Here is a 65,011-nt window from a genome sequence, read left to right as displayed (position 1 = left end):
GGACTGGAAGAGATTATGCTGAGTGAAATAAGTCAAGCAGCATAATCTCTTCCAGTCCCATCCATGTTGCTACAAAAGTTGGGTATTCATCCTTTCTGATGGAGGCATAATACTCCATAGTGTATATGGACCACATCTTCCTTATCCATTTGTCCGTTGAAGGGCATCTTGGTTCTTTCCACAGTTTGTTGACTGTGGCCATTGCTGCTATAAACATTGGGGTACAAATGACACTTCTTTTCACTGCATTTGTATCTTTGGGGTAAATACCCAGTAGTGCAATTGCAGGGTCATAGTGTAGCTCTATTTTTCATTTCTTAAGGAACCTCCACACTGTTTTCCAGAGTGGCTGCTCTAACTTGCATTCCCTCCAACAGTATAGGAGGGTTCCACTTTTTCCACATCATCTCCAACACTTCTTGTTTGATGGTATCTCAATATAGTTTTGATCTGAATCTCTCTGATAGCCAATAATCATTTACATTTTTTTATGTGTCTGATAGCAATTTGCATGTCTTCTTTGGAGAAGAGTCTGTTCATGTCTTCTGCCCATTTTTTGACGTGATTATCTATTTTTTGAGTGCTGAGTTTGAGGAGTTCTTTATAGATGTTGGATATCAGCCTTTTGTCTGTATTGCCATTTGTGAATACATTTACCCATTCCATGGGTGGCCGTTTTGTTTTGTTGACTGTTTCCTTTGCTGTGCAGAAGCTTTTGATCTTGATGAAGTTCATTTTTGCTTTTGTTTCCTTTGTCTTTGGAGACATATCTTGAAAGCTTTTGTTTCCTTTGTCTTTGGAGACATATCACAACATCAGCTACATGTTGAAGAGGTTATTGCCTATGTTCTCCTCTAGGATTTTGATAGATTCCTGCCTCACTTTGATGTCTTCTATCCATTTTGAGTTTATCCTTGTATACACAAGAGATATAGTCAAGTTATATGTAAGAGAATGGTCAAGTTTCATTCTTCTACACATAGGTGTCCAATTTTCCCAGCAGTATTTATTGAAGAGAGTGTCTTTTTTCCACTGGATACTTTTTCCTGCTTTGTCAAAGATTATTTGACCATAGAGTGGCGGGTGGGTCCATATCTGTGCTCTGTACTCTGTTCCGCTGATCTATGTGTCTGTTTTTGTGCCAGTACTATGCTGTTTTGGTCATCACAACTTTGTAGTAAAGCTTGAGATCAGGTAACATGATGCCCCCAGTTTTGTTTTTTCTTCTCAGCATTTCCTTAACAATTTGGGGTCTTTTCTGGTTCCATACAAATTTTAGGATGGTTTCTTCCAGCCCTTTTGAAAAATACTGGTGGGATTTTTATCAGGATGGCACTGAAAGTATAGATTGCTCTAGGCAGTATAGACATTTTTAACAATGTTAATTCTTCTGATCCATGAGCATGGAATGGTATTCTATCTTTTTGTGTCTTTGATTTCTTTCATGAGTGTTCTGTAGTTCCTCAAGTACAGATCCTTTACCTCTTTGGTTAGGTTTATTCCCATATCTTATGGTTCTTGGAGCTATAGTAAATAGAACTGATTCTCTAATTTCCCTTTCTATATTTTCATTGTTAGTGTATAAGAAAGCTACTGATTTCTGTGCATTGATTTTGTATCCTGCCACATTACTGAATTGCTATATGAGTTCTAGTAGTTTGGGGGTGGAGTCCTTTGGGTTTTCCATATAAAGTATCATGTCATCCATGAAGAGAGAGAGTTGGACTTCTTCTTCTTTGCTAATTTGAATACATTTTATTTCTTTTTGTTGTCTGTTTGCTGTCGCTAGGTCTTCTAGTACTGTGTTGAACAACAGTGGTAAGAGTGGGCATCCTTGTCATGTTTTTGATCTCAAAGGGAAGGCTATCAGCTTTTCCCCATTGAGAATTATATTTGCTGTGGGTTTTTCATTGATAGATTTTATGAAGTTGAGGAATATTCCTTCATCCCTATACTTTGAAGCATTTTAATCAGGAACAGATGCTGTATCTTGTCAGATGCTTTTTCTGCATCAGTTGTGAAGACTATGTGGTTCTTCTCTCTTTTATTGATTTGTTCTATCACATTGACTTGTGAATGTTGAACCACTCTTGCATCCAAGGAATGAATCCCACTTGATCATGGTGGATAATCTTTTTAATGTACTGTTGGATCCTATTATCTAGATTCTTTTTGAGAATCTTGGCATCCATGTTTATCAGGGTATTGGTCTGAAATTTTCCTTTTTGATGGGGTCTTTGCCTGGATCAGCAATGCAGGTAATGTTGGCTTCATAGAAAGAGTTTGGAAGTTTTCCTTCTGCTTCTATTTCTTGAAACAGCTTCAGGAGAATAGGTATTATTTCTTCTTTGAATGTTTGGTAGAATACCCCACGGAATCCAACAGGTCCTGGGTTCTTGTTCTTTGGGAGGTTTTTGATCACTACTTCAATCTCGCTACTAGATATGGTCTATTCAGGTTCTCAGTTTCCCTGTTTCAGTCTTGGAAGTTTCTAGGTTGCCTGGAATGCATCCATTTTTTCTAGGTTGATTAACTTATTGGCACAAAACTCTTGACAATAATTTATGATATTTGTTTCTATTTCCTTGGTGTTAGTCATGATCTCTCCCCTTCATTCATAATTTTATTAATTTGGGTCCTCTTTTCTTTTGGATTAGTATTGATCTTATAAATTCTTTCAAAGAATCAGCTTCTAGTTTTGTTGATGTGTTCCACTGTATCTCTAGTTTCTAACTCATTGATCTTTGCTAATCTTGACTATTTCCCTTCTTATGCATGGGGTTGGCTTAAGTTGTTGATTTTCTAGTTCTTTAAGGTGTAAACAGAGCTGGTGTGTTCTAGATTTTTCAATCTTTTTTTGAGTGAGGCTCAGATGGCTATGTACTTTCCTCTTAGGACAGCCTTTGCTATATCCCAGCAGTTTTGGACCAATGTGTCTTTATTCTCATTGTTTTCCATGAATTGTTTAAGTTCTTCTTTGATTTCCTGGTTGATCCAAACATTCTTAAGCAAGGCAGTCTTTAGCTTCCAGGTATTTGAATTCCTTCCAAACTTCTTGTGGTTGAGTTCCAGTTTCAAAGCATTGTGGTGTGAGAATATGCAGGGAATAATCTCAATCTTTTGGTATTAGTTGGGCCCTGATTTGTGACCCAGGGTGTGGTCTATTCTGGAGAAAATTCTCTGTGCACTTGAGAAGAATGTGTATTCTGTTGCTTTAGGGTCGAATGTTCTGTATATATCTATGAGGTCCATCTGGTCCAATATGTCATTCAAAGCTCTTATTTATTTATTGATATTCTGCTTGGATGACCTGTGTATTACTGAGAGTGGTGTGTTAAAATCCCCTACTATTAATGTATTCATGTCAATATGGCTTCTTATTTTGATTAACAGTTGGCTTATGTAATTGACTGCTCTCATATTGGGGACATACATATTTACAATTGTAAGGTCTTGGTGGATAGACCCTTTAAGAATGATGTAGTGTCCTTCTTTATCTCTGGCTACAGTCTTTAGTTCAAAATCTAATTTATCTGATATGAGAATCACTACCCTAGCTTTCTTTTGAGGCCCTTTGGCATGAAAGATTCCTCTCTATCCCTTCACTTTCAGTATGGATATATCTTTAGGTTTGAAATGTGTCTCTTGCAGACAGCATATGGACTGGTACTTTTCTTTTATCCAATCTGCAAGCCTGTGCCAATTAGGAACATTTAAGCCATTCATATTAGAGCTTTTATTGAAATATATGTTTTTATTGATGTCATGTTGCCTGTGAAGTCCTTGTTTCTAAAGATTGTTTCTGCATATTTCTGTTCTATGTCACTCTTGGGTTCGTTCTTCTTTTATAGAACCCTCCCTTAATATTTCTTGTTGTGCCAGCTTGGGGGGTCACATACTCTTTTAAGTCTTGCCAGTCTTGGAAGCTCTTTATCTTTCCATCCAATCTGAATGTCAGCCTTTCTGGATAAAGTATTCTTGGCTGCATGTTGTTCTCATTTAGTGCTCTGAGTATGTCTTGCTAGTCCTTTCTGGCTTGCCAGGGTTCTGTGGACAGGTTTGATGTTATTCTGATGTACCCTCCTCTGTACGTAAGGATTCTCTTCCTTGTACCTGCCCTTAGAACCTCTTCTCTAAAATTATGATTTGTGAATATCACAATAATGTGTCTGGAGTTATTTCTAGATTCATTGATCTTGAATGGGGGGAGGGTGTCCTTTCTTCCTCTAGGACATGAACGCTTATTCCATTCCCCAGATTGGGAAAATTTTCATATAGTTCAACTATTATCTTCTAGTCTTCTCTCTTTCTCCACCCCCTCAAGGATCCCAATGATTCTGACATTGGAATGTTTTGTTGCATCATTTTTTTCCCTAATTCTGTTTTCATGGCTTCTAAGCTGTTTGTTCCAGGTTTCCTCCTTATTCTTCTCCATCATTTTGTCCTCTAGATCACTAATTCTATCTTCTGTCTCAGTTACCCTAGTTGTTAGAGTATTTAGATTAGATTGGTCTCATTGACAGAATTTTTAGCTTCTGCCAGATTGGCTCTCACTTTTGCCCTTAGAGATTCTATGTTGTCACTAATGGTTTTCTCCAACCTATCATTGCCTGAATAATTGTTACCCTGAATTCCCTTTCTGACATACTGTTCATGTCCATATCCAATAGTTCTGTGGCAGAGGGCACAGTCTCTGAATTTTCCTCTGTTGGGTGTTTCTCCTCCTATTCTTTTTGTTGAGAAGTGGTAGAGAGGATGTATAGCTAAATATATCTACCACGATCCAGGAAAGGTGCACCCTGGAATGTTTCAGAGCAATCAGAAGTCACCAGCAAAAAGAAAAAGAGAGAAAGAGAGAGAGAGAAAAAAAAGAAAACCCAAGCAAAATGAAATCCAGAATTAAGATTTTTAAGGTATATAAACAAAAATGAACAAACAAAAAGACCGACAAAATAAATGACAAAAAAAAAAAAAGAAGAACCCAGCCAAAATGAAACCCATGAGTAAGATTAATACAATACCAGAAAAAAAGGAAAACAAACAAACAAACACTGACAGAAGAAGAAGATGGGAGGGTGGTTTTAAACCCTCGATGTCAACAAGAAGCTTATTTCAGTTCTTCCTGGGTAGATCTTGATATCTTTGTGAAAGGACTAAACTTTCCAGAGATACAGGGAAGTTAAAACTGGTTTATATATAGGGGTAGTATTGAATAGGGAAAAAAGATTACCTTAAAGCTTATATCTATAGGTATATTTTTTAAAAAGAAAAGAAAAAGAAACAGTATGTGTATGAAAAAAGTTCAAGGGGCGCCTAGGTGGCTCAGTGGGTTAAGCCGCTGCCTTCGGCTCAGGTCGTGATCTCAGGGTCCTGGGATCGAGCCCCGCATCGGGCTCTCTGCTCAGCAGGGAGCCTGCTTCCCTCTCTCTCTCTCTGCCTGCCTCTCTGTCTACTTGTGATTTCTTTCTGTCAAATAAATAAATAAAATATTAAAAAAAAAAAAAAGAAAAAAAGTTCAAGTTAAAATGTTAGTATGGTATTTGTTGTTTTAAGCCTCTAGTTGTAATGGTAAGTTTAAAAAAAATTACATGAACAAGAATTGTAAGAGCAAATTTAAAAAAAAAAAAAAGCTGTATCTATGAAATATACAGGTTTTAGGACAATACTGGGAGTTTTTCCCCTGATGTTGGGGTTTTACAGTTTTATGGTGACCCTGTGGTCATTGTCCTCTAGTTCTTTTGGCTTGTCTCCTGGGTGAGGGGCCTGCTGAATTGTTCTCCCATCAATATTGCTTGGGTTGAGTCGTCCTGCAGATTATCAGGGTGCTGGGCTCTGTGGAAACTGGTTTTCAGGCTTTTGTTCTCTGGAGGTTTTTGTTGTTTGGCAGCTTTTTGTGGCTTTTCAGATGTCAGAGTAAAGAATCTGTCTGCACCCAGACCTACTTCAGGGAGAAGCCTCAGACTGTTATGCTCTGGGTGGTCCAGAACACACAGACTCCCCCTTTGCAAACTCTGCTAAACAGCGCAACCTCCTACAGGTGGTACGCACTTCCAGCCACCTGAGGCTACCGCTTGTCTCTGTACCCCTGTGCTACTAAAACTATGAGCTATATTGATCTGGGAAGTCCACTTCTGGTAACTGCCCTTGCTGTGACTGCTGTCTGGAGTCCAGACCCACGCTGGGTGTGCTCAGACCCAGTGGTCATGCAGGTTGCGGAAGAGTGCTGCTGAGGGATCCTGACCAGAGATCCAGCCCGGTTCTCTCAGGCATGGCCTGGGAGCACTCAGACCATGTGGTGGATGGCAGAATGCTGTGGTCCTAGAGCCAGGTTCCTGGCGCCCACACGTGGCTGTCTCAGGTGCTGGTGGGTGTACGTTCAGACATCACAGTTGCACTGGTCACCAAAGACTGTGGTCCTAGAAATCGCGGGCTGGTGCGTACCCCGGGCTCTTTCAGATGTGGATGGGAGTGCACCCAGCAGAGTGGTGGCATAAGCAGCAGAAAGCTGCGGTCTCCCTGACCATGGACTGGAGGCCCTTCAGGACTCTCTGGCATGGGTGGTCACTGGCATTGACAGTTCTGGGAACATGGGATTAGGCCCCTGCCCATGACTGCCCAATTCCACCAGTTGCCCCTTAAGATCTTTTGTTTTTGCGTGCTTTTAACCAGACTCTAAGTTAATGGTGGTTCCCAATCACAGGGAACTTTTGTATTGGGGTATTACTTTCCAATGGGTCACTTCTGGTGGCTCCCTCCCCATTCTGTTTATCCTCCGATATCAGTTTGAGTGCTCCCACTCCACTTTACTCTCCACTGATGTCTTCTTCCTCATAGAGATCCAGAAGTATGTAATCTTACATCTTAGACTGATTTCATGGTTGTTCAGAGTGTTCTGGTAGATATTTAACTCACTTTAGGAAACTGGTTGAAACAGTCTCCTACTTCTCTGCCATCTTGCCCCTCCTCCCTGCATCCCCTCACTTTCAATCTGCCGTGTCTGTAGGTCTCAAATGAGTCTCTTGTAAACAGCATATAGCTTGGTCTTGCTTTTAAAAAATACATTCTGATACCCTATGTCTTTGGAACATTTATTCCATGTACATTCAGAGGAATTTTTGAAAGATATGAATTTAGTGCCATCCTATTATCTGTAGTGTTGCTGTTTTTGTAGATTGTCTCTGTTCATTTCTGGTCTTTGTTACTTTTGGGATCACTCTTCCCTCAAAGGATCCTCTTTAATGTCTTGCAAAGTTGTTTTAGTGTTCACAAATTCCTTTAGTTTTTATTTGTTCTGGAAACACTTTATCTCTCCTTCTATTATTAATGACTGCTTTGCTAGATAAGGTATTCTTGCCTGCATATTTTTTCCATTCAGCATGTCGAGTATATTCTGAAACTGCTTTCTGGCCTTCCCTGTTTCTGTGGACAGATCTCATGCAAATCTGATCTGTCTTCCCTGTATGTTAAAGACTCTGCCCCACTGCTTTCAGGATTCTTTCATTGTCTATGTATTTTGTGAATTTGACTACAGCATGTGTTGGTGATGGCTGGATTTTGTTGAATTTAATGGGGATTCTCTGTGCTTCTTGCATTGCGAAGTGTGTTTCCTTCCTCAGGTTAGGGAATTTTTCAGCCCTAATTTGGCCAAATAAACTTCTGCCTCCTTGTTTCCTGTCTTCATCTTGTGGGATTCCTATGATATGAATGTTATTATGCTTTAAGTAGTTAGAGTTCCGTAAGTGTACATTAGTGATCCAATACCTTTCTCTCTCTTTTTTAAAAGATTTTATTTATTCATTTGACACAGAGAGAGATCACAAGTAGGTAAAGAGGCAGGCAGAGAAAGGGGGAAGCAGGCTCCCTGCTGAGCAGAGAGCTGGATGTGGGGCTTGATCCTAGAACCCTGGGATCATGACCTGAGCTGAAGGCAGAGGCTTAACCTACTGAGCCACCCAGGTGCTCCTGTGATCCAACACCTTTCTTTCTCTCTTCTCTTCACCTTTATTTTTTTCATAATTTTATGTTTTATATCACTGGTTCATTCCTTTGCTTCAACCATTCTCACTGTCATGGTATCCATTTGGAAACGCATCTCAGTTGCGGCACTTTTAATTTGGGTCTGAATAGTTTTTTGTTCTTTTATCTCTGCAATAAAGGATTCTCTAGTGTCTTTTATGTTTTTTTCAAGTCCAGCCAATAATTATAAAAACAATTATCAATTTTAGCTCAGACGCCCTATTTATTTTTTTTTTTTTTTTTTTTTTTTTTTAAAGATTTTTATTTATTTATTTGACAGAGAGAGATCACAAGTAGACAGAGAGGCAGGCAAAGAGAGAGAGGGAAGCAGGCTCCCTGCTGAGCAGAGAGCCTGATGCGGGCCTCGATCCCAGGACCCTGAGATCATGACCTGAGCCGAAGGCAGCGGCTTAACCCACTGAGCCACCCAGGCGCCCAGACGCCCTATTTATATCTATATCAATTAAACACCTGGCCATCACTTCTTGCTGTTCTTTCTTTGTGGGTGAATTCCTATCTTGTCATTTTTGATGTCAAAGAAAATAAAAATTTAAAAAATAGATAATAATTTCAAAAAAATAAAAGAAGCTAGATCCTAGATGTGTTTTGGTCTGTTTATTAACGGAAGCTTGATCAATTTTTAAAAAAATAAAAATTTGAATGTTAAAAAATTAAAAATAAGTGAAATTAAAAATTGCTTTTTCTGTATAAACAAAAAAGAAAAGAAAAAGAAAAGGAGGGCTAGATCCTGTTTTCCCTAGAGCTGAAGCTTTGCAGCACTCCTTGATCAGTAAACTTGGTGTGTGCAAAGGTTTTGTCCTTGTCTTCTGGGGGAAAGGCCTACTGTTGATTCTTAGGTGGACTTGCCCTAAAGGAGTTACACCTGCAGGACACAGGGCAGCTCTGGCATCCACTTGGTGGTGCTGTTTTCCTCACTGAGGTTGGTCGGTCCTGGTCAGTGAAAACAGCTCCCCTCCCATTCTCCAGAGGGCGGAGCTTGTATCCCCCGCTCCTCAATTAAGCTCTGGAGATGAGCAACCACTCCCTGGCTTTCATCAGATCCCCACCTTCACCCTGTGTCTGAGCTCTTACCTGCCAGGTGGTGCAGCACTTCCTTTTTATCTCAGGTGTGGTTGGATTTTAAAACTCCAAACTTCAGAGACCGCCCCCCCCCCTAGTGTGGATCCATACTGATACTTTAGGGGTGGGTTTTGGTGCTCTGTGGCTGGTGCCGGCTTGTCCCAGGAAATGGTCACACAACTGCACAGCAGTTGAGAGTTTATGGTAAATCACAGCACAAAGCTGGTGCCAAGGTTTGCCACCCTCAATCTGCATCTTTGTTCCTATGCTGGTGAATGGGGCAGCTCAATGGCACTTGCCAGGTCTTTTACCGCTACAGAGGCCATATCACCTCTACCAAATGCACTCTAAGGAGGGGAATTATTTAGCTCCACGCAGTTGAGGGGATCCTTAGAATGCTGCCCCCTTTGGGTTTCCACTCTCCTTTCCCACCAGAGCACCACTGAGCTCACCCAGCGTGAGCCTGGTGATGGCACTGACCCTCGAAAATTCAGAGTGTGCTCTGCTGTTTATAAAAAAGTTGTAATTTATTTTATTTTAGTTTGGTTATTTTATTTGCATTATTTAAATCCTCTCCTTTTTCTCAGTTAATGGTTTTGGGAAATAGTTTTTCTTGTGAAATCCTCTGCCCCTGTTCTCACTCTTTCTCTCTCACTCCTCTCTCTGTGGTCAGGTTTCCCTCCCCTCCACAATGCCTGTGGCTCTTTTCTCCCCCAAATCAACTCTCTGCAGTTTATACCTTCCACAAGGTGGTCTTTTTTCTTTTCTGCTTGTAGAGGTGCAGATTTGTTCTCTCAGTCCACAGATCAATTTCCTGCATGTCCAGAATAATTTGATATTTATCTAGCTGTGTTCAAGGGAGGAGGTAAGTTAGGGTTGCCCTCCTCCTCTGTCATCTTAACCCTCCCCCTGTTCTCTCCTTCCCAAAAAATCCCTTTTACTATTTCTTGCAGAGGTGGTTTAATGGTCATGAACACCTTTAGTGTTTGTTTGTCTGGGAAACTCTTTATCTTTCCTTCTACTCTGAATGATAACCTGGCTGGATAGCGTATCTTGGCTGCAGATTTTTCTCATTAGGCACTTTGAATATATCATGCCATTCTCTTCTGCCTTGGAAATTTCTGTTGAAAAATCTCTTGCTAGCCTTATGACTTTTCCCTTGTCAGCTATGACTTCCTTCATCTTGCTACTTTTAACATTTTTTGTCACTATATTTTGCAAAGTTAATTAAATATGTCTTGGTGTTGGTCTGCTTCTGTTAATTCTTTTAGGGGTTTTCTGTGCCTCCTTCCACAGATTAGAAAAATTTTCAGCTATTACTTCAAGTCAATTTTCTGCCCCTTATCTTTCTTCTTCTGGCTCTCCTCTAGTACAAATATTATGTTTCACGGAATCACTGAGTTCCCTAAGTCCATTCTTGTTTTGCATAATTCTTTCTTTTGTTCAGCTTATTTTCCCTTACTCTGTCTTCCAGGTCACTAATTTGTTCCTCTGATTCTTCTATCCTGCTGTTCATTCTATCAAGTGTGTTTCTCCTTTCATTTATTGTGCTCTTCATGTTGACTATATTGCTATTCCGGTCTTAATGACCTCACTCATGTCTTCCACTCTTTTCTCAAGTCTAGTGAGTATCCTTATGATCATTGCTTTAAATTCTCTATTAGGCATGTTACTTATAACTGTTTTGCCTAGATCTCTGGTTGTGGCCTTGTCTTAGTCATTCATTTGGGATAAATTTCCCTATCTCCTCATTTTGTCTGTTTCTCTGTGTTAAGAAACTCAAGATGAAAAGCACAATAAATGCAATGAGAAACACAGTTGATACAAAGAACAGCAGGATAGAAAAGCCTTCTGCTCTTCAAAGTAGTGACTTTATGAAGAAGCGTTCCTGGAGTATCCTGTAGTGCAGTGTCCCCTATTCACTAGAACCTGGCACTTCAGCAGAGTATTCTATATGTATTATTTACACCCTGCTGGTGTGTCTCTCTTTTCCTTTCAGTGCATTCATCTGCACCAACTCTGCCTGCTGTGGGCTGTGCTTGCTCTTTGTGGTATTAGTGTAACCTAGGCAGGCCAGCTCTGCCTGGGAGTGAGGTCTATGCCCGCCAGGGAAATCCGGCGGGGGTGGGGTGGGGTGGGGTGAGGCAATGGTGTTAGCAAAATTCGCAGTGCACCACTAGTTTTTTGTAGGATCCCCCGAAGTGCTGCTATGGCTAGGGATGTACAACTGGCTGTGCTGTGGTGGTTGCCCCTGATGCAGTGGTTGGGCTAGGCAAAAGCTATATATCTGGTGGCTGTGCAGGGTGTACAACTGCAACTAGGGACACACAATTATAGCTGGGGTATGCAACTGGGTGGTGTGGAATGTCATCTGGGGGCACACAAACACACAGGCACAGCATGTGATTGTGGCTGGGGTAATGCAGCCGGGGCAGCTGGGTGAAATACACGAGGATGACTTAGAGGCATACAGCTGGATGCTCACATGGCTTTAACAAAATTTGCCCTGAGTCCGCGACCAAGCCTAGCAGGCTTGGAGTAGGTGAGCCCTCAGGAGAACTTGGGCATAGCGCACTGCTATCAGGTTAAGTAGCAAGTGTCTATGCCATCCTACCTCCCCCAGGTGTCCCTGTGTTTGTACTGGGGGTAGTAGAGGAAGATGATACCTGTCAGGTTATTTTCATAGTTCCCCAAACACTCTGAAGTCAGTATGAACAATCTTCTTCTATTTGCCACTGTTTGTGTAAACTGCTTTTATGTTCCTCTCTGCACAAACTGCTGTCTCTTTATGGGCAACAACCTAGCTATCACTTAGCCTCCCAGCTTGCCCCATGTTTAATCAGCTTACCTCCAAAGCCCCTCATTTCAAGTCTCACTGGTTTTACGAACACATTATTCAGCCCTTCTGGTTTTTGAAGTCAAATGCTATGGGTTTGTCTTTCCCATGTGAGTTCCCTGGCACAAGGGCCCATTTCTCTGCCCTCTTTGTTTGTACAGTTCCCTCCCTCCTGCAGGTAGTCTCCCTCCATCTTTCTGACCATTCTTTCAGATGCAGCTTCTTCTCTATATTTAGTTGTGGAGTTTGTTCCATTAACCTTTAGTTCACTCTAGTTTATTGACTTGGATGTGAATAGTATCTAGTTGAAAATGTGGTGAGTTCAGGGTCCTCTTACTCTGTCACCTTCCCAGGCTCCCTGGTTCCTGTATCAACATCGTGTGACTGCCTAGTTACAACTTTGCCTCTTTATGTTTCAGAAATTATGCAGACAGATAGATATGACTCAGTTATCATTACTTGATATCCCTGTCTTTCCAGATTTACTTCAATTTCCTACTTCTTTCTACCTTAAGGAGACAGTACTGTCCAGACCCTTCTTAATAAACTCTTCTCAATGATTCCAACAGCCTACAAACTCCTAGTGGCTCCAGTCATACCCGCTTCCTCAGGCCTTCACAAAGGAGCCCAGGTGGGGAACCCTAGCACATACCAGAGACATTCCCCAGCTTTCATTAATGAGAGAGATATATACCCATTTTTATAAAATTCTAGAAAATGCAAACAGATCTACAGTGACAAAAAGTAGATCAGTAGTTGCCTGGGACTGGGGGCCAGAGCAGGAATCTGCCATAAGAGGACTCTTTTAGGGATGATGAAATGTTCTGTATTTTAATTGTGGAAATGGTTTGCTGCATGGAGTTATCTATCAAAACTCATTCAACAATATACTTTAAATAGATGCAGTTGTTACACATATTTCATGACTCAATATACTAGATTTTTGGAATGGAAAAAAATCTGTTCACTCTCCAAAAAAAATTTTTTTTTAATAGTTTTGCTAACACACAACTTAAGTGACACACAGATTGGAGATGAAAAGAATATTAACCCTTATTTATTGTATACTTAGAAAAGCTAGGAAATGAAACTAAAAAACTATTACAACTAAAAATAATTTAGCATGGCAAATGGGTCCAGATAAAATTTTTAAAATTCAATACTTTTAAAAAATACTAGCAATAACAAATAGAAATTGAGGTGGCTTTCATATATAGCCCATTTTCCTCCATGCAAGAGCTGGAGTACTCTTCAAGGAAGTAAGGACATTCATTCCTGCTGAACACGTACACCAGACTGGTGTGGGGGAGGTAATGTGCTTATGAGCAGTGCTGGCTCTCCCCATCCAGACTCAAGAGTGGTAAGAGGATGAGCAAATAACAAACACATACAACATGCAGAGAGTTCTACTGAAGATATGACTAGCAATGTGCAAGTCACAGTGGAGGAATGGGGATATGCTAATATGGGCTCCTTCTCAGAATCTGGATGCTCCCAAGATAAAACACTTTTAAGAAAGTCCTATCTGCAGATCTTGTAAAGGAAAATGGAAACAAACAGTAAAAATACATCTGAAAACAGAAATTTAATTTAAAACACTTATTTCAAAATGGCTAATTTCTAGCTATATACTTCATTCAGTAGTTTTTACGGATCTCCCCAATAACATTCTTCCTAATCTTTTCTGAGATGCCTCCCCCCAAATCCCATCTAATTCTTATTTTCTTTAGCCTCAATTCTCTTCCTTTTCTTCTCCATTGTCTCAGATATAAGTCAGAGCTCACAATAATCTCTCCTCTCCAGGTTACATAATCTGACATTGCCCATCTAACCTCCTCCTCTGCCACACTGTCAATCCTACTGTCCTGCTAAAAGAATGGGGAAGACACCAGAGGCAAAGCTCCCCAGCACTGGGGCACTCCTGCATTGGTGAAAGGGATAGGTGTTGAAGCTAATGTCTCATATGACTATAGGACTCTGAAAAGACCTCCTGATAGCCCAGAAGATTATTACAATAATTAAATGTACTCCTCTCATCTTGCCATTAAATGGCAGTTACAGGCAGACTGAACTATACGTTAAGGAAATCAGAGTCACTCTGAGGACAAATCACAGAAAGCAGGGAAAAGTACATGTCAGTGGGATAACTGCTGACTCCAAAACCTAGACACACACACACAGACATGCATGCACAGAGGCATGCTCAAGCATAAATTGTTAGTTTTTTGAGGCTGAGGTAACAGCACTAAAACTCCCAGACGCGTATACCCCAGAGGTATATGCAGAGGATATGAATGACACCTTTATCTGTGGTAACCTATGATATCCATCTTTAAAAGTCTTAGGTCCAGTGGTAGAAGGGAAGTACATGCCCAGTTTAAGAATGGTTGAATTGGAAAGGTGAGTTTTAAAAAATTATTAAACTAGCATATGAAAATTATCTGTATGATAAAATAAATACCTAACCTCAAAGAGCCTACATTAAGTTGGTATGAAAGTATATACCAATGCCTGGACAATTATTCTGAATGCAATTTAGTAACAATTGCAAATTGTAGCACAGACTAATTTGAAGCACTGAATTCAAATCAACAGACATTTAGGAGGATGGAAAAAGCATCTCAAGAAGAAAGTCTTTCTGAGATGAGCTAGATCTTAAAGGGTCTGAGAGATAAAGATTAGCAAACAGGAAGAAAAAAAGGTTTTCTAGATAGGAAATACGAGTGATGAGGATCTAGACTGGGGAAAATGAGGCAACCATGTAACTGGCCTCAATACATCTCAGACCACAACCGACTAGACCAGGGCACCACACCCAAGATAGGAAAGAATCAGAGCATTGGAGAAAGACTTTATGCAAATGAATTATCTAGAAAGAAAGGAAGCATTTAATTACTGTCCTTGAAAAGCACACAATTTGATTATGGGATTCCTAACTAAAACCAGAGATACATTTTTAAACAAAAAAGAGAGAGAAGGTAGGAAGGGAGGGAGGGAAAAAGGTAGGGAGGGAACCTATAAGTACAAGAAATGTGTAGTCCTTACTTCCCTCATAGTTGGGAAGGATGGCCCTGTGACTCTTCCACCTTCATGATCCAGCAGAAAGAATGCAGGGAATGGACGTCGTTGATTAGTGATTCCAAGAGGAGATCAGGGTATCTTTCTTACAAAGAAAAATGAACTCAAAATATCTTGCTCTGTCTTGGGGAATCTTCCTTAACAAACTGAGTAAGCCAGAGCTGAATGCTTCTCTCCAGTGTGAGTTCGCTGGTGGTGATTAAAAGTGGAACGCTGACTGAAGGCTTTCCCACACTCAATACATTCATAGGGCTTCTCTCCTGTGTGAACTCTCTGGTGCACAGTGAGCTGTGAGCTGTCACTAAAAGCTTTCCCACAATCTGTACATTTATAGGGTTTCTCCCCTGTATGGGTTCTCTGATGAACCATAAGGCTAGAATTATGACTGAAGACTTTCCCACACTCATTACATTCATAAGGCTTCTCACCAGTGTGAATTCTCTGGTGTATAATGAGGTAGGAGTTCTGATTGAAGGATTTTCCACACTCGTTACATTTATAGGGCTTTTCACCTGTGTGAAGTCTCTGATGTCGAATAAGACATTTGCTGAGACTGAATGCCTTACCACACTCATTACATTCAAAAGGTTTTTCTCCAGTATGAATTCGCTCATGGTCAACAAGTTGAGAGATCTGACTGAAGGCTTTCCCACACTCAGTACATTTATATGGTTTTTGTCCAGTGTGGAGGCTTTGATGTCGAATAAGACATTTACTCCGACTGAAAGCTTTGCCACATTCATTACACTCATAAGGCTTCTCCCCAGTATGGATCCTCTGATGATCAACAAGATTTCTATTAGAACAGAAAGCTTTCCCACACTCACTACACTTGTAAGGTTTTTTACCAGTGTGAAGTACCTGATGTCGGATGAGATTTTTACTTCGACTAAAGGCAGCCCCACACTCATTGCATTCATAAGGTTTCTCCCCAGTATGGGTTCTCTGGTGGTCAAAAAGTTTGGAACTCTCATTGAAAGCTTTTCCACATTCATTACACTTATATGGTTTCTCACCATTATGGAGTCTCTGGTGTTGAATAAGATGGGAGCTGTGTCGGTAAGTCTTTCCACACTCATTGCACTCATAGGGCTTTTCCCCTGTGTGGGTTCTGAGATGAACTATGAGTTGAGAGGTCTGCCTGAAGGTCTTACCACATTCATTACACTCATAGGGTTTCTCTCCAGTATGGATTCTCTGATGTCCAATGAGGTGTGAACTCCAATTGAAAGCTTTACCACATTCATCACACTGATAAAATTTCTGTCCCTTCAGAACTCCCTGACATTCTACAGCACTAGAGGACAGATGTGGATGTTTCCCAAGTTCATTATATTCATCATATTCATCCTTTGTGGACTTATCTTCATCCTCGTGTGTTATTCTGAAGACCTCGTTTTCCAGTCTGCTCCCTTCTTCCTCTGAGAGTTGCCCTTCCAGCTTTTCTAAAGTACCTTCACAGGCAGCTCCTGCCTCTGGCTCCCCAGAAACTACTCCACAGAGGCCTCCAGATGTCCCATCAGATGACACCGGTCCTTTAGAAACTTCCTGCTCTGCAGGCAACTCTGAATGCCACATCCTAGTCTCACCTGCTGCCAAAAGAAAGAATACTTTATTAATTTCTTTTTCTCCGATGAAACAGAATCAGGAGTCTGTGGACCTGAGAAAACCTTCATGTTAGGGGATACATTAAGAGATGAAATATTAAGAACAAGAGAAAGATGGGAAATAGCTCAAACTTTCCTTCATGGACAGAAAGACAAAGAGGGGAAAGAAGGTCAGTGGGAGAGGGTGGAAGAAGAGCTATCAGGACAGAGCTCTGTCCTGACAGCTCTTAATTGCCCCACTTATTTGTCCAATCAAAAAGAGCAGCTGGAAAGCAAGAGAGCAGACTGTAAAGGTGGTGTGATCTTAGAGAAATCACTTAGTAAAATGATGAACTCTGATGTCCTTTCCAATCATGACACTGTATGGTTCTGTGGTTCCCAGTAATGATAGTGTGGAGAGAGAGGTGCCTGGGTGGTTCAGTGGGTTAAAGCCTCTGCCTTCGGCTCAGGGCCCTAGGATCGAACCCCGCATCGGGTTCTCTGCTCAGCAAGGAGCCTGCTTCCCTTCCTCTCTCTCCGTCTCTCTGTGATCTCTGTCAAATGAATAAATAAAATCTTAAAAAAAAAAAAAAAAGATAGTGGGAAGAGAAAGGAGGAGGAAATACCTCAAATCAAATATGAGAAACAGTATGGGCAAATACAATTAGGAAAAAATGTACCAAAAAAGTGAGTCTTATATGTAAGCACAGTGACAAGATTCAGAGAATTCACAGGTTCAGAAATACGGGGGGAAAAGTATTGTGGAAGGGACAGCAAAGGTCTAAAAGTGGGGATTCCGCTAGTCTCTGATGCACTAGACTGGCAGAAGTCAGTAGAGTAAGTACTACATTTCTAAAAAAATTAAGAAACGGATTGATAATTTGAAATATGAATCAAAATACGTCTTTGGTATCTTGATAATCCAGAAGCACGGGAAAATACATAGTTGAATATTTCCTTTCGAATTTGGAAAAGGTAGAAGTAGCAAGCAATCAGTCATGTCTGAACACAAAACTGTTGGTTCTTTTAACCAGGGCCACAAGCCATCGTGGCATTTTAGCATGTGGAAAGTTATAGCTATCCTGGACTCCTAAGCCCATCCACCCTCTCCAGGGTTGGCTACTGTCCTAGACTTGCCAGCCAGAGAGCCTGCCCTGAAAACACTCCTTTCCAGGAAACTGTCCTGCCTCAGTCTTTCCTGAAGGGGAAAATGAGGCAACCATGTAACTGGCCTCAATACATCTCAGACCACAACCGACTAGACCAGGGCACCATGCCCAAGTGTAGCTTCTCTGTATGTTACACTTCAGCCTCTGTTGTGGCCAGGAGCAAAGTTCTGCCCAAACAGAGATGATACTTAATGGCTGAACCACCCTTGGAGGCCCTTTCTAAGTAAAATTTGAGCTGGAAATAAGGCAAAATAAAGAGAACTAAAACAAGAAGGCACTCTAAACTGAAATGAGGCATGGAGAGAAGCCAAGCCATTAGGAGCCATAGCATGCAGAAAGTATATGGGAATGGGAAATCTAATAAAGAAGTAGCTATGAGGGGACAAGAGATTCAGAGTGAAGAAAATGGGAAGACAAACAGATATGCAGGGAACAATTGCCTTACATTCCCTGGCATAAAAATTATTTGCTATTGTTGCTGAGGGTCCTGTTTCCCAAAGGACGGTCTGAGTGGTAGGTCTGATCAGCCTACTCCTTCCAGACTTATTTAAGTAAAACAGCTCAGTACTTACAATAACATGAGTGCCCCCCTATTCCTTACAACTACAAATTCTAATCAAACCACCCTAGGTCAATTAATAATGGAGTAAAGACAATGTTGATAACTTAGGGCTGAGTGATGGACACAAAGAGGTTCATTACAGTATTCTCTCTACCTTATCTCATCTTTGCAACTTTCCATGATAAAAAGGCTGGGAAAAAATAGAATAGAGGAAAGAAAATATAAAGAAAAGAATGCAGACTGTATTACTGGCAAACAGAATCATTAACCAATGAGGCCATGCTGCAATAGTTTTTCGGCATGATGCACCAGTACACAGCTCTCTGACTGAGGGCTGGACCTTTCTACTTCCTCTCAGTATAGTCCACAGACAGGAACTGGTATGCTGCAGATTCCTGGAATGATAAGCTTCTACTGCTCAGGGATATTCTCAGCCTGAAGGGCAGAAACATCAGGGTACCAAGAGCCCAGGTAGGACCCTGGTGGGCATAGGGGTAAGGGAGGCAGAGAAGCTGGGATGACACATCTAAGAGGACAAGTCCAGGGCCAGAAAGAATCCATGAACTCAGTAGGCGGGACCCAATTCCAGAGGAAGCAATTAGGCAGGAAAACCACAGGATTAATCTCAGAATTGGGCAGAGCTGGAGATGACTGCTAGCTATTCTCAGGCCACAGACTTGGGGACTCAAGGAAGACAGAGTCCAGCTCACCTGGGGCCTGACCATCTGAAGCATAGTTGCCACTGCCTGATCTCCTGACTTCCCAGCTTGGAAAAGGGCAGGCACCTTGGAAGCACACTGACCTGAGGGAGGGAGAAAAGAGAGCTATGAGGACAAACCCTGCTTCGGCTCCAATAAGGTCTGTATCCCAGGGAGTAGGTTCAACAGAACCCAGGCAGCTCCGCTCCACACACTGCCTCTCATCCCTCTTTCATTCAGGTGTTATTCTGACTGCGCTGTGAATTTTCCATGCAGGTTTTACTCTGAGGGTGCAGAGGGTTCCCTGGTCCAAGTAAGAATTGGCCATTCCTCCCAGCCCTCACTCATTTTAAACTCTCTGAAGAAAGCTATACTTTGGCCCACTTTCTCTCCCCATGGCTTCCTTAGCATTAGCCCTGCCTGATTTGCCCCTCACATTTCTGGCCCTTCATTCCTGATTTCCCTTCCTTTTTTGGCTTCTCATTATGGATGCTGCAGGCGCTGGGCCTCAAAGCATCCCTTTTTGCTCTGACAGACATCTCACGGACTCTGAATGCTCTAATGTTGCTTTCCCAGTTCCAGCCCTCTTCTAGACCCCCATTACAGATTTCCAGTGGCCTACTGGACATTTCATTTGGGTGTCCCTCTTTATCTTATATTCAGTCAAAAATGGATATTCTTACCATCTTTCTATCCTGACTTTCCAAATTCTGTCAATGATTCTAGACATCTCCCATTCCCTCTCTTTCCTTAAACTCACATCCATAAATAGTCCTCCAATTAAGCTTTAGTTTCACCATGATCTCTATTAAATCTCCAAATGGCTCCTATTGGAAACTGACAATCTCATAATAAAATTCATATGGAAAACCAAGGAGTTCTAGCTATGAGAATACTGGGAAAACATAAGCTGAAGGATTTATAATCCCAATGTCAAAATTTACTAAGTAGCAGTCATCAAAGTAGTGTAGTGCTGACATAAGGTCAGACACAGAGATCATTAACAGAATAAGCATCGAGTGATAAACCCATATATCCACAATTACTTATTTTTGACAAAAGTCCTAAGAACACTGAAAGGAAAAGAGATTTTTCAACATGTGGTGCTGGAACAACTAGATGTGCATACAAAAAGGATAAAGATTGACCCTACTTCAGACCATAGAAAGACAGAACAACTTGGCATCTGTTACATCATGGCCTCATAACTCAGTGCACCATGTCACAAATGACACTCATTTTTCCCTGAAACCACCCTCCATCTCTCACCATCACTAAGCACATTTAAGAAATCATTGCCTTCACCCAAAAGTCATCCCCTCTTTGTTATAAACCAATACCTATCCAACATCTTCCGGACTCAGCCAATAATATCAGGACAGACAAAAAATAATGACTAAACACAGACGGAAAGAGGCTCACACCAGAAAGCAAGCTGCCATCCCACTAACGGAAAGAAACTACACTCTTGCTCTCAGGGCATGAAGAGTAAAATAAAGAACTACATTAAGGATTATGCACACTGAGGAGTCTGCTAAAGCTCCGGCAGAGTAAAGAAGCCTTGCTGTAAAAACTAGGGGAGTAAAAGAAGAGTAAATATTTCAGAAAACAAAAGCAAAGGAAAAGGAGGGATATGATAAAGTAAGTGGCTGAAGGCCCACAGACAGACTTGAAGACCAGCAATAACAAAAGATGAGAGGAAAGGGAACTTCAGGCACAAGAGGGGCAGGCTCCAGCATTGTTGACCACAGCAGCACAAACAGATGCAGAAACAGCTGCTCAGAAGGAAGCTAAAAGTCAAGAGAAATAGGGACAGGGACTTTCCCTGACAAACTTATAGAACAGACTGGAGAAGGGAAAGAAATGGAAGTATGAAAGAAGTAGAAAACTGCTCAGGGACTAGAAACCTGGCATTCGGGCTAAAGACAATGAGAAACAAAATAAGAAACGTACTACTGATTTACAGGAACTTTTAAAATATTAATTAAAAATAAGACAATTTTTGCCAATAAATACTTTCGATGAAAATGATGAAAAGTTTTAGCAGTTATAAAACACAAACTCTACTAAAATTGATTCAAGAAGAAACACAAAATCTGAACAGACATATAACAAGTAAAGAGATTAAATTAGTAGTCAAAACCACCCATAAAGGGTGCCTGGATGGTTCAGTTGGTTAAGAGATTGCCTTTGGCTCAGGTCATGATCCTGGAGTCCCAGGATGGAGTCCCACATTGGGCTCCCAGCCCCACAGGGAGTCTGCTTCTCCCTCTGACCTTTCTTCCCCCTCATGCTCTCTCTCAAATAAATAAATAAATACATAAAATCTTAATTTAAAAAAAAAAAACCCACCCATAAAGAAAAGCAAAGACCCAGTTGCCTTTTTGGTAAGTTGTACCACATGTTTAAAGAAAAAATAATACTTAGGATGCCTGGGTGGCTCAGTCCGTTAAGTGTCTGCCTTGGGCTCAGGTCATGATCCCAGAGTCCTGAGATCAAGTCCCACACTGGGCTCCCTGCTCAGCGGGGAGCCTGCTTCTCTCTCTGCTTGTGCTCCCTCTCTCCCTCTCCGACAAATAAATAAAATCTACAAGAAAAATCATACTGATTCTTCATAAATTCTTCAAAACAACTGAAGAGGAAGAACTTCCTACTTTATGCTATGAGTTTGGTATTACCTTAATACCAAAATTGGACAAACCATTCTCTCTTAAGTATACAAATGCAAAAATTCTCAACAATATACTAGCACACTGAAATGCCATAACACATAAAAGAATTATAACCCATGACCAAATGGAATTTATCCTAGGAATGCAAGATTATTTTTTAACATATCAATAAAACCACAAATCACATTATTATGTCAATAGGAGGAAAAAAATTGACCAAATTCATACTTTTAAAATATTACTTATTTATTTACTTATTTCATTTGACAGAACAAGAGTGAGAGAGATCATACAGGTAGAGGGAGAAGCAGACTCCCCACTGAACAGAGAGCTGGAAGCCAGGCTGGATCCCAGGACCCTGAGATCATGACTTGAGCTGAAGGCAGATGCTTAACCAAATGAACCACCCAGATGCCCCCAAATTTTTCATGACAAAAATAATCACGAGGAATAGAAAGCAACTTCTAATACTGTTAAAAAGTCTCTACAAAACTCACAGCTAACATCATGTTTAATAAAGACCAAATGCTTTTCCCCCAAATTGAGAACAAATTAAGGATATCCACTTTCAACTCTTCTTTTTAACACTGTACAGGAGGTTGTAGCCATGGCAGTTAGGCAAAAAACTGGAAGGAAAAATAAAAGCTGGGGGTACTTCCAGGGGAAATGGCAGAGTAGGAGGATCCTAGACTCATGGTTGCAACAGATATACCTGATAACACCCACATCAGTATAAATAACCCAAAAAGCAATCATAAGGCCAGCAGAACAGACTCCTCTAAACAGCTAAATGTATAGAAGAGGTCACACTGAAGAGGACAGGAAGGGCGGAGGAGACGTGGCCAGAGGGATGATCCGGGTAGAGAGAGAGGAGCAAACCCTACACAAGGCACCCCAGGTACCGGAAACCTGCACAGGGAAGAGGAATCTCAATAATATCTGGCTGTGACAACCAGAAGGGCTTCATGTTTCAAGTTTTTAAAACCAGTGGAGCTTAACACCTAGAACTTTAAAAATCAGCAGGATCGGCTCTGGGGAGGGCAATGAGAACTCTGTCCCCACATTTAAAGTGCAACGAACAGCTCCGCTGAGATACAGCAGAGAAACAGCAATCTGAAAACCACCTGGGTATACAAGAAAGAAATTTATTTACTGATCTTAAGAGCTTGTGCTGGAGGGGCAGCTTGGGAAACTTCTCCAAGAACAAAAGAGCTGGTGGGCACAATTTCCCTCCCAATCCATGCAGCCTATATACAGGAACAACTGTTGGAACCAGCACAGTGAGAACACTATCCACGTAGCTTCTATTTTTTTTTTCCCCCGGAGTTCTTTTATTTCTTAATTGAGGTATAAGCTAACATAATATGTTAGTTTTAGGCTGCAGAGTCCATTTATTTGTGAAGAGAGAGTGATTAGGTACAAACTATTAATTCAAGTACATGTGTTAAGAAAATGAAAAGACAAGCAAACAAGTGAAAGGTAGGGGTAGGAAAAAAATAAAAAAGCTCAAACGATATAACTGTTTACATAGAAATGCAAGGACATCTAACAAAGTATTAAAGCTAGTAAAAGAATGCAGTCAGTCAGTGGTGCCTGGGTGGTTCAGTCCATTAAGCATCCCATTCCTGATTTTTGGCTCAGGTCATGATCTCGGGTCTTGAGATCAAACCCCATGTGGTTGGTCCATGTAGCTTGTTAACAGCACACCAATCTCCTGTGACCCGCCCCCTCTAACAGGCCCTTGGCAGCATTACATCCAAAGTGGTGCCACAAGCTGTGTATAAGCAGCCCCAACAGGGATGAGCACTAAACCAAAGTAATCCTGCCCAGCAGAGAGAGGAAGTAAACCACATACATCAGTCTACTGGGGCCCAAACAGTGGGCTGGGGGGCAGAAATCGGGTCTGAGAGCAGGCCTCACTTACTGATTAAAGCTTCTCAGGGAACAACATATGGAGAGTGCCCTGTAGTTTGGAGCTACCGCAGCCCTGGAAAACACCTGGTCTGATGCAGTTCAAGCCCAAGGTGACCACAGACTGGCCCACTAACAATACAGAAACCAAACTGTGACCAAAACAGGCAAAGAGAGCCATTGCAGAAGATGGGCAGAATGTAAACACGGCTCAGCCATAGTAGTATGGTTCATGCAACACACATAAGAAATGCCCCTGAAGTTCCAGGTTCTGGTGAACAGAGGACACTGTAGTGCAGGGCACTACAGGACCTCTTCTTCAAAGGGCACTACTTTCCAGAGGAGACATAGCTGATTTTCCTAATGCATAGAAACAGACACAGAGACTTAGACAAAATGAGAAAACAGGGATATGTCCAAAATCAAAGTATAGGACAAAATATCAAGCAAAAGACCTCAATGAAATGGAGATAAGTGATATGCCTAATAGAGAATCTCAAGTAATAATCATAAAGATATTCACCGAACTTTAGAAGAGTGGAGGACCTCAGTAAGATCCTCAACAGAGATACAAGACGTTAAAGAGAAACAATCAGAGATGAAGAATCCAATAACAAAAATTAAAAATATACTAGATAGAATGAAGAGTAGACTAGAGGAAATAGAAGACAGCCATAAGAAAAAATTTAAAAAGACCACAAATAAATGGAGAGTAAAGAACATTCTACTAAAGAATGAATGGGATTACAAAAAAATTAAAGAAAAAAATAGATGGAAGCAAGAAATAATGAATATAGAAACAAACAAAATCCCAGTAGAACAGAGAAATGAAAATAAGAGCTGGTTATTTTAAAGAATTAATAAAATTAAAAAACAACAACAACAACCCTAGCCAGACTTACCAAAAAGAAAAGAGAGAGACCTCGGTGGCTCAGTGGGTTAAAGCTTCTGCCTTCAGCTTGGGTCATGATCCCAAAGTCCTGGGATCGAGCCCCACATCAGGTTCTCTGCTCAGTGGGGAGCCTGCTTCCCTTCCTCTCTCTCTGCCTGCCTCTCTGCCTACTTGTGATCTCTGTCAAATAAATAAATAAAATCTAAAAAAAAAAAAAGAAAAGAAAAGAGAAAGGAGCCAAATAGATAAAATCATGAATGAAAGAGGAGAGATCACAATCAAGACTCTACAGAAATACAAACAATTATAAGAGAATATTATAAAAAAAATTATATGCCAACAAACTGGGCAATATAGAAGAAATGGATGTATTCCTAGACATATACACACTACCAAAACTGAAACAGGAAGAAACAGAAAATCTGACCATAACCAGCAAAGAAACTGAATCATTAATCAAAAATATCCCAACAAACAAAAGTACAGGGCCAAAAAGCCTATATATACCAGGAGAACTATATCAGACATTTAAGGAAGAATTAATACCTATTCTTCTCAATCTGTTCCAAAAAAATAGAAATGGGAGAAAAATTTCCAAACTCACTCTATAAGGCCAGCATTACCTTGATTCCAAAATCACACAAGGACTTCACTAAAAAGAGTAATTACAGTCCAATATCCCAATATCCCCTATGAAGATGGATATGAAAATTCTCAAGAAGATACTAGCTAACTGAATCCAACAGTAGTTTAAATGAACCATAAACCACGATTTATTCCTGGTAGGATTTATTCCTGGGCTAGAAGGGTGGGTCAGATAGTCACAAAGTAATCAGTGTGATACACTACATTAATAAAAGAGAAGATAAGAATCATATGATCCTCTCAATAGATGCAGAGAAAGCATCTGACAAAATACAGTATGAGTCCTTGATAGAAACTCTCAAGAAAGTAGAGGTAGCTAGAATATGCCTCAACATCATAAAGGCCACGTATGAAAGAGGCTAATATCATCCTCAATGGGGAAAAACAGTTTCCATGTATTTTTAAAATTCTCCTTTAATTTCTGGATTGATTTATTCATTCTGTAGTAGTTTGTTCTTTAGCCTCCATGTATTTGTGTTCTTTCCAAGTTTTTCCTTGTAGTTGACTTCAAGTTTTAAAGCAGTATAGTCTGAAAATATGCTTTGTACCAGTTAGACCTGTTTTCTTTGCTTTCTTATTTTGAAATTTGTTTTTTTTTTTTAATTTTTTATTTCTTTTCAGCATAACAGTTTGAATTTGGATTGCTTTTGGAAACAAGCACGCCAAAACACACCCAGGATCTAATGTTTAATTTTTTGTTTTTTGTTTTTTGGTATTTTGTTTTGTTTTGGTACGGTTTTTGTTTGTTTTTCCCTCTTTTTGTGGTTGTTTTTGTTCTTTTCTCTTTTCCTTTCTTCTGTTCTTTTCTGAACAAAATGAAGAGCTAGAGAAATTCACTCCAAAAGAAAGAACAGGAGGTAGTACACACAGCCAGGTATTTAATCAATATTGATCTAAGTAAGATGACTGAACTAGAATTTAAAACAATTATAAAGATACTAGCTGGTCTTGGAAAAAGCAGAAGACAACAGAGAACCCCACACTGTAAAAATAAAAGAAATAAAAACTAGTCAGGTCAAAACTAAAAATGCTATTACCAAAATATACTTCCAAGTGAAGGCTATACAAATGAAAATGAACAAGGTAGAAGAGTGAATCAGTGATACAGAAGAGAAAATGAAGGAAATGAGGAAGCTGAAAAGAAGAGAGAAAGAAAACTATTAGATAATGAAGGAAAACAGAAGACTCGGTGATTCCGAATCTGGAATAGTATATGGATATTAGGGGCCCCAGAAGATGAAGAGAAGGAGAGAAGGGCAGAAGGTTTATTTGAACAAATTGGAGCTGAGAACTTCCCTAAATTGGGTAAAGAAACAGACATTTAGGTTCAGGAGACACAGAGAATGGCCCCTTGAAATCAATAAAAACAGGTCAACATCTTCAGAGCTAATAGTGAAGTATGCAAATTTCAGAGATAAAGAGAAAATCCCAAAGCAGCTTGGTTGGGGTGGGGGGAGGTCCTTAACCAACAAGGGTAGAAAGATAAGGTTGGCAGCAGAGTTGTCCATGGAGAACTAGCAGGCCAGAAAGGACTGGCATGATATAGTCAACGTGCTAAACTGGAAAAATATGTGATCAAGAATTCATTATCCAAGAAGCTATCATTCAGAATAGAAGGAGAGATAAAGAGTTTCTAGGACAAACAAAAACTAAAGGAATTTGTGAACACTAAAACAGCCCTGCAAGAAATACTGAAGGAGGTTCTTGGCGCAGAGAGAGCACAGAAGTAAAAAAGACAAGAAAGGAACAGAAGCAATCTAAGAACACCGACTTTACAAGGAAACAATGGCACTAAATTAATAATTTTTTATCTTTTTAAAAGTTTCTAATGAAAGCAAACTTGTATATAAAGAAAATACTTAATTGTAGCATATATACTAGTGTCCACATCTTTCAATAACTATTCTGAATTAAAAGGACTAAAAGCTCCAATCAAAAGACCTAGGGTATCAGAATGGATAGAAAAAATAAGACCCATGGATATGTTGTTTATAAAAGACTGATTTTACTCAGATATACCTCCAGATTGAAAGTGAGGGGATGCAGAACCATTTACCATGCCAATGGACATCAAAAGAAAGCTGGTGTAGCCATCCTTACATCAGACAAATGAGATTTTACCAAAGACTGTAAAAGAGAGGAAGGAGGATACTATACAATAATATAGGAGTATATCAAACAAGAATATCTAACAGTTGTTAAATATTTATGCACCTAACATGGAAGCAGCCAAATACATAAATCAATAAATAACCAAATTAAAAAAACACATTGATAATAATAGGGAACATTAACAACCCTATTCACAGCAATGGACAGCTCATCTAAGCAGAAGATCAACAAGGAAACAAGGCTTTGACACAATGGACCAGATGGACTTCACACATATAATCAGAGCATTTCATTCTAAAGCAGCAAAATACACATTCTTCCTGAGAACATATGGAACATTCTCCAGAATAGATCACACAGTGGGTCACGAATCAGGTCTCAACTGGTACAAAGCATATTTTCAGACTACACTGCTTTAAAACTTGAAGTCAACTACAGGGAAAAACTTGGAAAGAACATAAATACATGGAGGCTAAAAAGCAAACTACTACAGAATGAATCAATCCAGAAATTAAAAGGAGAATTTAAAAAATACATGGAAACAAATGAGAATGAAAACATGACAGTTCAGAACCTTTGGATGTAGCATAGATGGTCCTAGAGAGAACTCATATGGCAATACAGGCCTTCTTCAAGAAGCAAGAAAACTCTAAAACACAAAACCTAACCTTATACCGAAAGACTGGAAAAAGAAAAGTCTAAGTACAGTAGGAGAAGAGAAATAATAAAGATTAGAGCAGAAACCAAACAAGCAATGGAAAAGATAACCAAAACTAGGAGCTGGTTCTTCTAAAGAATTAATAAAATTGATAACCCCCAGCCAGACATATCAAAAAGAAAAGAGAAAATACCCACATAAATAAAACTATGAAGAATGAGGAGAAATCACATCCAACAATGAAGAAATACAAAGAATTATAAGAGAATATTATAAAAAATTATATGTCAATGAGCTAGACAATCTAAGAAAATGAATGTATTCCTAGAAACATAAATTACCAAAACTGAAACAAGAAGAAATAGAAAAGATGAACAGATGCATAGCCAGCAGAGAAATTGAAGCAGTAATTAAAAATCTCCCAACAAACTAGAGTCCATGGCCACATGGCCTCACAGCAGAATTCTACCAAACTTTTTTTTTTTTTTTTAAGATTTTAATTATTTGACAGAGAGAAACAGCAAGAGAGAGGGAGCACAAGTAAGAGGAGAGGGAGAAGCAGGCTTCCCGCTGAGCAGGAAGTCTGATGCGGGGCTTGATCCCAGGACCTGAGATCATGATCAGAGACGAAGGCAGCCGCTTAACGACTGAGCCACCCAGGTGCCCCACTATTAAACATTTAAAGAAGAATTAATACCTACACTCCTGAAAATGTTCTAAAAAAAAAAAAAAAAGAAGAAGAAGAAGAAGAAAAAGAAATGGAAGAGTACAGGTTAAGCATCTGCCTTCGGCTCAGGTCATGATCCCAGGGTCCTGGGATTGAGTCCCACATCAGGTTCTCTGTTCAGCGGGTAGTCTGCTTCTCCCTCTGCCCCTCCCCCAGTCTGTGCTTGCTCCCTCTCTGTGTCTCTCTCACAAACATACATAAATCTTAAAAAGCAAACAAATGGAATGAAAAGTTCCAAACTCATTGTATGAAGCCAGCATTAGCTTGATCTCAAAACCAGACAATGACGCTACCAAAAAGGAGAATTACAGACTAATATCCCTGATGAACAAGGATGCAATAAATCTCACCAAGATACTGCTAAAAGGATCCAACAGGACACATAAAGGATTATTCATTACAAGAAAAAGGGATTAACTCCTGGCCTGCAGGAGTGGTTCACCATCCATAAGTCAATGTGATACATCACATTAATAAAAGAAAGGACAAGAACGATATAGGATCCTCTCAATAGATGTAGAAAAAGCATCTGATAAAAATCAGCATCCTCTCTTGATAGAACCTCTCTGAAAAACAAAAACAAAAACAAAAAACCTCTCTGCTGGGCAGGGATGGAGAGAACATACCTCAGTATCATAAAAATTATATATCAAAAGACCCAAAGAGAATATCATGCTCAACAGGGAAAAACTAAGAGCTTTTCCCCTTAGGTCAGGAAGATAAATAGATGTCCACTGTCACCACTGTTATTCAACATAGTACTGGGAGTCCTAGCATCAGCAACCAGACAACAAAAAGAAATAAAAGGCATCCAAATTGGCAAAGAAGCAGTCAAACTTTCAATCTTCTTGGAGGACATGATACTCTTATGTTGAAAACCCAAAAGACATCACCCAAAATTGCTAGAATTCAGCAAAATCCCAGGATATAAAATCAATGCATAGAAGTCAGTTACATTTCTGTACACTAACAAGTCAGGAAAAAGAGAAATCAAGAATCAATCCCATTTACAATTGCACACACAAAAAAGTAAGATACCTAGGAATAAGCCTAACCAAAGACGTAAAGGATCTGTACTCTGGAAACTACAGAACACTTATAAAAGAAATTGAAGATGACACAAAGAAATGGAAAACCGTTCCATGCTCATCGACTGGAAGAACAAATATTGTTAAAACCTCTATGCTACCCAGAGTAATCTACACATTCAATTCATTCCCTATCAAAATACTGTAAGCATTTTTCACAGAGCTGGAACTAACAGTCCATACTATATTTGTATGGAACCACAAAAGATCCTGAATGGCCAAAAGAATGTTGAAAAAGAAAACCAAATGTGGAGGCATCATAATTCCAGACTTAAGCTCTATTACAAAGCTATATCATCAAAACAGTATAGAACTGGCACAAAAAGAGATACAAAGGTCAATGGAACAGAGTAGGGAACCCAGAAACAGACCCTCAGCACTATGGTTAGCTAAACTTCCACAGAACAGGAAAGAGTATCTAACAGAAAAAAAGATAGTCACTTCAAAAAATGGTGCAGAGAAAACCAGATAGCCACACCCAGGAGAATGAAACTGGACCATTCTCTTATACCATTCACAAAGATAAACTCAAAATGGATGAAAAGACCTCAGTGTGAGATAAGAATCCATCAGAATTCTAGAGGACAAGAAAGGCAGTAACCTCTTCAACCTGAACTGCAGCTACTTCTTGCAAGACACCTCTATAAAGGCAAGGGAAACAAAAGCAAATATGAATAGGGCTTCATCAGCATAAAAAGCTTTTGTACGGGGCACCTGGGTGGCTCAGTGGGTTAAAGCCTCTGCCTTTGGCTCAGATCATGATCCCAGGGTCCTGGGATCAAGCCCTGCATCAGGCTCTATGCTCAGCGAGGATCCTGCTTCTCCCCTTCTCTCTCTGTCTGCCTCTCTGCCTACTTGTCATCACTGTCTGTCAAATAAATAAATAAAATCTAAAAAAAAAAAAAAAAAGCTTTTGCACAACAAAGGAAACAGTTGACAAAACGGAAAGGCAACCTATGGGAGGGGAGAAGATATTTGCAAATGTCTTATCAGACAGTGTCCAAAATCTATAACTCATCAAACTCAGAAATAGTGCCATTTACAATAACATGGATGGAATTAGAGAGTATTATGCTAGGTGAAATAAGTTAGTCAGAGAAAGACATATGTCATATGCTTTCACCAATGTGGAATTTAAGAAACAAAACAGATGAACATAAGGGAAGGGGAGGAAAAATAAAATAAGATGAAAACAGAGAAGGAGGCAAACCATAAGAGATTCTTATCTATTCTATCTATTCTAGCTATTTATCTATTCTAGCAAATACTGAGGATTGCTGAAGGGAAGGTGGGCGGGGGGATGTGGTAATTTGGGGATAGGCATTATGGAGGGTACTTGATGTGATGAGCACTGGGTGTTATATGCAACTGATGACTCACTAAATTTGAAGCTGGTGATACATTACATATTAACTAAATTGTATTTAAATAAATTTGTAAAAATACCAGCAGCAGTTTTCAAAGAGCCAGAACAAGCATTTCTAAATTTGTATGGGATGACAAAAATCCCCAAACAGCTAAAGCAATACTGAAAAAGAAAGACAAAGCAGGAAGCATCATGATTCCAGATTTTGAGCTATATTCATAGCTGTGATCATCAAGACAGTATGGGACTGGCACAAAAACATATAGATCAATGGAACAGAATAGAAAACCCAGAAATGGACCCACAATTCTGTGGTCAACTAACCCTGACAAAGAAGGAAAGAATTGGGGCACCTGGGTGGCTCAATGGGTTAAAGCCTCTGCCTTCAGCTCAGGTCATAATCCCAAGGTCCTGGGATCGAGCCCTGCATCGGGCTCTCTGCTCAGTGGGGAGCCTGCCTGCCCCCCTTTCTCTGCCTGCCTCTCTGCCTACTTGTGATCTCTGTCTGTCAAATAAATAAAATCTTAAAAAAAAAAAAAAGAAGAAGGAAAGAATCTTCAGTGGAAAAAAAGGCATTGTCTTCAACAAATGGTGTTGAGAAAACCAGACAGCAATACGCAGAAGAATGAAACTGGACCACTTCTTTATACTATACACACATATAAATTCAAAAGGGGTGAAAAACCTCAATGTGAGACAGGAATCCATCAAAGTACTAGAGAAGAACAAGACAGCTACCTCTTTGATCTCAGCCACAGTAACTTCTTGTTAGACATGTCTCCAAAGGCAAGAGAAATAAAGGCAAAAATGAACTACCAGGAATTCAAGATTAAAAAACTTTGCACAGCAAATGAAACAGCTGACATAACTAAAAGGCAACCTATGGGACAGGAGAAGATATTTGCAAATGACATACCACATAAAAGGCTAAAAAGAACTTACCAAACTCAACACCAAAAACACAAAGAATCCAAAAAAAAAAACAAAAAACAAAAAACAAAACAACCCCAAGACCCACAAAGAAAAACAGAAAATAAAAGGGCAGAAGACAGGAACAGACACTTCTCCAAAGAAGATATCTTCTTTGATAGCCAACAGGCACATAAACAGATGCTCAACATCACTTGGAATCACTTGGCATCAGGGAAATAAAAATCAAAAGTGTGATAATATATCACCTCACACCTGTCAGAATGGTTAAATTAGTAACACAGAAACAGCAAGTGTAGCTAAGGATGTGGAGAAAGGGGAACCCCCTTGCACTGCTGGTGGGAATGCAAATTGGTGCAGCCACTGTGGAAAATAGTATGGATATTTCCCCCAAAAGTTAAAAACAGAACTACTTTACAATCCAGCAATTGCATTGCTAGGTATTTACCCAAAGGTTACAAAAATGCAGATTCAAAAGGGTACATGTCGCCTGATGTTCCAGTATTATTAACAATAGCCAAGCATGGATTGAGCCCAAATATCCACTGACTGATGAAGGGATAAAGATATGGTATATACATACAATGGATTACTCAGCCATCAAAATGAATGAAATCTTTCCATTTGCAATGAAATGGATAGAGCTAGAGTGCATTATGGTAAGCAAAATAAGTCAGCCAGAGAAGGACAAATTCCATAAAATTTCACTTATATGAAGAATTTAAGAAACAAAACAGATAAACATATGGGAAGGAGAAAGAAAAGAGGGAGGGAATAAACCATGAGACTCATAGAGAACAAACTGAGGGTTGACAGAAGGAGGTGGGTGGTGGATTGGGTTAGATGGGTGATGGGTATTAACAAGGGCACCTGGTGTGTTGAGCACTGGGGGTTATATGGAAGTGATGAATTATTATATTTGACTTCTGAAAATACTATTAGACTACATGTTAAATAACTAGAATTTAAATAAAAAATTGAGGAAAAAATAGGGGTACCTGGGCAGCTCAGTTGGTTAAGCATTTGCCTTCAACTCAGGGCATGATTCTCAGAGCTCCCTGCTCAGCAGGGAGTCTGCTTCTCCCTCTCCCTCCCTCCCTCCCTCCCTTCCTCTCTCTCAAATAAATACAGGATATCTTTTTTTAAAAATCAACAATAAATAAGTAAGAAAATGAGTTAAGGAAACTTAGCAACACCTTCAAGCATAGTAACATTTGCATGGTAGGGACGCAGAATGAGAAGAGAGAGAAAAGGGAGCAGAACATGCATTTGAAAAAAAGCTGAAAACTTCCCAAATCTGGGGAAGGAAAGAGAAAACAAAAATCTAGATCCAGGAGGTAAAGAGAGCCCCCCCCCCAAAAAAATTAACAAAGGAGGTCCACAACAAGACACATAATAACTAAAATGGCAAAAACCAGTGATAAAGAGAGTTTTAAAAGCAGCAAAAGAGAAGAAAACACATAAGTGAAACTCTATAAGGTTATCAGTGGATTCTTCAGGAAAAACTCTGAACACCAGAAGGGAGTGATATCATATATTCAAAGTGCTGAAAGGAAAAACTCTGCAGCCAAAGAATAGTCTATCCAGGAAGGCTATCATTAAAAATAGGTGAGACAGAGTTTCCTGGTCAAAAAAAGTTTAAAGGAATTTATCACCACTAAACCAAACTTACAAGATGTATCAAATGGGACTTTCTGAGCAGAAAGGAAAGACCATAAAGAGGAGTAAGCAGAGTAGGAAGCAAAATGAAGTAAATTAAGTATACATATAACATTAAGGCAAGAAATTCACAAAATATAAGGATATTAAGTATGACATCATACACCTAAAACAAGAAATTTAGTGCTTTTAGAATGGGTTCAAACTTAAGCAACTGTCCACTTAATGTAGAGTGCTACATATAAAATGTTATATATAAACCTAACGGTAACCACACATCAAACCTGGTAACAAGTATGCAAAAAATAAACAGAAAGAAATCCAAGAATATCACTAAAGAAAGCCAGCAGACCCAAGAGAGAAGGGAGAGCAAAAGAAGAAAGGAACAGAAGACCTGTAAAAACAAACATAAAACAAGTAACAAAATGGCAATAAACACATACCTATCAATAATTACTTTGACTGTAAATGGACTAAATGCTCTAATCAAAAGATACTGGTGATGGAATAGACAAAAACCCAAGACCCATCTATATGCTGCCTACAAGACATTCGTTTCAGCCCTAAAGACACGGGCAGATTCGAAGTGAAGGAACGGAGAAGCACTTATCATGCAAATGGAAGTGAAAAGAAAACCAAGGTAGCAATACTTTTATCAGACAAACTGACTTTAAAACAAATACTGACAGTAGACAAAGAAGGACACTACATAATTATAAAGCGGACAATCTAACAAAAAAATACAGCAACTGTAAATATTTATGTAGCCAATACAGGAGAACATAAATACATAAAGGAGGTAATAATAACCATAACAGAGAAAATTTATAGTTGTACATACCAAGGAACTTTAACAACACACATCAATAGATAGAGGATCTAAAAAGAAAACCAAAAAGTAAACAATGGATATGAATGACACATCAGACCACATGGATCTCAAGATATATTCAGAATATTCCAACCTAAAACAGCAGATTATGCATTCTTTTCAGGTACACATGGAACATTCTCCAGAACAGATCAAATGTTAGGTCACAAAACAAGTTTCAACAAATTCCAAAAGATCCAAGTTATACCATGTAATTTTCTGACCACAATGTACGAAACTAGAAGTTATATACAAGAAAAACTGAAAAGAACACAAATACATGGAAATAACAGGTGAATAATTAATAGATTAACCAAGAAATCAAAAAAGAAATAAAAAAAATACATGGAGGAAAACGGAAATGAAAACACAACAGTCCAGAATCTTTGGGATGCAGCAAAAGCTTTTCCAAGAGGGAAGTTAACAATAATACAAGCCCACCTCAACAATAGAGAAAAATCTCAGACAAAAAAAATTAACCTTATATTTAAAGGAGCTAAAAAAGTAAAGATTAGAGAAAATCCATAAGAAGTAAGGAAGGAGGAAGGAAAGAAACAGAACAGATCAATAAAACAAAGATCTCATTCTTTGAAAAGATCAACAAAATTGATAAACCTTTTGTCAGACTTACTGTGAGAGAGAGGACTCAAACAAACACAGAAATGAAAGGGGAGAAACACCACCACAAAATTAAAAAGGTTTATAAAACAAAAATTATATCCCAACAAATTGAACAACATAGAGAAATGGATACTTTTCTAGAAATATGTAACCTCTCAAAACTGAATCAGGAAGAAATAGAAAATTTAAGCAGACAAATTACCAGAAATCAAATTGTTCAGTAATCAAAAAACTCCCAACAAACAAAAGTCCAGGACCAGATGGTTTCAGAGGGGGAATTCTACCAACATTTAGAGAAGAGCTCATATCTATTCTTTTCAAACTATTCCCAAAAAATGGAAAAAGGAAGGAAAGTTTCCAAATTTATTCTGTGAGACCAGCATTTCCCTGATACCAAAACCAAATAAATACACCATTAAAAAAAGAGAACTACAGGCCAGTATCCCTGATGAACAGAGATACACAAGTCCTCAATAAAATAATAGCAAACTAATTCCAACAACGTATTAAAATAATCATTCACCATGAACAAGTGGAATTTATTCAAGTGTGATTCATTAGTCACAAATCAGTGTGATACATCACATCAACAAGAGAAAAAACAAAAACCATATGATCATTTCTAAAGATGCAGAAAAAGTGACGAAGTATTAAAAAAAACCCACACCACAACAAAGTAGGTGTAAAGGGAACATACCTCAACATAATAAAGGTCATATATGAAAAACCCACAGCTAACATAAATGAAGAAAAACTGAGAGCTTTCTACCTAAGAGTAGGAAAAAGATGTCCCCTCTTACCACTTTAATTCCACATAGTACTACAAATCCTAGCCAAAATAATCAGACCAAAAAAAAAAAAAAAAAAAAAAAAAATCCATCAGTAAGAATGAAATAAAATTTTCACTATTTGTGAATGACATGATATTATATATATTTAAAAAAACCCTAAAGATTAAAAAAAAAAGAAGAAAAACTACCAGAATTAATAGATGAATTCAGTAAGGCTGCAGGACACAAAATCACTATACAGAAAAATCCACTGCATATTTATACACTAATAATGAAGCAACACACAGAGAAATTAAGAAAACAATGTCAGGTTGCCTGGATGGCACAATCGGTTGGGCATCCAACTCTTGGATTCAGGTCAGGTCGTGATTTCAGAGTCGTAAGATCTGGTCCTACATGGGGCTCCCCAATCAGCATGGAGTCTGTCTGAAATCTCTCTTTCTCTACCTTTGCTCCTCCCATTTGTGCGCTCTTTCTCTCCCTCTAACATAAATAAATCTTTAAAAAAAAAAAAAAAAAGGAAAAAATCCTATTAATCCTATTCACAATTGCACCAAATACAATAACATATCTAGGAATACACTTAACCAGAGAGATGAAAGACCTGTACTGTGAAAACTATAAAACACCAATGAAAGAAACTGAAGATAATATAATTAGAAAGATATTCCATGCTCATGGATTGGGAGAACAAATTTTATTAAAATGTGGATACTACCCCAAGTAACTTACATACTTAATATAGTTCTTACCAAAATACAAAAGCATTTTTCACAGAACCAGAACAATCCTAAAAATTTGTACAGAACCACAAAAGACCCTAAATAGCCAAAGCAACCTTGAAAAAGAACACACTGAAGGCATCAGAATCCCAGATTTCAAGTTATACTACAAAACTGTAGTAATCAAAATAGTTGGAATCACACACAATAAAATATTATTCTCATTTGCAACAACATGAATGGATCTAGAGAGTATAATGGAACACAACAGAAAACCTAGAAATAATCTCATGATTATATGGTCAATTGATCTTTGACAAAGGAGGCAAGAATATGCAATAGGAAGTAGTTTCTCCAGCAAATGGTGCTGGGAAAACTGTGAGAGCCACACACAAAAGACTGAAACTGGACCACTTTCTTACATCATATACAAAAATAAACTCAAAGTGGACTGAGCACCTAAATGTGAGACTGAAACAAAAATCCCATGAGACAGCACAGGGGATAATTCTCTGAAATTGGCTGTAGCAACATTTTTCTACATGGGTCTCCTGAGGCAAGGGGAGCAAAAGCAAAAATAAACTGTTGGTATCACATCAAATAAAAGGTTTCTGCACAGTAAAGGAAAAAATTAACAAAACTAAAAGAAACCTACTGAACGGGAAAAAATATTTGCAAATGACATATCTGATAAAGCGTTAGTATCCAAAATATATTAAGATCTAATAAAACTCAATACCAAAAGAAAAGAAAATAATCCAACTTGAAAATGGGCAGAAGGCATGAACAGACATTCTTCTGAAAAAGATATCCAGATGGCCAGCAGACATGAAAAGAGGCTCAACATAACTTATCTTCAGGGAAATGCAAATCATTACCACATGAGATGTTACCTCACATCTGTCAGAATGGCTAAAATAAAAAACACAAGAAATAACAACTGTTGGCCAGGATGTGGAGAAAAAGGTACACTCATGTACTATTGGTAGGAATGCAATCTGGTGCAGTCACTCTGGAAAACAGTTTGGAGGTTTCTCAAAAGATTAAAAATAGAATTACCATACAATATAGTTAATTTACTACTGGGTATTTATCCAAAGAATACAAAAACACTAATTCAAAGAAATATGTGCACCTCTATGTTTATTGCACTTACAATAACCAAATTGGGGAAGCAATCCAAGTAGATGAATGGATAAAGATGTGGAGAGTGTGTGTGTGTGTATACATATATACACACGCATGTATACAGTAAAATATTACTCTCATTTGCAACAACATGAATGGATCTAGAGAGTATAATGTTAAGTGAAATAAATCAGTCAGAAAGGATCAAGTATCACATGATTTCACTCATGTGGAATTTCAGAAAATAAAAAACAAATGAGTAAAGAAAAAAAGAGACCAAAAAACCACACTCTTAAATAGAAAATTGATGGTTACCAGAGGAGAGATGGGTGGAGGGAAGAGTAAAACAGGTGAAGGGGATTAAGTGTACACTTATCCTGATGAGCACTAAGTAACGTACAGAACTGTTCACTAACTGTACTGTACACCTGAAGTTAATATAACAGTGTAGGTTAATTATAGTGGAATTAATCTTTGAAAAGAGAACCCATATGGGAAAGGAAAAGAAATGGAAATATTTCTATTTGCAAATGACATGATACATATATAGGAAATCAAAAGTACTCCACTAAAAGCTATTAGAATAGAAGAGTTCAGCAAGATTGGAGGATATAAGATCAGTTTGCAAAAGTTAATAGTATTTCTATAGCAGAAACGAACAAATCAAATATAAAATTAAGAAATAATATATACTTATATTTATAATCTCATAAAAAAATAAAATACTTACAAATGAATTTTCAGAGGAAAAACAAAACTTATACCCTGAAAACTACATTGCTAGAAGAAATTAAGGATTTAAGTAAATGGAAAGATCCTCTCTCCAGGGATCAGAAAACAAAATATTGTCAAATGACAGTACTCCCAAATTATATGAAGATTCAATACAAACCCTATTAAAATCCCGTCTGGCTTCTTTACAGAAATTGAAAAACCAATCCTAACATATGGAAACTGAAGAGGCCCAGCATAGCCAACAAGATCTTGAAAAAGAATAAACTGGAAGACACACTCTTAATTTCAAAACTTAATTCATAAAGCAGCAGTCATCAAGAAAGTGTGGTGTGGGCATAAGGGCAGACATAGAGATCAATTAAATAGAATTAAGAGTCCCCAAATAAACCCATATATCTATGCTCAATTTATTTTTATTTTTTATTTATTTTTTTTAAGATTTTATTTGTTTATTTGACAGAGATCACAAGTAGACAGAGAGGCAGGCAGAGAAAGAGAGAGGGAAGCAGGCTCCCTACTGAGCAGAGAGCCTGATGCGAGACTCGATCCCAGGACCCTGAGATCATGACCTGAGCCAAAGGCAGTGGCTTAACCCACTGAGCCACCCAGGCGCCCTCAATTTATTTTTGACAAGGATGCCAAGACCACTTAAGGGGGAAAGAATAGTTTTTTCCACAAATGGTGCTGCGATAACAAAGTTTACATAAATAGGAATGAAGTTGGAACCCTAAATAATGCAATATATAAAAATTAATTCAAAATTAACTGCAGACCTACCAAAGAACTGATGAATGGATAGAGAAGAGGTAGTATAAATATAATGGATTATTACTCAGACATCAAAAAGAATGAAATCTTGCCATCTGCCAACGATGTAGATAGACCTAGATAGACCTAGGGTTTTATGCTAAGCAAAGTAGGTCAGTCAGGGAAAGACAAATACCACATGAGAGCACTCATATGTGGAATTTAAGAAACAATACAGATGAATGTAAGGGAAGGGAAAGAAAAATAAAGTAAGACAAAATCAGAGAGGGAGGCAAACCATAAGCATTCTTAACTATAGGACACAAACTGAGGGTTGCTTGAGGGGATTTAGGTGGAGGATAGTGTAAATGGGTGATGGAAGTTAAGGAAAGCACTTGATGTAATGTACACTGGACGTTATATGCAACTGATGGATAATTAAATTCTACCCTTGAAAATAATAATATACTAAATGTTAATTAAATTGATTTTAAGTAAATTAATTAATTAAATGTAGACCTAAAGATACTAGCTAAAACTATAAAACTGTAATTAGAAAAGGTAAATATACGTAAGAAAAGATAGAGGAGGAGTAAGGGACCGTATTTCAACCAGAACCCTGAATTGAGCTGGGTATCAACAAGACTCTGACCACCCACCAAATAAGCCTGAAATAAGCCTGAGAAGTAAGATGAGAATCTGGATCTATACAAACAGAATATCTCCTGCAGTTAGTTTCCAGGTATGAGGTGGGGAACAGTGATTCTGCGGGGAGATATGCAACCACCAGAAAATATAAACGGCATGCCCTATCTCAGGAAATGGAGACCCACGGCACAATAAGCACCAATTTTAAGCCTCCAAGCAGACCTTTTCTGAAGCAGCTGTCATAGAAATGTCTAAAGAGGTGGGTGAAGTATCTGGACAGCGGTGATGAGAAGACTGACAGACAGGAAACTGAGGGCAAACGCCAGGAATTTGGCAAAGGATTCCAGGCCTTTGACCAAAGAAAGGGTTAGGCCAGCTTCTACAACCTTGAACATGGAGAAGACCCTTTTGGACTCTGGATGAAAGACCCAGAGCACAGTTAAGGACATAGGAGGCCAGTGAGCTGATCCCGCAAGGTTAAATTCAGGTATCCTAATGCCTCAGGGTTTCTCCACGTCCCAACTAGCTTTTGAGAACAGAAGGAAAACTTCACTCATCCCAAACCCAGGAGGAAACCTGGGCTGATCAGGACTATTCTCCCAGAGCTTCATACCTTAATCCCAGTCTCAATCCTACAGTGAAAATGGCTTTGTAAAGCACAAGGAAAATCCCAAGCAATTATCGGGGCATTTTCCAGGGGCATTCTTTTTTTCCCTTCTTCTCTTTTCATTCTTTCTTTCCTTCTTCCTTCCCTCCCTTTCTTCAACTCATACACAATGTGATTTTGTTTTCTTTTAAAATCCTCATTAAGCAGTCTCTTACTCTTGTGTTTTTCCTACCAGTGTCAGGGTACATATGCTTTATTTTATACACTGGTAAGGAAACAAGAAAAACTGCTTCCAGTACATAACTGGAATGTTATATTAAACAAATCCATCAATTAAGAAATGAACTCAAACCTCGTGTCCCAAACTTGGGTTTCTCCATACCTTTCTCCAGTAAACGGAACTAGGGCTCCCTGGAGAAGTGGTGGTCTTCAGGGCTGGGGAGGGAAAGATACAACACAAGCATTCTGTGGTGCCAGAAAGTCAGGGAAAGACACCAAAATGGATGTGGGCACTTCAAGGGGAAACAGGAGCCAACTGCAAAGAGCGCCCAATGGCCAAGGCTAGAATAATTCAAGTAACAAAATAATATCAGCACTGCATCAGAGCTCAAAGAATACATACCCAACATCACACACTGATATAACTAACTGAATAAATAAAACAAAGGGAAACAAGGCACAACTCTTCCTCAGAAAGTATTCCAATTAATAACTGTAGGGAGAATAACAGAAATGAAAGTCACCTTTAGACCATTACACTAATAAGATCCACCAGGAAGGCTAATTAGTAGGTGAAACAGGATATTGTTATGCAAGGTCTCAAAGTATAATTGCTAGTTATAGAGGGAAAGACAGTATCTTTACAGTGGCAGACACCACTAGATCAAAATTAATATCAACAGCAATAAGACATATCGACACCATCCAATCGAAGCAGGAGAAAATGCCTGACAAAACCAAAGTGAGGAGCATTCTAAAAATACCAGCACAACATACTTCAAAAGCATCGAGGTCACGAAGAACAGGGAAAGATGGAGAGACCGTCACATACTAAAGGAAAACTTGGAGACATGACTACTAAACGCAACGAGGGATTCTAGACTGGATCCTGGAACAGAAAAAGGTCACTAGTGAGAAGCTGATGACCTCTAAATATTAAAGTCAGCAGTTTAATTAACAGTACTGCGCCACTGTGAAATTCTTAAGTTTGATGACTGTTCTGTGGTTAACTTTAACTTTAGGCAAACTGAGCGAAGACTATAAGGGAACTCTACAACTTCTGCACCCCCCTGTAAATCTACAATTACTCAAAAGAAAAAAGTTTTTTTGAATTGAGGAAGTGTGTTACCGTTTTTCTCTGATTTACTTTTTTTCTTAGCTTAAAAATTAACTTGGCAATCAAAGATACCAAATACTGTCATTCTTGTCTCCAATTTACAGTCATTCTTTTATTAACTTAACAATATCTATTGAGCACCTACTATGCCCCAGGCACTAAGGTCTCTGTGGTGAATGATACAAAATAATAATAATAATAATGATACCGCCTTCCAGAGCTCACAGGAGGACAGCCAATGAAGTGTAGATATGTTAAGAGGTATGTTACAGTGTCCAGAGCAATGCAGTTTAATAAAACAAGAAAGGAGGCTAAAAGTTTTAAGATCTGGGAAGGAAAACATTCTGATCATTACCACCCACAGGAAGGATTACGGTTTTTAACCAAACTTTGTCTGCCTTTCTCCAGCATTAACATGACATGTAAGAGCACCCTTATTCACCAGACTCTCCGTATACCCAGAGATACAGACACGTGCCAACAGACGCCAAGTCCTCTGAAATTCATTCCTCAAATTACAACTAAAGCCACTTGCTGACATCTCCCTGCAAATTTTCACTCTTGAACTACAAAGAGTTTGAAACAGGATGGTGTTCTCTCCTGGCCACCACTTTTAACCTAGAAGGAGACCATTCTCTGATTACCGAGGCCTATGCAAGTCAGAGACAGTACAGTAGTTTTAAGTTAGAGCTGTACCTTCTGTTTAAATATTCCCCTTTATTAAAATAAAATCTGTAAAAAAAAAAAAAAAAAAAAAAAAACCCTATATTACAAAAATAAAAACCTCCCTCTCGGACACTTCACTTTTCATTCTGAAAAGAGACAATCACCCTAATAAACAAGACTGCTATTTTTCTTCACAAACGTCACTTGTTGCGCTTTATGTAACACAGCTTAATGCAATGTGTGCTAAGGAAAATAAACTGCAAACAAAATGTTTTCTATCCATCACAGTCAGAAATATGTCTTAGTGATGCCATAATGCTGACACCAATTCTGACCACCAAGTGAACAAATGCATTCCGCCGGAATTTTCAAGAGGCAAGAGTATGACTGTGCTTAATGCCACTGAATGATGCCACACTTTAAAATGGTTAAAATGGTAAATTTTATTGTAGCCTACGGTAAATAATATGCATATCTTATCACAGCATTACTGTATCACAAGAATACTAAAAGAAGTTTTTAAAAGCAATGGTATGATCCAATTTCGTAATAAACAAACAAACATATATTTATGTATATGAGTTTCCATAATTGTGAACAAATTTATACTGTCAAGAAGCATCCAGACGAAACTATTTGCGGTTACTCTTACTTTTCTGGCACTCACCCGCGTCACCTAATTGTCCATAATGAGTAGCTTTGTTCGCGTAATTGGGAGAAAGAATAAAGCGCAGAAGCCATTACTCCCAACTCCCTGCCCCGGGCTGCAAAGCACTTCCAGATACGCGCCTCCCCGAGGCGGGCACCGGCTTCCCCGCTAAACCACCCGCCCCGGGCGCAGCCTCCAGGCCCGGCCTCAGCCGCCTCCCGCCCCTCTACTCTCAGACCGGGAGGGGCCAAACATCCCCGCCGCCCTCCGAACCCTGCGCCAGCCAGCCGACCCCGACGCCCCAGCGCCCCGCCCGGCCGCTCACCGCCTCCCCAGGCCCCCGCCAGCTCGTCCTGCGACCACACCACCGGGCCACGGCCTGTCGCCCCGCGCCGGTCTCTCCGTCAGCCCCGGGCGCGCACGCGCGCCGCCGCCCGGATCCTCCGCAGCCTCTCTAGGAAGTCGGGAGGGCCAGCGTCTCGGCTTCTCCCTGGCGCCGGTGCAATATCCGCCAGCCTGTGAGCGCCTGGCTGGTCCCCAACACTCCCCCCCACACACACACTCGCGCCCGGGCGCCTGCCCTCCACTCGTCAATCCAATGCCCTGTCAGGCTCCAGAGCTCTACGGGCCTTGCCCACTTTGACCACATCCCTTGCAAGTGTGTGCCTCGCTGCCCTCCAGGCCTTCTTCTCCCCACCCCCGCGCCCCCCCAGAACAGGATCCAAAACCAGAGGTCAAAATAGGGAGGCACTAAGTTCTAGCTGACTGGTTCTGGCCAAAGGGAGAGTTGTTAAGGGGGCCACTCATTGTATCTAGGGGTACTTGCTGATTTCCGACCACAGGGGCACAAAAACGGTACCTTCCCGTGGCTTCGGGGGATTTTCTTCTGAACAAAATTCAACTGAGTACATTTTAAAGATCTCATTGGCTTTTATTCAAGAGTTCACCAATAGGGCAGCATCCAGTCTAGCAGACAGAAAGAAAGGAGCTGGAAGCACTATACAAGGGTGGACTTATATAGTAGACTGGTTATTGCAATGTGACTTTCCTAATGTTATATTCTGAGCAGCGAGTTATAAAGACGGACACCATATTCAGCAGGCCAAATTGAGGAGTGTTTATTAAAAAACCCGGGGCTGCGAGAGGGCTCATGTACTCCAAAATCTCACAGCCCCGAATGAGCTTAGGGGTTGTAATGCCGGATGCGTTGTACGCCCACCTTAAAAGACCACCAGAGACGCAAGTCAAAGCCAAACAGCAGGGGTCGTTTACTGCGAGTTCGAATCCGGACACTCGTTGCTGGTGACGCTGAGAGGTCCTTAAAGTGCAGGGTTTTTATAAGCAGGTACAAACAAGTTTTGGGGTGGGGTACAAACAAGTTAAAAAATCATACCTGGTGTTGGTTGATTGGTGTTGGGAGCCCGCACCCGCCTTAAGCAAGCATTTGAACAGAAGCAAAAGTAGCTAGTTAGCCGCGCATTGAGCAAGGACTTTTACAGAAGCAAAAGTAGCTGGTTGATAACTCTTTCGGGCGTAAACAAGTTTCGGGTGGGGTGAGGTTTGTCCAGGCCTTTCATCTCCCCCTCTCTCAAGGACCTGAGGAGCCAATCTTGGATCCTCCGTGGGCATGAGTGCAGTCGTTGTCATGTAAGTCTAGGGGCTGGTATTGCTGTCTTAAGACCAGAGTTTGCACTGTCTGGAGGCGTTGATTGACAAAAGTTACCAGGCGGTTTAAAATGTATGGTCCAAAAGTTAACAGGAGGAGTAAGATACAGATGGGTCCCAGCAAGGAAGAGATTAAGGTCGTTATCCAAGGGGATGAGGCAAACCAGGATTGGAATAAGCCCTTTGTTGCCTCTCGCTCCTTTTTCCACTTTGCCAACCCTTCTCTCACCTTAGCCATAGAATCTTTGACTACTCCTGAGTGATCAACATAGAAACAACATTCCTCCTTAAGGGCAGCACAGAGGCCCCCCTGTTGGAGGAATAGGAGATCTAACCCCTGTCTGTTTTGTAGGACTACTTCCACTAACGAGCTGATTGACTCTTGCAACTTTGAGATGGATAATTCTAGCTCCTGTATATCTGCATCTATGGCTTCTCGCAGGCCCTGATAGTGGTGTTGTTGTGAGATTAAGGCTGAGGTTCCAGTGGCTACCCGGGCAGTTCCTAGTCCTAGCCCCAGGATGAGTGCAAGAGTCAAGCTTACGGGTTCTCTCTTAACCCTGTGTGGTCCTCCCTCCCAGTATGAAATCACGTCCTCATAGGGGTGGTAGATTAGGCGAGGTACAAGATGCACCAGAACACAATAGTCTTTAGTTCGGTTCAGTGCTGACAGATGGATGCATGGGGTAAGTCCAGAGGCACAGGCCCACCAGGTGTTTTGGGGTGGTATTAGATATTTTTCTGTGTCATTTATGGCTATAGTCTGGTTGCAGATGTGGGAATGTTCTGGTGGGACCTGTCCTATACAAGTCCCTTGTCCGCTTATGGCCGTTATAGTTAGGCGATGGTTGGAGTTAGACCAACGACACACAGAAGGTGAACTGGAGCTATTATAACTTCCAGAAGTGGCCAAGCCCTCATAAAAGGGGGGTTATGTTTCATAACACAACCAGCAGGACTCTGTGGCACTAGGATTAGTATAGTTTAGGACTTGAAAGGCATACTGAACTAGTTGGGTTAGGCGGGTGGGGGTGTCTTTTGGCCTAGGGCCCGTTACTACTACAGGCAGCTTTTCGGGGCTTGGGAGGGTTGGTTGGGCCATGTGTGTGGGTAAGTGGTGTTGGCCTTGGCCTTGGTCTCTGGGGAGGCAAGGCGAGAACTGGATTGGGTCCTATGGCTACCGGAGGCTCAAGGGGGGCAATGAAGAGTCTAATTCCAAATAGAGCTCCGGGATCTTTGGGGCCCAATCTAGTCTTTTCAAAAAGTCTTAGCCCCCAGAATAGCATTCCAGAGCTCCATCTGGTGTCTTTCTGTCCTAGGGGAGTAAAGGAAATGATTACTGGATTACACATTCCTTCGATACCTTTACCAAAATTTTTGGAGCACCGCTTGGTAGTGGGTAGCCTTTTGACTGTTATGAGGTCTTGTTTGTATGGTGGGGTCCACTAAGTGTGCCCTGTGGAGACACAGCTCCATGACGAGCAATAAAAGTTAGAGTCTCCCCCACATTGCCATGCTCTCTTTGGTGGATGGCCAGGACAGACGTAAAAGTGATGTTTGCTTATGAAGGTTTCGTCCCAGATTAGGTGGAGGAGTTTAGCTAAGTCAAAGGTTAGGGAGGGAAACCATGTCCCCCGGGGAGCAATTTTACTGGTGGAGTTTAGAACCTCTCCATTAGCCACATTGTACACTATCCATTAGGTTAAGTGGCATGTGAGCACTGGAGGTCCCGCACCATGGCAGGAATGTAAGCAGCAGGACAGAGAGAGAGAGTTTCATATTAATTATTGAGGAAGCAGGGGGTCAGGTTTTCTGCGCAGGGTTAGTTTTAGAGGATTGTCCTTACTGCGGTCCACTGTCCAACTGACGTCCTGGTCAGGCTCCCCAATGAGATCCGACAGGGGGTCGACTGGTTTGACGTGAGCGTGGTGGACCCAGGCGGCTATGTTGTCTACTTTGATGGCTGTAGGGGTGGCCAGGATGATCTGGTAAGGTCCTTTCCACCTGGGCTGGAGGGTCTCAGGCCAATGTCGCTTGACGAGGACCCAGTCCCCCAGACGAAGTTGGTGGGGTGCAGGCAGTGGCTCTGTCTTATACAAGTCCTTCAGTTTAGGCCAAATCCTTTTGTGGACCTGCTGCAGGGCTTAGAGGGAAAACAAGAGGGAATTATCCCGGTCCGACTCTATGAGATCAGTTTTGAGTTTGGGAATGACAGGAGGAGGCCTGCCATACATGATCTCATAGGGCGTGAGCCCCAGCTTGTATGGGGTGTTGCATACCCGATACAGAGCGTAGGGGAGTAGAGCCACCCAGTTAGCGCCAGTCTCCATGGTCAATTTAGCAAGGGTCCCTTTTAAGGTTCTATTCATTCTCTCTACCTGTCCTGAGCTCTGGGGTCTATATGCACAATGCAATTTCCAATTAACCCCAAGTATGGAAGCCAGTCCCTGACTTACCTTAGAAAGGAAGGCTGGCCCATTATCTGATCCTATTACAACAGGAAAGCCATACCTGGACAGGATGTCCTCAAGTAGTTTCTTTGTTACAACCTGTGCTGTTTCGTGCTTGGTTGGGAAAGCCTCAGTCCAACTTGAAAAGGTATCTATGAACACCAGTAAATACTTATAGCCATATTTTCCAGGCTTTACCTCTGTAAAGTCTATTTCCCAGTAGGCTCCCGGCAGGGTCCCCCTTTCTCGGGATCCGGCTGCAGCAGGATGTGGGTGAGCATTCTGGAAACGGCAGGCTGCACAGCTTGAGGTAATCTTCTCTGTCTTCCTGGTGATATCTTTGATGAGTAGTTTGGATTGCCTTATAGGAGCCTGAAGTCTTTTAGAACCCAAGTGGGTCGTGCGATGAATTCGCTCCAAGACTGTCTGCCCCAAGGCCTCGGGGAGGATGATGTTATCCTTGGCATCCCGTCACCAACCATCCTGGATCTGTCATTGGGAGTTTGCACATCCAGGCGATGTCCTCTCCAGAGTACTTGGGGTGAGGTGGCAGTTCTCGGGGCCCTGGGTCAGGCAGCTGTATAGGCAACACTGGAATGGTCCTGTGGGCTATCTGGCGAGCAGTCTGGTCAGCAAGGTTGTTTCCCCAGGAAACCAGATCGTTTGGTTTCTGGTGGCCGGGGCAGTGTACTATGGCCAGTTTCTTGGGGGCCCAGATGGCCGTTAGTCGGGCCAAAATTTCGTCCCTGTTTTTAATGTGTTTCCCCTTGGCGGTGAGTAACCCCCTTTCTCTGTAAATTGCTCCATGGATGTGGGCTGTGGCAAAGGCATATCGACTGTCCATGTACACAGTCATCCGGAGGCCCTGCCCCAACTTTAGGGCCTGAGTCAGGGTGATTAACCCAACTCTTTGTGCTGAGGTGCCCGGAGGCAATGCCTCTGCCCAAATAACCTCTGTTTCAGATGTCACCGCGGCCCCTGCATACCTTTGTCCTTGGTGAACGAAGCTGCTGCCATCAGTGAACCAGACAACTTCGGCATCCATCAGGGGGTAGTCCTGCAGGTCTTCTCGTAGCCCAAAAGTCTGGGCCAATATGTCGGCGCAGTCATGGAGGGGTGCATCCAAGTCCAGGTCAGGTAACAGGGATGCAGGGTTTAGGGCCCGAGGGGAAGTGTAGGTTATTCTTAAGGGGTTCAGTAGCAGTCCTTGGTAATGGACCAAGCGAGCATTACTCATCCATCGGTCTGGAGGTTGTTTAAGGACACCTTCAATAGCATGCGGGATGGTCACATGTAATTCTTGACCCATGGACAGCTTATCGGTGTCCTTTACCATTAGGGCAGTGGCTGCTATCATCTGCAGGCAAGGGGGCCACCCGGCTGCCACGGGGTCTAATTTCTTTGAAAGGTATGCTACGGGCCTAGGCCAGGGGCCTAGACTTTGAGTCAGTACTGCCTTAGCCACCCCATTATGCTTATCCACAAACAGGTGGAACGGTTTAGAAATGTCTGGTATACCCAGAGCTGGGGCAGAGAGGAGGGCCTTTTTTATCTGCTGGAAGGCTCATTGTGCCTCCTCCATCCATTCAAAATCCTGCTGGTTTCTGGAAGCTGCGTACAGAGGCTTGGCCATCTCGGCGAAGCCCGGTATCCATAGTGGGCAGTATCCTGCTGTCCCCAGGAACTCTCTTACCTGGCGTGGTGAGGTAGGTCGGGGGATGCGGAGCACAGTGTCCTTGCAGGCATCAGTGAGCCATCTTGTCCTCCTTTGAGCAAGTACCCTAGGTACACTACTTCAGGCTTACAAATCTGGGCCTTCTTTGCTGAGGCTCGGTATCCTAAGTCACCAAGGGTTCGAAGGAGGTTTTCGGTTCCTCGGAGGCAGGCTTGTTGAGTCTCTGCAGCTATTAAAAGATCATCTACATATTGCAAGAGCGTTATATCGGGATTCTGATTTCTGTACTCACTTAGATCCTCGTGGAGGGCCTCATCAAACAGGGTGGGCGAGTTCTTGAATCCCTGTGGGAGACACGTCCATGTCAACTGCCCATTTATGCCTCTCTCAGGGTCTGTCCATTCGAATGAGAAGAGTTCCTGGCTTGTGGGTGCTAAGGGTATACTGAAAAAAGCATCCTTCAGGTCGAGAACGGTATACCACTTCTTGTTTGGCCTCAGGGCACTGAGGAGCGTGTAAGGGTTGGGGACAGTGGGATGTATGTCCATAACCCATTTGTTAACTTCCCTCAAGTCTTGCACTGGCCGGTAATCCCTGCTGTTGGGCTTACATACTGGCAGCAGGGGAGTGTTCCAAGCAGAGTGACAGGGGAGTAATACCCCAGAGTCCAGGAGGCGATGGATGGGGGGGGGTGATACCCAACTTAGCCTCCGCAGATAGGGGGTATTGTTTGACCCGGACGGGGTCGGCCTCAGGTTTGAGCTCTATAAAGAGGGCCAGTCGGTGTTTTGCCAGCCCTATGCCCCCTGTTTCGGCCCAGGCTTCCGGGAACCGGCGTAGCCAGTACTCGATATCCTGCTCTCGAGGGAGTGCAGTTTGGTGGAGCAGATGCTCATCTTCCAAACGCACTGTGAGTATTGTTAATGGCAGGTTCCATGAGTCAGTCACTGTGGGACCACCGGGCGACTCGGGTTGGAAGTAAATGTGTGCTCCCATTTTAGTGAGTAAGTCTCTTCCTAGTAAGGGGCAGGGGTTGGCAGGAATGACCAAGAAGGAATGGGTTACCTCCCCTGTACCCAAGTTAACTGTCCCTTGGGTGGTCCAGGGGTATCTTCTAGTGCCAGTGGCTCCCTGGACCCGGGAGGATCTCTCCGAAATCTTTCCATACGCTTTGGTTAACACTGAGTGTTGAGCTCCCGTGTCAACCAAGAACTGTATGGGGTTCCCCTCCACTCGGAGGGTTACCCTGGGCTTGGGGAGGGGAACGGAACCCGGTCCCCCCTAGTCCAAATCCTGTGTGGATAGGATGGGAGTGGGTCTTGGCTCCCATGGCTATGGTCTAGCTCGTGAGGGGTCTTTCCTAGGGCAGTCACGTGCCCAATGCCCTTTTTCCCACTTTTCAGGTGTGTATGCCTCAAGATGCTTATCATGATGCCAAGAAACATCTCTTCTAAGGACTCCACAAAACAGTGGCTGTTGCAAGATGGAGTCAGAGTGGTCAACCCTTCCCTGGCCCCCTTTCTTCTTCCACCTCATGTCACCACACTGGAACCTAGTTACAGTTTCAGCTTTCCCAGAAATGGAATCTTAAATCAGTCAATCAGGATTTTCCTGATCAGCATTAATTAGGTAATGTGCCTGATAAAAAAACCCCTACCATCCCCTATAAAAAAAAGTAGCCTTGTAATAACCAACCTACCTTTTTGTCTAGTGTAACATCCTTGTTTTTGCTCCCTTCCGTCTATAAAATGTATTATCTTGTATAACTCTCTGAAGCTTCTTTCTCCCTGCTAGACTGGGTGCTGCCTGATTAATGATTCACTGAATAAAGCCAGTAAGATATTCAAAACTTGAATTTTGTTCTTTAACAGACTGGTTTTAGAATCCATGTCTGGGAGACTAAAATGTAAGTAAGTCACCAAAACTGTAAGTATGTTAAGTCTCATTTTGATGATGTGGGGCGTAGCATAAGCAACTCCCTATTGGTGTTCTTGTCTTGTCTTTAACAATCACCATTTAAATCAGACTCTCAGCCTAATTGAGAGACATAAACCAAAATTTAAGGCATTAGTGCTACTCCCAGCTACTGTTCTAGACTACTCACAGTTTTTGCTGGATCTCTGTGTGGTAATCATAGGCCACGATGCCAGGTTGACATTCTTTAAACTGGTTATTCTCTTTGTAGCCTCTCCAACATTATCATATTAGGGAGATTATCCCCTTGGTGGTTAGAGGATGCAAGCATGCATTTAAAGCTTTTGCGTGAGCAGAGTGCAAAAGGGGGACTGCGATGATCACTATAGGTAGAATGATTGCCAATGTCTGGAGTACACTTTGGAGTCATCATGGTCCTCAAGACCAAACCAATCAGGGTCAAATAAATCAGAGAAAGGTGTCACTTTCTTTCTTTCCTGCTTTTGTTTTATTTAAATTATTTATTTATTTATTCATTTATTTATATTATTAATATATAATGCATTATTAGGCCCAGGGGTACAGGTTCTGTGAATCGCCAGGTTTACACACTTCACAGCAATCACCATAGCACATACCCTCCCCAATGTCCATAACCCCACCACCCTCTCCCTACCCCACTCCTCCCAGCAACCTTCAGTTTCTTTTGTGAGATTAAGCGTCTCTTATGGTTTGTCTCCCTCCCGATCCCATCTTCTTTCATTTATTCTTTTTCTACCTCCCAAACCCCCCACATTGTATCCCACTTCCTCATATCAGGGAGATCATATGATAGTTGTCTTTCTCCGACTGACTTATTTCACGAAGCATAGTACCCTCTAGTTCCATACGCATCATCGCAAATGGCAAGATTTCATTTCTTTTGATGGCTGCATAGTATCCCGTTGTATATATATACACCACATCTTCTTTATCCATTCATCTGTTGATGGACATCTAGGTTCTTTCCACAGTTTAGCTAGTGTGGACTTTGCTGCTATAAACATTCAGGTGCACGTGCCCCTTCAGATCACTACATTTGTACCTTTAGGGTAAATACCCAGTAGTGTGATTCCTGGCTCGTAGGGTAGCTCTATTTTCAACTTTTTGAGGAACCTCCATGCTGTTTTCCAGAGTGGCTGCGCCAACTTGCATTCCCACCAACAGTGTAGGAGGGTTCTTCCCCTTTCTCCGCATCCTCACCAGCATCTGTCATTTCCTGACCTGTTAATTTTAGGCATTCTGACTGGTGTGAGGTGGTATCTCGCTGTGGTTTTGATTGATGCTGAGTGATGTGGAGCACTTTTTCATGTGTCTGTTGGCCACCTGGATGTCTTCTTTGCAGAAATGTCTGTTCATGTCCTCTGCCCATTTCTTGATTGGATTATTTGTTCTTTGGATGCTCCCACCCCCCCGCCCCTTCAAACCCCTCAGATTGTTTTTCAGAGTCCATAGTCTCTCATGATTTACCTCCCCTTCCAATTTACCCCAACCCCCTCTCTCTAACTCCCCATGTCCTCCATGCTTTTTGTTATGCTCCACAAATAAGTGAAACCATATGATAATTGACTCTCTCTGCTTGACTTATTTCACTCAGCATAATCTCTTCCAGTCCCGTCCATGTTGCTACAAAAGTTGGGTATTCATCCTTTCTGATGGAGTATATATGGCACATATATATATAATCAGATAGCATATATATATATATATGTTATCATCAGATAGCATATATGCTATCTGATATAATATATATGCTATCTGATATATGCTATCTCATCTCATATATATATATATATGCTATCCTCATATATATATAGCATATATATAAATATATATATATATATTTTTTTCTGATGATAGCATATATAGACCACATCTTCCTTATCCATTTATATATTATATATATAAAATACTAGCCCATTTGCAAATATCTTCTTCAATATATGTATAAAATATATATATTATTTATATATATATATAAAATATATATATTTTTTCTGATGATATCCCTTCATCTGTTGAAGGGTATCTTGGTTCTTTCCAGAGTTTGGCAACTGTGGTCATTGCTGCTATGAACATTGGGGTACAGATGGCCCTTCTTTTCACTATATCTGCATATTTGGGGTAAATACCCAGTAGTGCAATTACACTCTATTTTTAATTTCTTAAGGAATCTTCACACTGTTTTCCAAAGTGGCTGCACCAACTTGCATTCCTACCAACAGTGTAAGAGGGTTCCCCTTTCTCCACATCCTCTCCAACTGATATCTCAGTGTGGTTTTGATTTGAATCTCCCTGATGGCTAGTGATGATGAACATTTCTTCACGTGTCTGTTAGCCATTTGTATGTCTTCATTGGAGAAGTGTCTGTTCATATCTTCTGCCCATTTTTTTGACATGATTATCTGTTTTGTGTGTGTTGAGTTTGAGGAGTTATTTATAGATCTTAGATATCAGCCTTTTGTCTGTACTCTCATTTGCGAGTATCTTCTCCCATTCCGTGGGTTGCAAGAGGAATCGTTTTATACTGTTGAATGTTACACTGTTGCACTGGGAATGTAAATTGGTGTAGTCATTTTAGAGAATAGTGTGGAGGGTCTGCAAAAAGTTAAAAATAGAGCTACCCTATGACCGAGCAATTGCACTACTGGGTCTTTACCCCAAAGATACAAATGTAGTGAAAAGAAGGGTCATATGCACCCCAATGTTCATAGCAGGAATGTCCACAATAGCCAAACTGTGGAAAGAGCCAAGATGCCCTTCAACAGATGAATGGGTAAAGAAGATATGGTTCATGGGGCACCTGGGCAGCTCAGTGGGTTAAAGCTTCTGCCATCAGCTCAGATCATGATCCCAGGGTCCTGGGATCAAGTCCTGCATTGGGCTCTCTGCTCAGCAGGGAGCCTGCTTCCCTCTCTCTCTCTGCCTGCCTCTCTGCCTACTTGTGATCTCTCTGTCAAATAAATAAATAAAACCTTTTAAAAAATTTTTTAAAAAGAAGATATGGTTCATATACACAATGGAATATTACTCAGCCATCAGAAAGGATGAATACCCACACTTTGCATCAACATGGATGGGACTGGAGGAGGTTATGCTAAGTCAAATAAGTCAAATATAGAAAGTCAATCATCATATGGTTTCATTTATTTGTGGAACATAAGGAATAGAATGTAGGACATTAGGAGAAGGGAAAAATGATGGGGGAGATATCAGAGTGGGAGATTAATCATGAGAGACTATGGACTCCAGGAAGTAAACTGAGAGTTTTAGAAAGGAGGTGGGTGAGCTTGGTGATGGATATTAAGGAGGGCACAGATTGTATGGAACACTGATTGTTACACTGAATCATGGAACACTACATCAAAAACTAATGATGTATGGTGACTAACATAACAATAAAAAAAGGGATGAATTTGATACAGAAAAAAAAAAAGCAAAGGATAAAAACACAGTGGTCCTGAAGGGGCATCTACACCTCAATATTTGTAGCAGTAGTGTCCTCCACATAGTCAAAGTATGGAAAGAGTCCAGATGCCCATCAACAGATGAATTGATAAAGGAGGTGTGTATATATCTACAATGGAATACTACTCAGCCATCAAAAATTTTGGGTGGGTTAGGCCTCTGCCTTTGACTCAGGTCATGATCTCAGAGTCCTGGGATTGAGCCCCACATCAGGCTCTCTGATCAGCGGGGAGCATGTTTCCCCATCTTTCTCTGTCTGCCTCTGTGCCTACTTGCGATCTATCTCTATCAAATAAATAAATAAAATCTTTTAAAAAATTAAAAAAATAAAAAATAGAAAAAAGAAATCTTATGATTTGCGATGATGTGGTTGGAACTAGAAGATATTATGCTAAGCAAAATAAGTCAATCACAGAAAGACAAATACCATATGATTTCACTCATATGCATAATTTAAGAAACAAAACAGAGGATCATAGGGGAAAGGAGGAAAAAATAAAATAAGAAAAAATCAGAGAGGGGCGCCTGGGTGGTTCAGTGGGTTAAATAAAGCCTCTGCCTTTGGCTTGGGTCATGATCCCAGGGTCCTGGGATCGAGCCCTGCATTGGGCTCTCTGCTCAGTGGGGAGCCTGCTTCCTCCTCTCTCTCTGCCTGCCTCTCTGCCTCTTTGTGGTTTCTGTCTGTCAAATAAATAAATAAATCTTTTTAAAAAATCAGAGAAGGAGACAAACCATAAGACTCTTAACTATAGGAAACAAATTGAGGGTTGCTGAAGGGGAGGTGGGTGGGTGGATGGTAACTGGGTGATGGGCATTGGGGAGGGACTTGATGAATGAGCACTGGGTGTTACTTGCAACTGATGAATCATTGAACTCTACCTCTGAAATTAATGCTACACAGCATGTTAATTAATTGAGTTTAAATAAAAAATTTTAAAAATCTCAAAAAAGAAAAAAAAAAAACTCTACCTAAATTTAATTAGACACCCCACTATGGAGATTTCTTTTCCTCAGAAGGATTTCTTGCCCTATGAAAGTTAGGGCTTCAAGTAGAATGTAGCTCTCATATCTACCAGAATTTGGCAAGGTTTTCTGTTGATTTTTATTTTAGTTTCCCCTTGGCTGTTTATGAAAATAACTAGCAGAAGTTTATTGGAGAATCCCTAAGAGAATCCCTCAGAATCCCCCAGATTCTGATAATCCCTCAGTCCTGTCACCCTTGGGTGAGGTCCATATAGGTGCCCTTCTTTGAGAACAGATATGGGAGCATTTGAGTTGGTTTTGAAGGATTTTCACATAAACTTTGGGGACGATATTTTTCCCGTGTCCCAATTGATCATGAATGAGACACCAATGTCTGGGTGTTTTGATTAAGGGACCCTAAAAGAAGACAATGAGTGTGGCCCAGGAACTGGGTTAGGTTTCTGGCCTTAAAGCTATTATAACTGTAAGGGCACTAACTTGGCAGACTTTTGTTTACAGCTTCTTCCAAGATCCTTTCAAAGTGCTCAGCTATGGTCACAAGTTCAGTCAGACCTGTGACTTCCCATCCTATTTTCTGCCTTGTAACCAATCCACTAATCTCAGGAAGTAATCCGTTTACCAGAAAAAGGCAGGTAGAGCAGGTTGGGTAGCATCATCTATTACACAGAAACCAGAATGCTATAGGAAGCTTCAGGCCAGCTTCAAAGTCTGCCACATATTCAGCTTTCTTTTGCTTGCAGGTTTGAGTAATAGAACATTCAATGTAGACAGGGAAGATTCTAAGAATAGCTTTTAAATTATCTGCTTCTATTTTGCAAGCTTTTTCTGGTCCATAATTACATTGTAGATTGAGAACTTTGAGTATCATTTTTGAGGTAATGACGTTCTGCTTCTTGCCTCCATTTTTGGGCTTCAGTATGTGCACAAGCTGGGCCCAGGATCATAGACCCTAATGAGGACTCCAAATTCTTCAGAAAAGTTTTGGAGATCCTGCCTGTGTTTAGGAAATTCATTATGACCTTTAGTTCAGTCTTTGGCCAAGGAGGGGAGATACCTGAAAAGGTGATCTTATTTTAAAAGACAGTGTTTAGTAGTCTCTTCAAAGTGGAATAGCACTAATCTATTCAGATAGATTGTGAGTGCTCAGGTGCAAGGCACCTCAGTTTTATAGTTTTTGATTTTAGGTACATCTTGTACCTTTAACTTTTCATTAGTCTTTTGTAGTGAAGGTATTTTTGCATCTTGAAGCTGTTTGGAGGCTTCTACATGCCAATTAAAATAGATACTCCGTCAATTCCATTTACAATTGCACCCAAAACCACAAGATACCTAGGAATAAACCTAACCAAAGAGGCAAAGAATCTATACTCAGAAAACTATAAAGTACTCATGAAAGAAATTGAGGAAGACACAAAGAAATGGGAAATTGTTCCATGCTCCTGGACTGGAAGAACAAATATTGTGAAAATGTCTATGCTACCTAAAGCAATCTACACATTTAATGCAATCCCTATCAAAATACCAACCATTTTTTTCAAAGAAATGGAACAAATCATCCTAAAATTTATATGGAACCAGAAAAAGACCTCGAATAGCCAGAGGAATATTGAAAAAGAAAGCCAAAGGTGGTGGCATCACGATTCCAGACTTCAAGCTCTATTACGAAGCTGTCATCATCAAGACAGTATGGTACTGGCACAAAAACAGACACATAGATCAATGGAACAGAAGAGAGAGCCCAGAAATAGACTCTCAACTCTATGGTCAACTAATCTTCGACAAAGCAGGAAAGAATGTCCGATGGGAAAAAGACAGTCCTTTCAACAAATGGTGTTGGGAAAATTGGACAGCCACATGCAGAAAAATGAAACTGGGCCATTTCCTTACACCACTCACAAAAATAGACTAAAAAATGGATGAAGGACACCAATGTGAGACAGGAATCCATCAGAATCCTTGAAGAGAACACAGGCAGCAACCTCTTTGACCTCAGCCACCGCAAAACTTCGTCCTAGGAACATCGCCAAAGGCAAGGGAAGCAAGAGCAAAAATGAGCTATTGGGACTTCATCAAGATCAAAAGCTTTTGCACAGCAAGGGAAACAGTTAACAAAACCAAAAGGCAACTGACAGAAAGGGAGAAGATATTTGCAAACGACATATCAGATAAAGGGCTCGTATCCAAAATCTTTAAGAACTTAGCAAACTCAACACCCAAAGAACAAATAATCCAATCAAGAAATGGGCAGAGGACATGAACAGACATTTCTGCAAAGAAGACATCCAGGTGGCCAACAGACACATGAAAAAGTGCTCCACATCACTCAGCATCAATCAAAACCACAGCGAGATACCACCTCACACCAGTCAGAATGCCTAAAATTAACAGGTCAGGAAATGACAGATGCTGGTGAGGATGCGGAGAAAGGGGAAGAACCCTCCTACACTGTTGGTGGGAATGCAAGTTGGCGCAGCCACTCTGGAAAACAGCATGGAGGTTCCTCAAAAAGTTGAAAATAGAGCTACCCTACGAGCCAGGAATCACACTACTGGGTATTTACCCTAAAGGTACAAATGTAGTGATCTGAAGGGGCACGTGCACCTGAATGTTTATAGCAGCAAAGTCCACACTAGCTAAACTGTGGAAAGAACCTAGATGTCCATCAACAGATGAATGGATAAAGAAGATGTGGTGTATATATATACAACGGGATACTATGCAGCCATCAAAAGAAATGAAATCTTGCCATTTGCGATGATGCGTATGGAACTAGAGGGTACTATGCTTCGTGAAATAAGTCAGTCGGAGAAAGACAACTATCATATGATCTCCCTGATATGAGGAAGTGGGATACAATGTGGGGGGTTTGGGAGGTAGAAAAAGAATAAATGAAAGAAGATGGGATCGGGAGGGAGACAAACCATAAGAGACGCTTAATCTCACAAAAGAAACTGAAGGTTGCTGGGAGGAGTGGGGTAGGGAGAGGGTGGTGGGGTTATGGACATTGGGGAGGGTATGTGCTATGGTGATTGCTGTGAAGTGTGTAAACCTGGCGATTCACAGAACCTGTACCCCTGGGCCTAATAATGCATTATATATTAATAATATAAATAAATGAATAAATAAATAAATAATTTAAATAAAACAAAAGCAGGAAAGAAAGAAAGTGACACCTTTCTCTGATTTATTTGACCCTGATTGGTTTGGTCTTGAGGACCATGATGACTCCAAAGTGTACTCCAGACATTGGCAATCATTCTACCTATAGTGATCATCGCAGTCCCCCTTTTGCACTCTGCTCACGCAAAAGCTTTAAATGCATGCTTGCATCCTCTAACCACCAAGGGGATAATCTCCCTAATATGATAATGTTGGAGAGGCTACAAAGAGAATAACCAGTTTAAAGAATGTCAACCTGGCATCGTGGCCTATGATTACCACACAGAGATCCAGCAAAAACTGTGAGTAGTCTAGAACAGTAGCTGGGAGTAGCACTAATGCCTTAAATTTTGGTTTATGTCTCTCAATTAGGCTGAGAGTCTGATTTAAATGGTGATTGTTAAAGACAAGACAAGAACACCAATAGGGAGTTGCTTATGCTACGCCCCACATCATCAAAATGAGACTTAACATACTTACAGTTTTGGTGACTTACTTACATTTTAGTCTCCCAGACATGGATTCTAAAACCAGTCTGTTAAAGAACAAAATTCAAGTTTTGAATATCTTACTGGCTTTATTCAGTGAATCATTAATCAGGCAGCACCCAGTCTAGCAGGGAGAAAGAAGCTTCAGAGAGTTATACAAGATAATACATTTTATAGACGGAAGGGAGCAAAAACAAGGATGTTACACTAGACAAAAAGGTAGGTTGGTTATTACAAGGCTACTTTTTTTTATAGGGGATGGTAGGGGTTTTTTTATCAGGCACATTACCTAATTAATGCTGATCAGGAAAATCCTGATTGACTGATTTAAGATTCCATTTCTGGGAAAGCTGAAACTGTAACTAGGTTCCAGTGTGGTGACATGAGGTGGAAGAAGAAAGGGGGCCAGGGAAGGGTTGACCACTCTGACTCCATCTTGCAACAGCCACTGTTTTGTGGAGTCCTTAGAAGAGATGTTTCTTGGCATCATGATAAGCATCTTGAGGCATACACACCTGAAAAGTGGGAAAAAGGGCATTGGGCACGTGACTGCCCTAGGAAAGACCCCTCACGAGCTAGACCATAGCCATGGGAGCCAAGACCCACTCCCATCCTATCCACACAGGATTTGGACTAGGGGGGACCGGGTTCCGTTCCCCTCCCCAAGCCCAGGGTAACCCTCCGAGTGGAGGGGAACCCCATACAGTTCTTGGTTGACACGGGAGCTCAACACTCAGTGTTAACCAAAGCGTATGGAAAGATTTCGGAGAGATCCTCCCGGGTCCAGGGAGCCACTGGCACTAGAAGATACCCCTGGACCACCCAAGGGACAGTTAACTTGGGTACAGGGGAGGTAACCCATTCCTTCTTGGTCATTCCTGCCAACCCCTGCCCCTTACTAGGAAGAGACTTACTCACTAAAATGGGAGCACACATTTACTTCCAACCCGAGTCGCCCGGTGGTCCCACAGTGACTGACTCATGGAACCTGCCATTAACAATACTCACAGTGCGTTTGGAAGATGAGCATCTGCTCCACCAAACTGCACTCCCTCGAGAGCAGGATATCGAGTACTGGCTACGCCGGTTCCCGGAAGCCTGGGCCGAAACAGGGGGCATAGGGCTGGCAAAACACCGACTGGCCCTCTTTATAGAGCTCAAACCTGAGGCCGACCCCGTCCGGGTCAAACAATACCCCCTATCTGCGGAGGCTAAGTTGGGTATCACCCCCCCCATCCATCGCCTCCTGGACTCTGGGGTATTACTCCCCTGTCACTCTGCTTGGAACACTCCCCTGCTGCCAGTATGTAAGCCCAACAGCAGGGATTACCGGCCAGTGCAAGACTTGAGGGAAGTTAACAAATGGGTTATGGACATACATCCCACTGTCCCCAACCCTTACACGCTCCTCAGTGCCCTGAGGCCAAACAAGAAGTGGTATACCGTTCTCGACCTGAAGGATGCTTTTTTCAGTATACCCTTAGCACCCACAAGCCAGGAACTCTTCTCATTCGAATGGACAGACCCTGAGAGAGGCATAAATGGGCAGTTGACATGGACGTGTCTCCCACAGGGATTCAAGAACTCGCCCACCCTGTTTGATGAGGCCCTCCACGAGGATCTAAGTGAGTACAGAAATCAGAATCCCGATATAACGCTCTTGCAATATGTAGATGATCTTTTAATAGCTGCAGAGACTCAACAAGCCTGCCTCCGAGGAACCGAAAACCTCCTTCGAACCCTTGGTGACTTAGGATACCGAGCCTCAGCAAAGAAGGCCCAGATTTGTAAGCCTGAAGTAGTGTACCTAGGGTACTTGCTCAAAGGAGGACAAGATGGCTCACTGATGCCTGCAAGGACACTGTGCTCCGCATCCCCCGACCTACCTCACCACGCCAGGTAAGAGAGTTCCTGGGGACAGCAGGATACTGCCCACTATGGATACCGGGCTTCGCCGAGATGGCCAAGCCTCTGTACGCAGCTTCCAGAAACCAGCAGGATTTTGAATGGATGGAGGAGGCACAATGAGCCTTCCAGCAGATAAAAAAGGCCCTCCTCTCTGCCCCAGCTCTGGGTATACCAGACATTTCTAAACCGTTCCACCTGTTTGTGGATAAGCATAATGGGGTGGCTAAGGCAGTACTGACTCAAAGTCTAGGCCCCTGGCCTAGGCCCGTAGCATACCTTTCAAAGAAATTAGACCCCGTGGCAGCCGGGTGGCCCCCTTGCCTGCAGATGATAGCAGCCACTGCCCTAATGGTAAAGGACACCGATAAGCTGTCCATGGGTCAAGAATTACATGTGACCATCCCGCATGCTATTGAAGGTGTCCTTAAACAACCTCCAGACCGATGGATGAGTAATGCTCGCTTGGTCCATTACCAAGGACTGCTACTGAACCCCTTAAGAATAACCTACACTTCCCCTCGGGCCCTAAACCCTGCATCCCTGTTACCTGACCTGGACTTGGATGCACCCCTCCATGACTGCGCCGACATATTGGCCCAGACTTTTGGGCTACGAGAAGACCTGCAGGACTACCCCCTGATGGATGCCGAAGTTGTCTGGTTCACTGATGGCAGCAGCTTCGTTCACCAAGGACAAAGGTATGCAGGGGCCGCGGTGACATCTGAAACAGAGGTTATTTGGGCAGAGGCATTGCCTCCGGGCACCTCAGCACAAAGAGTTGGGTTAATCACCCTGACTCAGGCCCTAAAGTTGGGGCAGGGCCTCCGGATGACTGTGTACATGGACAGTCGATATGCCTTTGCCACAGCCCACATCCATGGAGCAATTTACAGAGAAAGGGGGTTACTCACCGCCAAGGGGAAACACATTAAAAACAGGGACGAAATTTTGGCCCGACTAACGGCCATCTGGGCCCCCAAGAAACTGGCCATAGTACACTGCCCCGGCCACCAGAAACCAAACGATCTGGTTTCCTGGGGAAACAACCTTGCTGACCAGACTGCTCGCCAGATAGCCCACAGGACCATTCCAGTGTTGCCTATACAGCTGCCTGACCCAGGGCCCCGAGAACTGCCACCTCACCCCAAGTACTCTGGAGAGGACATCGCCTGGATGTGCAAACTCCCAATGACAGATCCAGGATGGTTGGTGACGGGATGCCAAGGATAACATCATCCTCCCCGAGGCCTTGGGGCAGACAGTCTTGGAGCGAATTCATCGCACGACCCACTTGGGTTCTAAAAGACTTCAGGCTCCTATAAGGCAATCCAAACTACTCATCAAAGATATCACCAGGAAGACAGAGAAGATTACCTCAAGCTGTGCAGCCTGCCGTTTCCAGAATGCTCACCCACATCCTGCTGCAGCCGGATCCCGAGAAAGGGGGACCCTGCCGGGAGCCTACTGGGAAATAGACTTTACAGAGGTAAAGCCTGGAAAATATGGCTATAAGTATTTACTGGTGTTCATAGATACCTTTTCAAGTTGGACTGAGGCTTTCCCAACCAAGCACGAAACAGCACAGGTTGTAACAAAGAAACTACTTGAGGACATCCTGTCCAGGTATGGCTTTCCTGTTGTAATAGGATCAGATAATGGGCCAGCCTTCCTTTCTAAGGTAAGTCAGGGACTGGCTTCCATACTTGGGGTTAATTGGAAATTGCATTGTGCATATAGACCCCAGAGCTCAGGACAGGTAGAGAGAATGAATAGAACCTTAAAAGGGACCCTTGCTAAATTGACCATGGAGACTGGCGCTAACTGGGTGGCTCTACTCCCCTACGCTCTGTATCGGGTATGCAACACCCCATACAAGCTGGGGCTCACGCCCTATGAGATCATGTATGGCAGGCCTCCTCCTGTCATTCCCAAACTCAAAACTGATCTCATAGAGTCGGACCGGGATAATTCCCTCTTGTTTTCCCTCTAAGCCCTGCAGCAGGTCCACAAAAGGATTTGGCCTAAACTGAAGGACTTGTATAAGACAGAGCCACTGCCTGCACCCCACCAACTTCGTCTGGGGGACTGGGTCCTCGTCAAGCGACATTGGCCTGAGACCCTCCAGCCCAGGTGGAAAGGACCTTACCAGATCATCCTGGCCACCCCTACAGCCATCAAAGTAGACAACATAGCCGCCTGGGTCCACCACGCTCACGTCAAACCAGTCGACCCCCTGTCGGATCTCATTGGGGAGCCTGACCAGGACGTCAGTTGGACAGTGGACCGCAGTAAGGACAATCCTCTAAAACTAACCCTGCGCAGAAAACCTGACCCCCTGCTTCCTCAATAATTAATATGAAACTCTCTCTCTCTGTCCTGCTGCTTACATTCCTGCCATGGTGCGGGACCTCCAGTGCTCACATGCCACTTAACCTAATGGATAGTGTACAATGTGGCTAATGGAGAGGTTCTAAACTCCACCAGTAAAATTGCTCCCCGGGGGACATGGTTTCCCTCCCTAACCTTTGACTTAGCTAAACTCCTCCACCTAATCTGGGACGAAACCTTCATAAGCAAACATCACTTTTACGTCTGTCCTGGCCATCCACCAAAGAGAGCATGGCAATGTGGGGGAGACTCTAACTTTTATTGCTCGTCATGGAGCTGTGTCTCCACAGGGCACACTTAGTGGACCCCACCATACAAACAAGACCTCATAACAGTCAAAAGGCTACCCACTACCAAGCGGTGCTCCAAAAATTTTGGTAAAGGTATCGAAGGAATGTGTAATCCAGTAATCATTTCCTTTACTCCCCTAGGACAGAAAGACACCAGATGGAGCTCTGGAATGCTATTCTGGGGGCTAAGACTTTTTGAAAAGACTAGATTGGGCCCCAAAGATCCCGGAGCTCTATTTGGAATTAGACTCTTCATTGCCCCCCTTGAGCCTCCGGTAGCCATAGGACCCAATCCAGTTCTCGCCTTGCCTCCCCAGAGACCAAGGCCAAGGCCAACACCACTTACCCACACACATGGCCCAACCAACCCTCCCAAGCCCCGAAAAGCTGCCTGTAGTAGTAACGGGCCCTAGGCCAAAAGACACCCCCACCCGCCTAACCCAACTAGTTCAGTATGCCTTTCAAGTCCTAAACTATACTAATCCTAGTGCCACAGAGTCCTGCTGGTTGTGTTATGAAACATAACCCCCCTTTTATGAGGGCTTGGCCACTTCTGGAAGTTATAATAGCTCCAGTTCACCTTCTGTGTGTCGTTGGTCTAACTCCAACCATCGCCTAACTATAACGGCCATAAGCGGACAAGGGACTTGTATAGGACAGGTCCCACCAGAACATTCCCACATCTGCAACCAGACTATAGCCATAAATGACACAGAAAAATATCTAATACCACCCCAAAACACCTGGTGGGCCTGTGCCTCTGGACTTACCCCATGCATCCATCTGTCAGCACTGAACCGAACTAAAGACTATTGTGTTCTGGTGCATCTTGTACCTCGCCTAATCTACCACCCCTATGAGGACGTGATTTCATACTGGGAGGGAGGACCACACAGGGTTAAGAGAGAACCCGTAAGCTTGACTCTTGCACTCATCCTGGGGCTAGGACTAGGAACTGCCCGGGTAGCCACTGGAACCTCAGCCTTAATCTCACAACAACACCACTATCAGGGCCTGCGAGAAGCCATAGATGCAGATATACAGGAGCTAGAATTATCCATCTCAAAGTTGCAAGAGTCAATCAGCTCGTTAGTGGAAGTAGTCCTACAAAACAGACAGGGGTTAGATCTCCTATTCCTCCAACAGGGGGGCCTCTGTGCTGCCCTTAAGGAGGAATGTTGTTTCTATGTTGATCACTCAGGAGTAGTCAAAGATTCTATGGCTAAGGTGAGAGAAGGGTTGGCAAAGTGGAAAAAGGAGCGAGAGGCAACAAAGGGCTTATTCCAATCCTGGTTTGCCTCATCCCCTTGGATAACGACCTTAATCTCTTCCTTGCTGGGACCCATCTGTATCTTACTCCTCCTGTTAACTTTTGGA

At 41.6% G+C, this 65,011-nt stretch overlaps 2 protein-coding genes across 2 annotated transcripts in view; one reads left to right on the top strand and one right to left on the bottom strand.

Annotated features, from left to right (window-relative positions):
• Positions 1 to 12,902: 12,902 nt before the first annotated feature.
• On the bottom strand, positions 12,903 to 44,783 carry LOC132010467 (zinc finger protein 852-like). The gene is made up of 4 exons (XM_059388315.1): positions 44,704 to 44,783; positions 43,532 to 43,660; positions 19,038 to 19,129; positions 12,903 to 16,602 (listed from the first exon to the last, which is right to left on the bottom strand). The coding sequence occupies exons 1-4, from the start codon at positions 44,781 to 44,783 to the stop codon at positions 15,149 to 15,151; spliced, it is 1,755 nt and encodes a 584-aa protein (XP_059244298.1). The 3' UTR covers positions 12,903 to 15,148.
• Positions 44,784 to 59,536: 14,753 nt separating this feature from the next.
• LOC132010466 (uncharacterized) overlaps positions 59,537 to 65,011 on the top strand; it is a 6,036-nt gene continuing 561 nt past the window's right edge. The window contains 6 exon segments of the mRNA XM_059388314.1: positions 59,537 to 59,593; positions 59,686 to 60,877; positions 60,880 to 62,170; positions 62,172 to 62,634; positions 62,956 to 63,244; positions 64,581 to 64,861. Of these exon segments, the coding sequence (XP_059244297.1) occupies positions 59,537 to 59,593; positions 59,686 to 60,877; positions 60,880 to 62,170; positions 62,172 to 62,634; positions 62,956 to 63,244; positions 64,581 to 64,861 (3,573 nt within the window).

The sequence above is a fragment of the Mustela nigripes genome, chromosome 2 (genome assembly GCF_022355385.1).
Source record: "Mustela nigripes isolate SB6536 chromosome 2, MUSNIG.SB6536, whole genome shotgun sequence".
Taxonomy (NCBI): Eukaryota; Metazoa; Chordata; class Mammalia; order Carnivora; family Mustelidae; genus Mustela; species Mustela nigripes.
The sequence above is the reverse complement of the archived record's forward strand: the minus strand, read 5'-3'. Positions and strand labels throughout refer to the sequence as shown.

What these genes read in the sequence shown, in the direction of transcription:
- LOC132010467 (XM_059388315.1), bottom strand. Translation starts at nt 44,783, where the DNA reads ATGAAAGGCCTGGACAAACCTCACCCCACCCGAAACTTGTTTACGCCC. An exon ending in AACCAGCTACTTTTGCTTCT is followed by an intron (nt 43,661 to 44,703) that starts GTAAAAGTCCTT and finishes CCGACTTCCTAG; the next exon opens with AGAGGCTGCGGAGGATCCGG. An exon ending in GGCGGGGGCCTGGGGAGGCG is followed by an intron (nt 19,130 to 43,531) that starts GTGAGCGGCCGG and finishes TCCCTCCCTCAG; the next exon opens with GTCAGTGTGCTTCCAAGGTG.